Source organism: Talpa occidentalis, unplaced genomic scaffold, assembly GCF_014898055.3.
Source record: "Talpa occidentalis isolate TD23 unplaced genomic scaffold, MPIMG_talOcc4v2.1 talOcc4.12, whole genome shotgun sequence".
Lineage (NCBI taxonomy): Eukaryota > Metazoa > Chordata > Mammalia > Eulipotyphla > Talpidae > Talpa > Talpa occidentalis.
In genome coordinates, this window is record NW_023601212.1 from 4,429,296 (window position 1) to 4,498,042 (window position 68,747).

The 68,747-nt window shown below is 48.5% G+C and overlaps 8 protein-coding genes and 1 pseudogene across 8 annotated transcripts; 5 read left to right on the forward strand and 4 right to left on the reverse strand.

Moving 5' to 3' along the window:
• Positions 1 to 5,007: 5,007 nt before the first annotated feature.
• On the reverse strand, positions 5,008 to 7,959 carry LOC119240334 (olfactory receptor 18-like). Its single transcript, XM_037504682.1, has 2 exons — positions 7,847 to 7,959; positions 5,008 to 5,950 (listed from the first exon to the last, which is right to left on the reverse strand). The coding sequence occupies exons 1-2, from the start codon at positions 7,957 to 7,959 to the stop codon at positions 5,008 to 5,010; spliced, it is 1,056 nt and encodes a 351-aa protein (XP_037360579.1).
• Positions 7,960 to 10,358: 2,399 nt separating this feature from the next.
• On the forward strand, positions 10,359 to 13,463 carry LOC119240335 (putative gustatory receptor clone PTE01). Its single transcript, XM_037504683.1, has 2 exons — positions 10,359 to 10,471; positions 12,521 to 13,463. Exons 1-2 carry the CDS (start codon positions 10,359 to 10,361, stop codon positions 13,461 to 13,463), a joined length of 1,056 nt encoding a protein of 351 aa, XP_037360580.1.
• Positions 13,464 to 15,258: 1,795 nt separating this feature from the next.
• LOC119240336 (putative gustatory receptor clone PTE01) lies at positions 15,259 to 18,380 on the forward strand. Its single transcript, XM_037504684.1, has 2 exons — positions 15,259 to 15,371; positions 17,438 to 18,380. Exons 1-2 carry the CDS (start codon positions 15,259 to 15,261, stop codon positions 18,378 to 18,380), a joined length of 1,056 nt encoding a protein of 351 aa, XP_037360581.1.
• Positions 18,381 to 25,372: 6,992 nt separating this feature from the next.
• LOC119240337 (putative gustatory receptor clone PTE01) lies at positions 25,373 to 28,335 on the reverse strand (annotated as a pseudogene).
• A 2,390-nt stretch (positions 28,336 to 30,725) lies between these two features.
• Positions 30,726 to 33,657, forward strand: LOC119240338 (putative gustatory receptor clone PTE01). Its single transcript, XM_037504685.1, has 2 exons — positions 30,726 to 30,838; positions 32,715 to 33,657. The coding sequence occupies exons 1-2, from the start codon at positions 30,726 to 30,728 to the stop codon at positions 33,655 to 33,657; spliced, it is 1,056 nt and encodes a 351-aa protein (XP_037360582.1).
• A 7,077-nt stretch (positions 33,658 to 40,734) lies between these two features.
• Positions 40,735 to 43,722, reverse strand: LOC119240339 (putative gustatory receptor clone PTE01). The gene is made up of 2 exons (XM_037504686.1): positions 43,610 to 43,722; positions 40,735 to 41,674 (listed from the first exon to the last, which is right to left on the reverse strand). Exons 1-2 carry the CDS (start codon positions 43,720 to 43,722, stop codon positions 40,735 to 40,737), a joined length of 1,053 nt encoding a protein of 350 aa, XP_037360583.1.
• A 4,772-nt stretch (positions 43,723 to 48,494) lies between these two features.
• Positions 48,495 to 51,569, forward strand: LOC119240340 (olfactory receptor 18-like). The gene is made up of 2 exons (XM_037504687.1): positions 48,495 to 48,607; positions 50,627 to 51,569. The coding sequence occupies exons 1-2, from the start codon at positions 48,495 to 48,497 to the stop codon at positions 51,567 to 51,569; spliced, it is 1,056 nt and encodes a 351-aa protein (XP_037360584.1).
• Positions 51,570 to 62,075: 10,506 nt separating this feature from the next.
• LOC119239811 (olfactory receptor 18-like) lies at positions 62,076 to 63,005 on the forward strand. The gene has a single exon (XM_037504205.1). It carries the CDS (start codon positions 62,076 to 62,078, stop codon positions 63,003 to 63,005), a length of 930 nt encoding a protein of 309 aa, XP_037360102.1.
• A 3,309-nt stretch (positions 63,006 to 66,314) lies between these two features.
• LOC119240341 (olfactory receptor 7D4-like) lies at positions 66,315 to 67,283 on the reverse strand. Its single transcript, XM_037504688.1, has one exon. It carries the CDS (start codon positions 67,278 to 67,280, stop codon positions 66,315 to 66,317), a length of 966 nt encoding a protein of 321 aa, XP_037360585.1. The 5' UTR covers positions 67,281 to 67,283.
• Positions 67,284 to 68,747: the final 1,464 nt, after the last annotated feature.

Consider the following 68,747-nt stretch of genomic DNA (forward strand, 5'->3'; position numbering starts at 1 on the left):
CCAAAGGCAAATCCAGAAAATGCATGGCCTATTTGCCCAAAGGAGTGACGTCATAAGTTGCTTCAATTACTCTCGATGTTGTGGTAACTCCATACTTCTTACATTCCTTTATAAACTTGCTTAAGGTCACACAGGTTGGGCTGTGAGTAATAAGTAATCTCATGGTCTGTATGTAACTTCCACAGGAGCTGGAGGGTTCCTTAGAGCTGTGTTAATTTAGTGGAAAACACTCATTGCAGTTATGGAAAAAAAAATGAATACATAAAGAAACTGAGTCCTCTTCAGTGTTCTCCAATTAAATTCTCAGTGCTTTGAGTAATGAAGTTGGGGGTCATGGAAATGAGATGACCCTTCTAAGAAGCAGCAATTCTTCACTCCAGTAATACTGAGAAAATAGATTGAAAACACTGACCTTTACCCCATCCAGGTCAGACTCTTACAAATTCCTGTTTGGATTCATTTCAACCCCTCTGTGTCCAGGTTAACCGCTCTCCTATGGGCTCCTTGGAATGGTAATAAATTCTACAGTCCACCTGTCTGGTCATGCTGTGCCTGGCAGTAACCTCCATTGCCCTCAGGAACGCCATAAATGTGTGACCAGGACACCACAGAACTGATTTTCTAGAGTGTTCTTTTGGTGCAGATTTGGTTATTGGAGGAAAGTCCTATATCTGGCTTCATTGTCAGCTCTCCAAGTGGATCCCAGCATGTTGATTTGATACATTGCAAAGAGATGCCACAAAGAGTTAGTCCATCGTGTCACATAACCACTATTTCTGTTTTTGTGGTGAGAAGATGTACGATACACTCTTTGAGAAATTTTCAGATACAGAATACAGTATCATTAGCTACATTACCAGGCTGCTCATTGGAAACACAGGATTTGCTCATGATCTTAGTGGAAAAGCTCTTACTTTCTCCCCCTTGTGGGTTCCCTGTGGTTTGTCATATCTGGTCTTTATTATGTTGCCATATGTTCCATTAGCCCCCAGTTTTTCAGTTTCCATCACAATGGATGTTGAATCCTCTCAAATACTTTCTCAGCATCAATTAATATGATCCTATGGCTGCATCTTCCCTTTTACGTACACCGAATTATATAGCTTGATTTTCAACCATCCTTGTCTCCCTGCTATAAACCCCACATGGCCATGGTTTATGATCCTTTCAACGCATTGTTTAATTGGATTTACTAAGATTTTGTTGAGGACTTTTGCATCTATGTTCATTAGGGAGATTAGTCTGTAGTTTTCATACGGGTGGGGGGGTGTCATTTTTTTGGCATTGTGGTGATGATGGCCTCATTAAATGTTTGATAGTCTTCCCTCTTTCTCAAATTTTTGAAAGAATTTGAGCCAGATCGGTATTAGCTCATCTTGGAAGGCTTGGGAGAACCCACTCGTGAAGCCATTTGGTCCTAGACTTCTGTTTCTTGGGAGTCTAGATTACTGTTTCAATTTCCCTGCTTGTAATTTTTCTGCTCAGTTTTCAATTTCTTTCCTATTTAGTCTTAGATGGCTGTATTTTTTTTTTTAGGACTTTGTCCATGTCATCTAGGTTATTGAACTAACTAGCTTAGGAATGTTCACAATAATCTCATATAATCCTGTGAATACCTGAGATGTCTGTTGCAATTTCTTCTCTTTATTTTCTGAATCTATTTATTTGCGTTTTTGCCCTTCTTTTCTTAGTGATTCTAGCTAATATTTTGTCTATTGTCTTTATTTTTTCCAAGAACCAGGTTTTAGTTTGATTAATTTTCTGGAATGTCTTTTACAACTATTTCAATTTTTTTTCTGCTCTAATTTTTATCATTGTGTTCCTGCTACTGCTTTTGATTTTATTTGTCTTTTTTTGAGAAGGTTCGTTTTTTAATTAAAAATATCACAGTTTTGACTGTTTAATTTCTAAATTCCTTTTGGTTATTTTCCCCTTATATTTCTTCAGGTATTTTGTCTTCATCGAGCATTTACAGGATGCAAAACACTGAAGTTATTAACCTTTCAGTCCATTTGTATACAGAGTTTTCTGTCTACAGAGTGTGTACATTGCTGGATTACGAGGCAAGATAATAGCTCTAAGAAGCATCTGCTAGATTGTGTCCTGTTATTTAATATTGATTTGAACTGAACTTGTGAAATGTTGGTATAAGAACTGTGATAGTTTGACATTTATTGAAATAACATGTACTTAATGTATTTTTGTTCTTAATGATATCTTTCTTTTCTTCCTTTTTTATTAATTTTTTTCTTATATCACTGTAGTCCCCATAGGTCTCTTACATGTATCTTTATAGTGATTCCTCATTCTTGAAATAAGATGTAAAATAGATAAATCCAAATATATCCTAAGTCAGTGTGGAAAATCAAGAAATTTTTTTTGGCCTTTTAATGAATTTTTTATTTTTCTCATCAATGTTCATTTTTAAACAATATTTGCTTCCCCACCCCCTCAGGTGTAGTCCCCATAGTTTCCTTCCCCAGTGCACCCGTGCACCATCACCTCAGACCCCTGTGCTCCTTCCTCCCTCTCTCTGATCCCTCTCCCGCCTCCTTCCCTGCAGGATGTCTCTGGTTTGTAATTGCTGTTTTTGCTTTGTTGTGTTTTGTACTGTTATTCTTTTTTTACACTGATGTCTTATTTGCTTCCCCTATGTTCCTGCTATAAGTGAAACCATCTGACATTTTTCTTTTTCCTTCTAGATTTTTTTCACTGAGCATAATTACTTCTAGCTCCATCCACGTTGCTGTGAATGGCATCATTTTCTCTTTATTGATTGTTGAGTAATATTCCATTGTGTATATGGACCACATCTTCTTGATCCAGTCATCTACTTTTCAGCATTTGGGTGGTTTCCAGGTTTTGCCTATTGTAAATAGTGCTGCAATAAACATAGGGGTACAGTTGGTCTTTTTTTTTAAATATTTTTTTTTAAGATTTATTTATTTATTTATACAAGCACTGGGTACAGTCAGAAGCGCGGGAGGGTGTGAGAATTTTCCAGAGCCAGAGCAGGGAGCAGAGCAGGCAGAAGGACGGAAGTACACTGCTGAGGGGAGCAGCGGGCGGCAGGAGAGGTCTGTGCACCATGTGGGACCCTCCTCTGGTGGCCGGGGAGCAGCCGGGGATCGAACCGGCACTGCAGAGGCTGTTCGCAGCTTCACAACCTGGCACTCAACAGCTGCGCCACCGGGGAGGCCCCAGGTGGTCTTTTGAATCACTGTTTCTGTGCCCTTTGGGTAGATCCCAAGGAATGGAATGGCTAGGTCATATGGTAGCTCCATTTTTAGTAGACTGAGGAGCCTTTGGACAGCTTTACGTAGTGGTTGGACCACTTAGCACTCCCACCAGCAGTGCAGGAGAGTTCTTTTTTCACCACATCCAACATTTGTTCTTGCTAGTTTTTTTGATATGTGCCATTCTAACTGGTGTAAGGTGGTATCTCAATGTGGTTTTCATGTGCATTTCCCTGAAAATCAAGAGTTTTTTTTTAACCCTTCACCACACAGCCTGCTGTGCCCCCTTCTGCCTCTCCTCCCCATCCCATCCTCTGTGCCTGCCTGTCCCCCTTGGTAACCATTATATTCTTTTTGCTGAGTTGAGGATTTAGACTATTCTTTGTGTATGAATGCTTTTTGTATTTATAGTCCACAGAAACCATCTTATATCGGTCTTTCACTTTTTGACTTAATTTCACTAAAGATAATCATGTCAAGTTCCATCCACTCTGACCCAAATACCACTATTTCCTCTTCACATCTGTGCAGCCCCCACTGAGTCTATAATCCACAACTTTCCTGTCCGGATGTCCGTTGAAGGGAACTTGGGGGGTGGAGGGAATTTTCAAAATAAGGACAGAGGGCATGATGGGAGTGTACCAGGATGCAAAAGAAGCCCAAAGGCGGGGGGCCACGAAGGAGGGCAGGAAGCATGGCTACAAGGGAGAGTCCTCGTGAGGTTTTCAGTGATGAGAGGAAAGACCTGCCCTGTCCTGCAGACACGGGGATTTACTGTCACTGAGGAATAGGAAGGACCATGGGGTGACTCACGGGGCCAGAGCCACAATTAGACCGCAAGCACCTGACCATGGCTCCACCGCTCCCACCCTCTGTGAAGCCAGAGCAGGACAGAAAACGGCAGCCACACACGTGGGTACTTCCTCCTGCAGGCCCTCACGGCAGTGCTCATTCCCTTCTTAGACTCTCTCAGTCACAGCCAACCAAGGAAGAAAAGCACGCTTGATGCAGTGACTACAACTCGTAGGGTAGATAAGGACACAGGATAAATCAACAGGTATTGAAAGATAAAGGGCATGAAGACACTGTGGTGGCAGCCCCTGAGGGAACAGCAGAAGGAAGAGGGAGGCGTGGCGGCAGGGCAGCGTGTGGGCAGTAGTCCTGAAGACCCTGAAAACAGGTCAAGGGCAGCCACCACGTCAGCAGGGGCCTCTGGGCCTATCCACAGCAGCGTGACATGCAGGGGAGCGAATCTGGAGCAGAGAGACAGCATCTGCAACACCAGCGAATGATCCCCGCTGAGTGTGGAGGGACGGGGTGCGTGGGCAGTAAGGCTGAAGACTGCGTGGTCTCACGGGGCATCAATAAGGCGCCTCTTTCACGTCTTCTCCTTATGTGCTCTGAGTTTTCTGGATCTTCAAGAGTCCCTCACAGCAGCAAAACACCCAAGACATACAGTCATCTTTGAACGGAAGGCCTGGCAAAATTCACGTCCCCACCTTGGCTCCACGTTGGCCTGGGAGGGGGGCTGCATGAGTTCTCAAGGCTCATTTCACCCTCCAGTAGGAGCAGGACTTCCTCTGATCTCGGTATCGTCCATAAGGAGTTTAAGGCCATTAACAGGCGTCCTGGGTGGGTCTAGTCTGAGGCCACAGCAGGTGTCCTTCCACATGGCATTTGTCAGTAGGTTTGATCAGCCCCAAAGTTTCCTGAAAACACACGTGGACGCTGATGTGCTGAGTTATAGACAAAAAGGAGGCAGGTGCTGAGATTACGTTTTTCTGATGAGAAGACTCTTCAAAGCCATCTTGATGTCCCTGTTCCACAGGCTGTAGATGAAGGGATTCAGAATGGGGACGACCACGGTATACACCACAGAGGCCACCACCCCCAGCCCAGGAGAATGGGAGACAGCTGAGCCAAGGTATGCCCCAAAACCTGTCCCATAAAATAGACAAACAACTGACAGGTGAGACCCACAAGTGGAGAAAGCTTTGAATCTCCCACCTGCAGACGGAACCCTCAACACTGAGGAGACAATCTGTCTGTAAGAGAAAAGGATCCCTAAGACAGGGATACCACCAAAAATAATCCCAATGATATACATGAATATGGTATAGAGAGAGGTGCCCTCACAGGCAAGCTTGATCAGTTGAGGGGGGTCGCAGAAGAAATTAGGAACGTCTACATGTGTGCAAAATGTGAGCTGTGAGATCATCAAGCAGTTCACCTGGGAGTCCAGAAGGCTGACCCAAAGAGACGCCAGCACCAGCAGGCCACAGAGGCATGGGTTCATGGTGGCCGGGTAGTGCAGCAGGTGGCAGATGGCCACAAAGCGGTCATAGACCATACCGGCCAGCAGTGCACTGTCCAGACACAAAAAAAAATACAAAAGGGATAACTGAAGGAGGCAGTCCATGTGGGAGAGGGCTCTGCTGTGAGTCTGAATGTTGGATATCATCTTCGGGACAGTGGCAGAGGTAAAACCGATGTCAGCCACAGACAAGATGGACAGGAAAAAGTACATGGGGGTGTGCAGGTGGGGGTCAGAGGCGATGGCCAGGATGATGAGCAGGTTCCCCATCACGGTGACCAGGTACATGGACAGGAACACGCAGAATATCAGCTGCTGGCGTTCAGGGTCATCTGAGAGCCCCAGGAGGAAGAATTCCACGACACCTGTGTGATTGCGCGGCTCCCCAAGGCAGAGACAACTTTTGGAAACATAAATGACAGTGGACAAAAGTGTCATCAGTGTGTGTATACCTTGACCTCAGCTACCGTGAGCACAGGCGGGAACTACACACATTTCAGTGTTTCTTGCTTGTGGCTAACCAGTTCCTGGAACTCATTTCTTTGTCTGGCTCCCATCCACCTGTTCCTACATGAGTCCACTTTGGAGAGAATGGGCTAAAGAAATTAGAGAAACAGGATATGTGGAGTTATAAAAAAAACCCAAGTCACCCTGAGAAATCTGCGCACCCCTTTAAAGGAAACAAACAGAGCAGGATCTAATCCAGGGTATCCCTTTAAAAATATTGCTTCTAACCACAGGGCACTAAAAGCGATCCAAATAATTTATTTTATGCAAATACAAGACAGTTAATTCTCTTGATTTAGACTATTTATGAGCACCCTAAGATCTCTAGAATCAAGCAACTGGCTCTACTTTTTTCTATGTGATGTTTGGGCTGGTACTGGGTTTAAGTCATACCATTTCCTGTTCCCCTCAACCCAACCACTGGGCTAATGTGAAGCTGCATCGTAGAGCTATAAAATAAGTCCTGCAGAGGTGCACACAGCTGGTGGTTCCAGCGAATACTGTGCTGCACAGTTGGAAGTTGTTCATTGAAGCTTAGGCTGTATGAACCCTGCATGTTAAAAATAAATTCCTATGGATGCTGATTTTAGCTTTACTGAAGGAAACGATATAAAATTGAACAACATGGAAATAACCTCCTTTAAAATGAGTCCAGGCATAGAAATGAACATATAAAGAAGGATACATATAAAAAGGAAACCAGGACTTGGGTGAGGAAATGAAATGAAAAGAGGCCACATTTGGACCCACCTGGGGCACCACATTTACAGAGGAACTTCCAGAACACAGAGGACAGGCTCCTGAGCATCACGGGGCGCACGCACCCCATGCACCTTCCCGCTGGGACACCCCAGAGCCCCTCTCCTCGGACCAGGGATGGGCCTGGCGCCCTGGCCCAGAGTGACCTGCCCCGCTGTGCCCTCGGACCTCCTGTTGGGCCTCACTAGCTGCTCCAGACCCCTTGTGATGTTTCTGGCGACCAAGGCAGGGAGTGTCCCCGCCCCGGCCGCTCTGACGCGCCCCGGACACGCGCTGGCCAAAGCGTTGGACGGTGGTCAGCACAGCAGGTGCGGGGGGTGGCGCCCCGCCCCAACCTGAGCCCCAAGTAAAGGGTTCCCAGTTGCCCTCAACTTCTGTCTAACTTGGGGAGAACCAGAAGCCCCCCGCCAGCCCTCGTCCAGGATGGATGAGCTGGGAACCTGCAAAGGCCCCTTGAGGGCGCTGACCTCCCGCCCCCGCTGGTTTCAGCCCTGCCTGCCCCCAAAGAAGCGCCCACATGCACAGGTTTCTGTGCAGCCTCCTCAGGTGCAGCCTCCAGGGGCGCCTGACAGCCAGATGGAGACTGAACAGGGAACCCTGAGGTCTGCAAGCTTCCTCAGCTGCCCTAGCCCATGCCCTGCCCCTCCCTGGCGCGCCAGAGCACTGCACCTGCTCCCCCAGACCCCAGCAGGGGCGGCCTGCCAGGGTGGACAGAGGCGGGGCGCGCCCGCCCCAGGACCCCCACGAGGAGCCCCGGTCCGCGGGGCGGGCGCAGCTCCCCTCACCCCTGCGCAGTGTCCCCTGGTCTCCACTTGCGGGGCGCGGGGAGGCTTGGTGCCTCCATCCCCCTCCCTGGACAGGCCCCTGGGCTGAGGGCGCTGGTGGGGCGCCCCCGACGCGGAGTCCACACCCTGGGCAGGACAGAGCCCGGCTCCCCGGAGCCCGCACAGCCCTGGCCGACGCCCCCTGTCTGCCTCGCGCCCGGGGCGCAGCCCGAGGACCCGCCCCGCCGCCCCGCCCGGCCACTCACTGGTCTGCGCCCGGCCCCGGCGGCCCCCGGGCGGGCTGAGGCTCCCGGGCCCCTCCCGGCGGGGGCGGGGCGAGCGCGCGGGCTGCGGGCGGCGGGGAGCCGGCCTCGGGCATCCTCCCTGCAGGCGGGGCGCCGGGTCCGGGGAGTCTGCCTCGCGCTGCCCGGAGCCCGGCCTGGCTAGTTATCGCCCCGGCGGCCGCGAGGGAGCGAGGACGCGGCGCCCTGAGCCCGGCTGTCCCTGGGGACCCGCGCCCTGGAGACACCCCGGCGCGTGCAGGGGGAGGCGGCCGGGGGCCGGGAAGGGCCGGGGCGCTCTGTCCCCCAGGAGCTGACCCCGCGCCGGCTTCTGACTCCCCACGTCAGAGATTTCAGCAAAACACCCTCTCTTTTTAATGGAATTCGTGATCTTTTGGCTCAGACATCTGGAAATTCACTGTGTTCCGCATGGAAAAATTTTAAAACAGGTTATTTTACAGTAAGAGTCTGAAATGAATTCCATTTTTCACTTAACGTTAGTCTTGACGAGTTTATTTGAATGACAGCCCACTCCAATGTCGTCCTTTCATCCAGGAGGGGTGTATCTCTTGGGTTATTTCTTTCTGTGGGTTGGTTTCCATCTTTCTGGTGAGAAGCGATCTCGAGCCTATTCCATGCACCTGTGGCCTCTCTCATGCCCGATTCACTCTCTGAGGAGCAAAGCTTCTGCCGCCCAGTCTGGGGACACTGAGAGAGGAAAACGTTGGTACTCATCCGGGGTCCTCTGACCTAGGAGGGTCACGTAGCTGGGAGGGGACAGGCTGCAAACATCCCTCATTTTGAGAACTCAAAGCTGGGACAGACAGGTCAAAAGCAAAGAAATTGAGACTTTGGGATCTGTAAGCACAAAGTAGTCTAAAGAAAAAACAACGGGAACAAGAGCAGCTCCTCATGAAACACAGATCAGAAGTCCCGGGGGCTTCCTGAAACTTGGGCGCAGACCAGCTCCCCTGGAGCGGCCAGGACAGGCGAGTCCAGTGGCTGGAACACGCGCGCCTGCTCCTGCCTGCGTGTCAGAAGGCAATGTGCTGCGAACCCAGAAGAACCAAATCCGGGCGTCTCTACCCATAGGTCAATGCCTCCCTCCGCGGGGACATGTGGCTGAGAACATGGCAGTCTGATGGGTTGTGACCAAGTTGGGAAATCGGGGTTCATCTTTCCAGCAAGTGTGATGCTTCCAGATGTTCTAACACGGTGAATCCTGCCCAGCGGGCCACGCGGTGTGCTCACGATGGCCTTCTACCTCCTCTACCCCTGCCATGGAGACCCCGCTGTTGCTGTGCCCAGGCCTAGGGGTCTCTCCACCCATAAAAGCTCAGGAAAACGAAGATTCTTCTGAAATTAGGGGTTGAAAAAACCTGAGACTTCATTCTTCTTGTCCCTCGCAGACGCAGGAAGAAGTGCAGCGAACCTTATTTCCACCTGCCACCTGTTCTGTTGAGTGGGGACAAGCACATGTGTCCACTTGACCATGAGAGTCCCGGTGGCCAAGAATGGAGGATGCCCTGGCTGGCCAAGCAAATGACTGTGTCCTTCCCCCGCAGCTGAGGGCGCAGGCAGGCCCTGACCAGAGCTTGCAGCCTCTGCCCAAGCCGCAGCCTCCCTGGGTCATGTGAACGCTCTGGCTCCCTGGAAACAGAGGAAGCTCGGAATGGGGGTGTCCGAGCAGATCTCTTCCTCATCCACGGCTTCAGTGATGAAGCTCGGCATTAGAGGGGGCTGTCGTGTAAATAAACACGTTGACACAAATTTTAAATGAAACGGTGCAATTTGTTTCAGATTCTCACTGTAAACTATTTTATTTTAAAATTTTTACACGAGTGGACCTCCCCGGTGGTGCAGCGGGTTGAGCACAGCGCTGTGAAGCTGTCCGCAGCCTCTGCAGCAGGGGTTGGATCCTGGCTGGCCAGGGAAGTCCCACATGGCGGGATGGACATCTCCTGTCTTGCCCCCTGCTCCTCTCAGCAGTGTCTTCGGTCTGTCTGCCTGTTCTGCTCCCGACTCTGTCTCTAGTCAATATTCTCACCCTCCCACGGATCTGGCCTGTACCCAGCTCTTGTAGAAAATAAATAATCTTTAAAAAATAAAATATGTGCTTGCTTTGGCAGCACATATACTTAAAAAAAAAGTAAAATAAAATTTTCCATGAGGAACACAGTGATATTCCAGATGTCCTAGTCAAAAGACCATAAATTCCATTGCAAATAGAGGGTGTTTTGCAGAAATCTCTGGCGCCTGGAGTCAGAAGCCTGTGCAGGGTCAGCTCCTGGGGGACAGAGCGCCCCTGCCTTTCTCAGCCACCTGCCACCTCCATCTGCACGCACCAAGATGGCTCCAGGGAGCAGGTCCCCAGGGACAGCCTGGCTCACTACGTTCCGGGTCCCTCGCGGCCACAGGGGGCGATAACTAGCCAGGCCCAGGCTCCGGGCAGCGCGAGGCAGACTCCCCCGGACCCGGCGCCCCGCCTGCAGGGAGGATGCCCGAGGCCGGCTCCCCGCCGCCCGCAGCCCGCGCGCTCGCCCCGCCCCCGCCGGGAGGGGCCCGGGCGCCTCAGCCCGCCCTGGGGCCGCCGGGGCCGGGCGCAGACCAGTGAGTGCCCGGGCGGGGGCAGACAGGGGGCGTCGGCCAGGGCTGTGCGGGCTCCGGGGAGCCGGGCTCTGTCCTGCCCAGGGTGTGGACTCCGCGTCGGGGCGCCCCACCCGCGCCCTCAGCTCAGGGGCCTGTCCATGGAGGGGGATGGAGGCGCCAAGCCTCCCCGCGCCCCGCATGTGGAGACCAGGGGACACTGTGCAGGGGTGAGGGGAGCTGCGAACGCCCTGTGGACCTGGGGTCCTCCTGGGGGCTCTGCAGGCAGGCGCGCCCCGCCTGTGTCCACCCCGGGCAGGCAGACCCTGCTGGCGTCTGGGGGAGCAGATGGAGAGCTCAGGGGCGCGGGGGAGGCTCAGGGCTTGGGCTCAGGCAGCCTAGGGCCCTGGAGGGCCTCAGGGGTCCCAGTTCCCCTGGGTCGCAAGGGCCGGGTCCGCAGGGACACCCGCGTGTCCATCTCGCTGTCAGGCGCCAGTGGAGGCTGCACCTGAGGCAGCTGCACAGAAACCAGCCCCTCCATGGACCCTTCTCCAGGGGCAGGCGGGGCTGGGACCCTGGACGGGTCAGCGCCCTCAAGGGGCCTTTGCAGGGTCCTGGCTCATCCATCCAGGACTAGGGCTGGCGGGTCTTCTGGTTCGCCCCAAGTTGGACAGAAGTTGAGGGCAACTGGGGACCTGGTACTTGGGGCTCAGGTCTGGGGCGGGGCGCTCCCCCCACCCCGCCCTGCTGTGCTGACCACCATCCAACGCCGTGGCCAGCGCGTGTCCAGGAGGATCAGAGCGGCCGGGCGGGGACACCCCCTGCCTTGGCCACCAGACATGTCACCAGTGAAGGGGTTTCTGCAGCAGCTAGTGAGGCCCAACAGCAGGTCCGAGGCACAGCCGGGCAGGTCACTCCAGGCCAGGGCACCAGGCCCATCCCTGGTCCGAGGAGAGGGGCTCTGGGGTGTCCCAGCGGGAAGGTGCATGGGGTGCGTGTGCCCCGTGATGCTCAGGAGCCTGTCCTCTGTGTTCTGGAAGTTCCTCTGTAGATCTGGTGCCCAGGTGGGTCCAATTGTGGCCTCTTTTTCATTTCATTTCCTCACCCAAGTCCGGGTTTCCTTTTTGTATCCTTCTTTATATGTTCATTGCTACCCCTGGATGCAATTTAAGGGAGGCTTTTTCCATGTTGTTCATTTTCATATTTTTCCTCCAGTCAAATTAAATCAGAATCAGCCGCCCTGGGGGCACAAGGGCTCAAGTGTCAGCTCCAGGAAGCTCCCTCCAGCCCCTGCCACCAGCTCCATCCCAGCCAGGGAGCTCCCCACAGGGCCCAGCAGACCCCTCCTGTCTCCCTGCTGCTCCCTCAGCATGTGTTTCTGTCAGTCTGCCTGCTCTGCTCCCTGCTCTGTCTGGGGTGAATACTCTCACCCTGGCACCCCTGCTCTCCACCCCAGGGCTTGTTGCACAAATAAATAAACCTAAATTTTTAAAAAGGAAAGCAAGTCAGTCATCATGATAATGTGCTTTTCACACATGTGGATCATGCAGCCTCTGCTTAAAGTAGTTCACATGCACCCTTTTCCTTGCCTGGGTGTTTCTTCCTGTCACCCCATCTTTCTGGATTTTCCTTGTGAAAAGGCACCAGCAGCTACAGCAGAGGGGGAGGAGGTCTTGCTCTCTCTAGTGTCAGTGCAGCCACAGGTACCTGCTCGCTGCCGAGTTCCTCGCCTCTCCTTATCTTGTCTCCTCCTTCCTCTCTCCTTCCTCTCTGTCTCTCTCTCTCTCTCTCTCTCTTTATATATATATATATATATATACCTATATATATATGTATGTATGTATGTGTGTGTGTGTGTATAAATAGGAATATGTATATATAAGATGTATTAAGTCCACCCATGACCCAGCAGAGATGGGAGCAAGACAAAGAGAAATGAGTTCTAGGAACTGATTAGCCACAAGCGAGAAACACTGAAATGTGTGTAGTTCCCGCCTGTGCTCACGGTAGCTGAGGCCAAAGTGTACACACACTGACGGCACTTTGGTCCACTGTCATTTATGTTTCCCAAAGCTGTCTCTGCCTTGGGGAGCCACGCAATCACACAGGTGTCGTGGAATTCTTCCTCCTGGGGCTCTCAGAGGACCCTGAACGCCAGCAGCTGATATTCTGGGTGTTCCTGTCCATGTACCTGGTCACCGTGACGGGGAACCTGCTCATCATCCTGGCCATCGCCTCTGACCCCCACCTGCACACCCCCATGTACTTTTTCCTGTCCATCTTGTCTGTGGCTGACATCGGTTTTACCTCTGCCACTGTCCCGAAGATGATTTCAGGCATTCAGACTCACAGCAGAGCCCTCTCCCACATGGACTGCCTCCTTCAGTTATCCCTTTTTTATTTTTTTGGCTGTCTGGACAGTGCACTGCTGGCCGTTATGGCCTATGACCGCTTTGTGGCCATCTGCCACCCGCTGCACTACCTGACCACCATGAACCCCCGCCTCTGTGGTCTGCTGGTGCTGGCATCTCTTTGGGTCAGCCTTCTGGACTCCCAAGTGCACTGCTTGATGATCTCACAGCTCATGTTTTGCACACACGTCGACGTTCCTCATTTCTTTTGCGACCCCCCTCAACTGATCAAGCTTGCCTGTGAGGACACCTCCTTCTACACCATAGCCATGTATTTCTTGGGGGCTATTTTTGGTGGTGTCCCTGTCTCTGGGATCCTTTTCTCTTACACACAGATTGTCTCCTCAGTGTTGAGGGTCCCGTCGACCGGTGGCAGGTACAAAGCTTTCTCCACTTGTGGCTCTCACCTGTCAGTAGTTTGTCTATTTTATGGGACAGGTATTGGGGTGTACCTCAGCTCAACTGTCTCCCATTCTCCTATGCAGGGGATGGTGGCTTCTGTGGTATACACCATGGTCATCCCCATGCTGAACCCCTTCATCTACAGCCTGAGGAACAGGGATATCAAGACGGCCTTGCAGAGGTTTCTCAGCAGAAATGCCTAATCTCAGCACTTGCCTCCTTTTGTCTATGATGCCAGTACTTCTAGTGTGCATGTGTGTTTTCAGAAATCACCTCAAATTTCATCCATTTTACCTAAGTACAACTGTTACGTCTTCTTCACCGCTGTATAATATTCCACTGAATATGTGGTCCATGGTTTCTCTATTCATTCACCTGTGGGTGAAACTTGGTTGGTTCCATTATTTGGCAATGGTTGGTAGTGCTGCTGTGTGCATAGATGTACACAGATCTTTTTATTTAGACTTTTCGTGATGTTGTTTGTATTAATACCTAATGGTGCTATTGCTGTGTCACACGAATTCCAGTATCAGTTTCTTGGGAAATCTCTGTACCATTTTCCACAGGGTCTGTCCCAGTTTGGATTCCCAGCAGGAGTGCATGAGTGTTCCTTTTTCCCTGCAAACTTGCCACATTTATTTATTCTGTTCTTTTTTCCTATGGGCCAGTCTATCTCTTGTAATAGGTAATGTTGAACTTTTTCTCATATGTCTGTAGGTCATGTGAATGTCTTCTTTAGAGAAGTATTGTTGAATTCCTTTGCCCATTTTTAATTGGATCATTTGCATCTTTGTTGTATCACTTTATATGTATTTTGTAAATTTCAGAACTTAACCTTTTATCAGATGTATGGTGTGCAAAAAATATTACATGTGGTATTATTACCTATAAACATTGTGTGAAACAGCTCATCTTTACAACTTATCCATCTAGCATAACTGATTCTTAATAATGAAATGCAAATGCACAAAAGGACTTACAGAATATATGTGATGTGTAATTTCAGATTCAGAATTTCTTTTGTGCATGTTCGTTTTTCTGTATTTCTCAGTCCATTCAAAACAAGATAGCACAGATTCTGATACTAGGGTGTTTTGCTATAATCCTCCTCCATGCCCTCTTGATGCCTCTGATTCTAGGACTTTAATTGAAAGGGTCTAGTGTGCCTATAGTATTGCATGTCACATGTAAGTGATGCAGATAAACACACATAAGCCCCAGGTCTTTTTCCATAAAATGAGTTAGCAACTAAGATGTAAGAAACACAATTAGAAAACATTTTTATGTTACACTAATGTTGGGACCATCCTAATGGAGGAAACAAATTGAGTATAAGAGTAGTGGCTCCCTGTGCCTCCCCTGGTGGTGCAATAGTTAAGGGCTGGGCTGGAAGCTCTCTGCAGCCTCTGCAGTGCCAGGAGGATATCCTGCCACAGGCTGGAGGATCCCACATGGCACACAGACACAGAGGCCCCTGCTCCCATCAGCAGTGTACTTTGTCAGTCTGCCTGTTCTGTTCCCTGCTCTGTCTCTAGAAAATAATCTCACCCTCCCATGGATCTGGCCTGTACCCCAGCTCTTGTATAAAATTAAAAAATAAAATATGTGCTTGCTTTGGCAGCACATATATTAAAAAAAAAAAAGTAAAATACAATTTTTCCATGAGGAACACAGTGAATTTCCAGATGTCTGAGCCAAAAGATCACGAATTCCTTTAAAAACAGACAGTGTTTTGCTGAAATCTCTGAAGCAGGGAGTCAGAAGCCGGCACGGGGGGGTCAGCTCCTGGGGGACAGAGCGCCCCGGCCCTTCCCGGCCCCCGGCCGCCTCCCCCTGCACGCGCCGGGGTGTCTCCAGGGCGCGGGTCCCCAGGGACAGCCGGGCTCAGGGCGCCGCGTCCTCGGTCCCTCGCGGCCGCCGGGGCGATAACTAGCCAGGCCCGGGCTCCGGGCAGCGCGAGGCAGACTCCCCGGACCCGGCGCCCCGCCTGCAGGGAGGATGCCCGAGGCCGGCTCCCCGCCGCCCGCAGCCTCCGTGCTCGCCCCGCCCCCGCCGGGAGGGGCCCGGGAGCCTCAGCCCGCCCGGGGGCCGCCGGGGCCGGGCGCAGACCAGTGAGTGGCCGGGCGGGGCGGCGGGGCGGCTCCTCGGGCTGCGCCCCGGGCGCGAGGCAGACAGGGGGCGTCGGCCAGGGCTGTGCGGGCTCCGGGGAGCCGGGTCTGTCCTGTCCAGGGTGTGGACTCCGCATGGGTGGTGGGGCGCCCCACCAGCGCCCTCAGACCAGGGGCCTGTCCAGGGAGGGGGATGGAGGCGCCAAGCCCCCCGCGCCCCGCATGTGGAGACCAGGGGACACTGCGCAGGGGTGAGGGGAGCTGTGCCCGCCCCTCGGACCGGGGCTCCTCCTGGGGGCCCTGCGGGCGGGCGCGCCCCGCCTGTGTCCACCCCGGGCAGGAGGCCCCTGTGGCGTCTGGGGGAGCAGGTGGGGGAGCTCAGGGGCTAGGGGGAGGAGCAGGACTTGGGATCCGCCAGCCAATGGCGCTCGCGGGCCTCAGGGCTCCCAGTTCCCCTTGAGTTGCTGGGGGCGGGTCCGCAGGGACACCCACCTGTCCACCTTGCTCAGGTGCCAGTGGTGGCTGCACCTGAGGCTGTTGCACAGAAACCAGCGCCCGCCAGCGCTTCTCAGGGGGCCGGGCTGGGCCGGGACCCGCGGGGGGTCAGCGCCCTCAGGGGTCTGTGCAGGGTCCTGGCTCATCCATCCCCTGCAAAGGCTGGCTGGGCTTCTGGTTCGCCCCAAGTTGGACAGAAGTTGAGGGCAACTGGGCACTGGCTACTGGGGCTCAGGTCTGGGGCGGGGCGCTCCCCCCACACCGCCCTGCTGTGCTGACCACCATCCAGCACCGCGGCCAGCACGTGTCGGGCCAGGTCAGAGTGGCCTGGGCGGGGACACTCCCTGCCTTGGCCGCCAGACATGTCCCAAGGGAAGGGGTTTCTGCAGCAGCTAGTGAGGCCCAACAGCAGGTAAGAGGCGCAGCAGGGCAGGTCACTCACTCCGGGCCAGGGCGCCAGGCCCATCCCTGGTCCAGGAGAGGGGCTCTGGGGTGTCCCAGCAGGAAGGTGCTTGGGGTGCGTGCGCCCCATGATGCTCAGGAGCCTGTCTGTGTTCTGGAAGTTCCTCTGTAGATCTGGTGCCCCAGGTGGGTCCAATTGTGGCCTCTTTTCATTTCATTTCCTCACCCAAGTCCGGGTTTCCTTTTTGTATCTTCTTTATATGTTCATTGCTACCCCTGGACGCAATTTAAGGGAGGCTTTTTCCATGTTGTTCATTTTCATATTTTTCCTCCAGTCAAATTAAATCAGAATCAGCCGCCCTGGTGACACAAGGGCTCAAGTGTCAGCTCCAGGAAGCTCCCTCCAGCCCCTGCCACCAGCTCCATCCCAGCCAGGGAGCTCCCCACAGGGCCCAGCAGACCCCTCCTGTCTCCCAGCTGCTCCCTCAGCATGTGTTTCTGTCAGTCTGCCTGCTCTGCTCCCTGCTCTGTCTCTGGTGAATCCTCTCACCCCCACACCCCTGGCCTCCACCCCGGGGCTTATGCACAAATAAATAAAGCTAAATTTTTAAAAAGGAAAGCAAGTCAGTCATCATGATAATGTGCTTTTCACACATGTGGATCATGCAGCCTCTGCTTAAAGTAGTTCACATGCACCCTTTTCCTTGCATGGGTGTTTCTTCCTGTCACCCCATCTTTCTGGATTTTCCTTGTGAAAAGGCACCAGCAGCTACAGCAGAGGGGGAGGAGGTCTTGCTCTCTCTAGTGTCAGTGCAGCCACAGGTACCTGCTCTTTGCTGCCCCGTTCCTTGCCTCTCTTTGTCTCCTCTCCTCCTTCTCCTTCCTCTCTCTCTCTCTCTCTCTCTCTCTCTCTCTCTCTCTCTCTCTCTCTTTATATGTGTGTGTGTGTGTGTGTGTGTGTAAACATGAATATATACATAAGATGTATTAAGTCCACCCATGACCCAGCAGAGATGGGAGCAAGACAAAGAGAAATGAGTTCTAGGAACTGGTTTGCCACAAGCGAGAAACACTGAAATGTGTGTAGTTCCTGCCTGTGCTCACGGTAGCTGAGGCCAAAGTGTACACACACTGACGGCACTTTTGTCCACTGTCATTTATGTTTCCAAAAGCTGTCTCTGCCTTGGGGAGCCACGCAATCACACAGGAGTCGTGGAATTCTTCCTCCTGGGGCTCTCAGAGGACCCCGAACTCCAGCCGCTGATATTCTGGGTGTTCCTGTCCACGTACCTGGTCACCGTGACGGGGAACCTGCTCATCATCCTGGCCATCGCCTCTGACCCCCACCTGCACACCCCCATGTACTTTTTCCTGTCCATCTTGTCTGTGGCTGACATCGGTTTTACCTCTGCCACTGTCCCGAAGATGATTTCAGGCATTCAGACTCACAGCAGAGCGCTCTCCCACATGGACTGCCTCCTTCAGTTATCCCTTCTGTATTTTTTTGGCTGTCTGGACAGTGCACTGCTGGCCGTTATGGCCTATGACCGCTTTGTGGCCATCTGCCACCCGCTGCACTACCTGACCACCATGAACCCGCGCCTCTGTGGCCTGCTGGTGCTGGCGTCTCTTTGGGTCAGCCTTCTGGACTCCCAGGTGCACTGCTTGATGATCTCACAGCTCACGTTTTGCACACACGTCGACGTTCCTCATTTCTTTTGCGACCCCCCTCAACTGATCAAGCTTGCCTGTGAGGACACCTCCCTCCACACCATAGTCCTGTATTTCATGGGGGCTATATTTGGCGGTGTCCCTGTCTCTGGGATCCTTTTCTCTTACACACAGATTGTCTCCTCAGTGTTGAGGGTCCCGTCGACCGGTGGCAGGTGCAAAGCTTTCTCCACATGTGGCTCTCACCTGTCAGTTGTTTGTCTATTTTATGGGACAGGTTTTGGGGCGTACCTTGGCTCAGCTGTCTCCCGTTCTCCTGAGCAGGGTATGGTGGCCTCTGTGGTGTACACCGTGATCGTCCCCATGCTGAACCCCTTCATCTACAGCCTGAGGAACAGGGATATCAAGACGGCCTTGCAGAGGTTTCTCAGCAGAAAAGCCTAATCTCAGCACTTGCCTCCTTTTGTCTATGATGCCCGTACTTCTAGTGTGCATGTGTGTTTTCAGAAATCACCTCAAAATTCATCCATTTGACCTAAATATGATTGTTACATCTTCTTAACAGTTGTATAATATTCCACTGAATATATGGTCCATGGTTCTCTATTCATTCACCTGTGGGTGAAACTTAGGTTGGTTCCATTATTTGGCAATGGTTGGTAGTGCTGCTGTGTGCATAGGTGTACACAGATCTTATCATTTAGACTTTTCATGATGTTATTTGTATGAATACCTAATGGTGCTATTGCTGCCTCATACGAATTGTAGTTTCATTTTCTGGGAAATGTGTGTACCATTTTCCACAGGGTCTGTCCCAGTTTGGATTCCCAGCAGGAGTGGATGAGTGTTCCTTTTTCCCTGCAAACTTGCCGCATTTATTTATTCTGTTCTTTTTTCCTATGGGCCAGTCTGTCTCTTGTAATAGGTAATGTTGAACTTTTTCTCATATGTCTGTAGGTCATGTGAATGTCTTCTTTAGAGAAGTACCTGTTGAATTCCTTTGCCCATTTTTAATTGGATCATTTGCGTCTTTGTTGTATCATTTTATATGTACTTTGTAAATTTTAGAAGTTAACCTTTTATCAGATGTATGTAAACATTGCATATGGTATTATTACCTATAAACATTGTGTGAAACAGCTCGTCTTTACAACTTATCCATCTAGCATAACTGATTCTTTATAATGAAATACAAATGCACAAAAGGACTTACGGATATATGTGATGTGTAATTTCAGATTCAGAATTTCTTTTGTGCATGTTCATTTTCCTGTATTTCTCAGTCCAATCAAAACAAGATAGCACAGATTCTGATACTAGGGTGTTTTGCTATAATCCTCCTCCATGCCCTCTTGATGCCTCTGATTCTAGGACTTTAATTGAAAGGGTCTAGTGTGCCTATAGTATTGCATGTCACATGTAAGTGATGAAGATAAACACACATAACCCCAAGTCTATTTCCATAAAATGAGTTAGCAACTAAGAAGTAAGAAACACAATTAGAATATATTTTTATGTTTCACCAATGTTGGGACTGTCCTAATGGAGGAAACAAATTGAGTATAGAGTAATGGATCCCTGGGTCTCCCCTGGTGGCACAGAGGTTGAGCCCTGGGCTGTGAAGCTGCCTGCAGCCTCTGAAGTGCTGGTTCAATACCTGGCCACCTGCGAGGGTGACATGGCAGCGCCCACTGCTGTCCTCAGCAGTGTATTTCGTCAGTCTGCCTGTTCTGTTCCCTGCTCTGGTTCTGGTGAATTCTGTCACCCTTGCGCTTCTGACTGTACCCAGTGCTTGTATAAATAAATAGATCTTTATAAAAAGAAAGAGTAGTGTATCCCTGTGAATGGAATTCCTCCAAAGATGACATCAGAAAAATAAATTACTCCTTTTGAGGAGGTATCAGAATAAGTAAGGTAAAGTTGAGTAACATCACAAAAGAAATGAGGAATCATTCACATTTATGCAGGAAGATGCGCTATTAAACCACTAAGCAGTGAAACTGGAACTCAAAAATACAAATGAAAAATGGGCATCATCTCTTATTACTCATGAAAATAAAATTGACAAAGTGAAGAATCACCTCACACCTGTGACAATTGCATTTATCCAACAGACAAAATAAAGCAAGTGTTGGGTAGGAAATGCAGAAAAGGGAATTTTTGCACAGTATTGTTAGGAGGAGATTCCTCAAAGAATTAAAAATAAGGCCTCCCTCCCTGGTGGTGCAAGCGGTTGAGACACAACCTGTGAAACTATCACAGCCACTGCAGCATGAGTTCGATCTCCAGCCAGGGAGCTACCCACGTGGCGCAGCAGACCTCTCCTGTCTCCCTGCTGCTCCCCTCAGCAGTGTGTTTCAGTCAGTCTGCCTGTTCTGTTCCCCACTCTGTCTCTGGGGAATCCTCTCACCCCACACCTCTGGCCTGTACCCCAGTTCTTGTATGCATAAATAAATAAATCTTTAAAAAAAAAAAACAACTAGTTGAAAAGACCAAACAAGCAGTCTGGTTGCATGGTGGCACCATCATCCAAAGGCAAATCCAGAACATGCCTGCCCTCTTTGCCCAAAGGAGTGACGTCATAAGTTGCTTCGATTACTCTTGATGTTGTGGTAACTCTTACTTCTTACATTCCTTTATAAACTTGCTTAAGGTCACACAGGTTGGGCTGTGAGTAAAAAGTAATCTCATGGTCTGTGTGTAACTTCCACAGGAGCTGAGGGTTCCTTAGAGCTGTGTTACGTTAGTGGAAAACACTCATTGCAGTTATGGGGAAAAAACTGAATACATGAAGAAACTGAGTCCTCTTTAGTGTTCTCCAATTAAATTCTCAGTGCTTTGAGTAATGAAGTTGGGGGTCATGGAAATGAGATGACCCCTCTAAGAAGCAGCAATTCTTCACTCCAGTAATACTGAGAAAATAGATTGAAAACACTGACCTTTATCCCTTCCAGGTCAGACTCTTATAAAGTCCTGTTTGGATTCAATTCAACCCCTCTGTGTCCAGGTTAACTGCTCTCCTATGGGCTTCTTGGAATGGTAATAAATTCTGCAGTCCACCTGTCTGGTCATGCTGTGCCTGGCAGTAACCTCCATTGCCCTCAGGAATGCCATAAATGTGTGACCAGCACACCACAGAACTGATTTTCTATGGTGTTCTTTTGGTGCAGATTTGGTTATTGGAGGAAAGTCCCATATCTGGCTTCACTGTAAGCTGTCCAAGTGGATCCCAGCATGTTGATTTGATACATTGCAAAGAGATGCCACCAAAGAGTTAGTCCATCGTGACACATAACCACTATTTCTGTTTTTGTGGTGAGAGCATGTAAGATACACTCTTTTAGGAATTTTCAGATACAGAATACAGTATCATTAGCTACATTACCAGGCTGCTCATTGGAAACACAGGATTTGCTCATGATCTTAGTGGAAAAGCTCTTACTTTCTCCCCCTTGTGGGTTCCCTGTGGTTTGTCATATCTGGTCTTTATTATGTTGCCATATGTTCCATTAGCCCCCAGTTTTTCAGTTTCCATCACAATGGATGTTGAATCCTCTCAAATACTTTCTCAGCATCAATTAATATGATCCTATGGCTGCATCTTCCCTTTTACGTACACCGAATTGTATAGCTTGATTTTCAAACCATCCTTATCTCCCTGGTATAAACCCCACATGGCTGTGGTGTATGGTGGTGTATGATCTTTTCAACACGTTGTTTAATTGGATTTACTAAGATTTTGTTGAGGACTTTTGCATCTGTGTTCATTAGGGAGATTAGTCTGTAGTTTTCATATGGGGCGGGTATCATTGTTTTTGGCATTGTGGTGATGTTGGCCTCATCAAATGTTTGGTAGTCTTCCCTTTTTCTCAAATTTTTGAAAGAATTTGAGCCAGATCGGTATTAGCTCATCTTGGAAGGCTTGGGAGAACCCACTCATGAAGCCATTTGGTCCTAGACTTCTGTTTCTTGGGAGTCTAGATGACTGTTTCAGTTTCCTTGCTTGTAATTTTTCTGTTCAGTTTTCGATTTCTTTCCTATTTAGTCTTAGATGGCTGTATATTTTTTTAGGACTTTGTCCATATCATCTAGGTTATTGAACTAACTAGCTTAGGAGTGTTCATAGTAATCTCGTATAATTCTGTGAATACCTGAGTTGTCTGTTGCAATTTCTTCTCTTTATTTTCTGAATCTATTTATTTGAGTTTTCTCTCCTCTTTTCTTAGTGATTCTTGCTAACATTTTGTCTATTGTCTTTATTTTTTCCAAGAACCAGGTTTTAGTTTAAGTTTCTGGACTGTGCCACTATTTCATTTTTTTTTCTGCTTTAATTGTTATCATTGTGTTCCTTCTACTGCTTTTGACTTTATGTCATTTTTTTAGAAAAAAAAATTTTTTAATAAAAAATGTAACAGTTTTGACTGTTTAGGTTGTACATTCCTTGGTGGTGATTTTCCCCTCATGTTTCTTCAGGTATTTTGTGTTCTTTGAGCGTTTACAGGATGCAAACCACTGTAGTGATTAACCTATCAGTCCACTTGTATACAGAGTTTTCTGTCTACACAGTGTGTGCATTGCTGGATTACAGGGCGAGGTAACAGCTCTAAGAAGCATCTGCTAGATTGTGTCCTGTTATTTAATATTGATTTGAATTGAACCTGTGAAATGTTGCTATAATAACTGTGATAGTTTGATGTTTATTGAAATAACATGTTCTTAATGTATTTTTGCTCTTAAATATGTCTTCTTTTTTATTAAATTTATTAATTTTTATTAAATTTTTTTCTTACATCATTCTTGAAATAAGATATAAAATAGTTAAATTCAAATATATCCTAAGTCAGTGTGGAAAATCAAGAACTTTTTTTGCCTTTTAATTATTTTTTTTAATTTTTACATCAGTGTTCATTTTTAAACAATATTTGCTTCCCCCACCCCCTCAGGTGTAGTCCCTATAAAGTGTCCTTCCCCAGTGCACCCATGCACCATCACCTCCCTCCCTCCCTCTGATCCCTCTCCCTCCTCCTCCCCTGCAGAATGTCTCTGGTTTATAATTTGTCTGTTTTTGCTTTGTTGTGTTTCGTACTATTATTATTTTTTTACACTGATGTCTTATTTGCTTCCCCTATATTCCTGCTATAAGTGAAACCACCCTATATTTTTCTTTTTCCTTCTGACTTATTTCCCTGAGTTCATTCCTTCTAGCTCCATCCACGTTGCTGCAAATGACATGAGTTTATCTTTTTTGATTGCTGAGTGATAGCCCATTGTACATATAGATCACATCTTCTTGACCCAGTCATGTATTTTTGGGCATTTGGGTTGTTTCCAGTTTTGCCTATTGTCAATAGTGCTGCAATGAACATAGGGGTACAGGTGTTCTTTTGAATCAGTGTTTTTGTGTCCTTTGGGTAGATCCCTGGTAGTGGAATTGTGGGTCATAGAGTAGCTCCATCTTTAGCAGGTGGAGGAAACCACACAGCTTTCCATAGTGGTTGGCCCAGTGTGCACTCCCACCAGCAGTACAGGAGAGTTCCTTTTTCACCACATCCTTGCCAATATTTCTTGTTGCTTGTTTTTTTCTTTTTAAAGATTTATTTGTACAAGCACTGGGTACAGTCAGAAGCAGGGTAGGGTGAGAGAATTTACCAGAGCCAGAGGGTAGACCAGAGCAGGCAGACTGACGAAGAAGTACACTGCTGAGGGGAGCAGCTGGCTGCAGGAGAGGTCTGTGCGCCATGTGGGACCCTCGCCTGGTGGCCAGGGATTGAACCAGCACTGCAGAGGCTGCAGGCAGCTTCCCAACCCAGCGCTCAACTGCTGCGCCACCAGGGAGGCACACTTGTTTTTTTGATATCTGCTGTTCTTACTGGTGTAAGATGGTACTTCAGTGCGGTTTTAACCCTCCACCACACCGCCTGCTGTGCCCCCTTCTGCCTCTCCTCCCCATCCTGTCCTCCATGCCCACCTGTCCCCCTTGGTAACCATTATATTCCTTTTGCTGAGTTCAGGTTTTCGACTATTTGTGTATGAATGCTTTTTGTATTTATAGTCCAGGAAACCAGCTTATATCTGCCTTTTACTTTCTGACGTAATTTCACTAAAGATAATGACATCAAGTTCCATTCACTTGGACCCAAATACCACTATTTCCTCTTCACATCTGTGCAGCCCCCACTGACTCTATAATCCACAACTTTCCTGTCCGATTGTCCATTGAAGGGTCTTGGGGGGTGGAGGGAATTTTGAAAATAAGGACAGAGGGCGTGAAGGGAGTGTACCAGGATGCAAAAGAAGCCCAAAGGCGGGGGGGCCACGAAGAAGGGCAGGAAGCATGGTTACAAGGGAGAGTCCTCATGAGGCTTTCGGTGGTGAGAGGGAAGACCTGTCCTGCACTGCAGACACCGACCGGGCTTTGCTGTCACCGAGGAATAGGAAGGACAAGGTGATTTTCTTACAACCATTGGGTGACTCACGAGGCCAGAGCCACAATTAGACCACAAGTACCTGAACATAGCTCTGCAGCTCCCACCCCCTGTGAAGCCAGAGCAGGACAGACAGCAGCAGCCTCACACATGGGCATTTCCTCCTGCAGGCCCTCACGGCAGCGCTCATTCCCTTGCTAGACTATCTCGGTCACAGCCAACATAGGAAGAAAAGTGCACACGATGCAGTGACTACAACTCGTGGGGTAGATAAGGAAGAGGGTAAATCAACAGGTACTGAAAGATAAAGGGCATGAAGTCACTGTGGTGGCAGCCCCTGAGGGAACAGCAGAAGGAAGAGGGAGGCGTGGCGGCAGGGCAGCGTGTGGGGAGCAGTCCTGAAGACCCTGAAAACAGGTCAAGTTGCAGCCAACACAGCAGCAAGGGCCCTCCGGCCAGTCCACAGCAGCATGACATGCAGGGGAGCGAATCGGGAGCAGAGAGATGGCATCTGCAACACCAGCGAGTGATCCCCGCCAAGTGTGGAGGGACGGGGTGCCTGGGCAGTGGTCTCACGGGGCGTGGATAAGGCGCCCCTTTCACGTCTTCTCCTTATGCGCTCTGAGCTCTCTGGATCTTCAGGAGTCCCTCACAGCAGTGAAACACCCAAGACATACAGTCATGTTTGAACGGAAGTCCTGGCAAAATTCAAGTCTCCACCTTGGCTCCACGTTGGCCCAGCAGGGGCACAGCACAACTTCTCAAGCCTCATTTCACCCTCCAGTACTAGCAGGACTTCCTCTGACCTCCCTATCGGCGATAAGGAGTTTAAGGCCATTCAGGGGCATCCTGGGTGGGTCTAGTCTGAGGCCACAGCAGGTGTCCTGCCTCATGACATTCATCCTGCCACAGGGCATTTGTCAGTAGGTTTGATCAGCCCCAAAGTTTCCTAAAAACACACGCCGACGCTGATGTGCTGAGTTATAGACAGAAAGGAGGCAGGTGCTGAGATTAGGCTTTTCTGCTGAGAAGCCTCTGCAAGGCTGTCTTGATGTCCCTGTTCCTCAGGCAGTAGATGAAGGGGTTCAGCATGGGGACGACCACAGTATACACCACAGAGGCCACCACCCCCTGCCCAGAGAACGGGAGACAGCTGAGCCGAGGTACGCCCCAAAAACTGTCCCATAAAATAGACAAACAACTGACAGGTGAGAGCCACAAGTGGAGAAAGCTTTGAACCTCCCACCTGCAGATGGGACCCTCAACACTGAGGAGACAATCTGTGTGTAAGAGAAAAGGATCCCAGAGACAGGGACACCACCAAAAATAGCCCCCAAGAAATACATGACGATGATGTGGAGGGAGGTGTCCTCACAGGCAAGCTTGATTAGTTCGGGGGCGTCGCAGAAGAAATGGGGAACGTCTACATGTGTGCAAAACGTGAGCTGTCAGATCATCAAGCAGTGCACCTGGGAGTCCAGAAGGCTGACCCAAAGAGACGCCAGCACCAGCAGGCCACAGAGGCGCGGGTTCATGGTGGTCAGGTAGTGCAGCGGGTGGCAGATGGCCACAAAGCGGTCATAGGCCATAACGGCCAGCAGTGCACTGTCCAGACACACAAAAAAGTACAGAAGGGATAACTGAAGGAGGCAGCCCATGTGGGAGAGCGCTCTGCTGTGAGTCTGAATGTCGAATATCATCTTCGGGACAGCGGCAGAGGTAAAACCGATGTCAGCCACAGACAAGATGGACAGGAAAAAGTACATGGGGGTGTGCAGGTGGGGGTCAGAGGCGATGGCCAGGATGATGAACAGGTTCCCCGTCACAGTGACCAGGTACGTGGACAGGAACACCCAGAATATCAGCTGCTGGAGTTCGGGGTCCTCTGAGAGCCCCAGGAGGAAGAATTCCACGACACCTGTTTCATTGAGTGGCTCCCCAAGGCAGAGACAACTTTGGGAAACATAAATGACAGTGGACCAAAGTGCCGTCAGTGTGTGTACACTTTGGCCTCAGCTACCGTGAGCACAGGTGGGAACTACACACATTTCAGTGTTTCTCGCTTGTGGCTAACCAGTTCCTAGAACTCATTTCTTTGTCTTGCTCCCATCCACCTGTTCCTATATGAGTCCACTTTGGAGAGAATGGGCTAAGGAAATCAGAGAAACAAGGAGATGTGGAGCTATAAAAAAACCCAAGTCACCCTGAGAAATCTGCGCACCCCTTTAAAGGAAACAAACAGAGCAGGATCTATCCAAGGTAACCCTTTAAAAATACCGCTTCTAACCACAGGGCACTAAAAGCGATCCAAATTATTTTATGCAAATACAAGACAGTTAATCGTCTTGATTTAGACTATTTATGAGCACCCTAAGAATTCTGGAATCAAGCATCAGGCTCCACTTTTTTCTATGTGATGTTTGGGCTGGTACCGGGTTTAAGTCATACCATTTCCTGTTCCCCTCAACCCACCAACTGGACTAATGTGAAGCTGCATCGTAGAGCTATAAAATAAGTCCTGCAGAGGTGCACACAGCTGGTGGTTCCAGCGAATACTGTGCTGCACAGTTGGAAGTTGTTCATTGAAGCTTAGGCTGTATGAACCCTGCATGTTAAAAATAAATTCCGATGGATGCTGATTTTAGCTTTACTGAAGGAAACAATAGAAAATTGAACAACATGGAAATAACCTCCCTTATTGTGTCCAGGCATTGAAATGATCATATAAAAAAGGGTACAGAAAGGAAACCGGGACTTGGGTGAGGAAATGAAATGAAAAGAGGCCACAATTGGACCCACCTGGGGCTCCAGATTTACAGAGGAACTTCCAGAACACAGACGACAGGCTCCTGAGCATCACGGGGCGCACGCACCCCACTCACCTTCCCGCTGGGACACCCCAGAGCCCCTCTCCTCGGGCCAGGGATGGGCCTGGCTCCCTGGCCCGGAGTGACCGGCCCCGCTGGGCCTCGGACCTGCTGTTGGGCCTCACTAGCTGCTGCAGAAACCCCTTCCCTTGGGACATGTCTGGCGGCCAAGGCAGGGAGTGTCCCCGCCCCGGCCGCTCTGACCCGGCCTGGACACGCGCTGGCCGCGGCGCTGGACGGTGGTCAGCACAGCAGGGCGGGGTGGGGGGAGCGCCCCGCCCCAGACCTGAGCCCCAAGTAGCAGATCCCCAGTTGCCCTCAACTTCTGTCCAACTTGGGGCGAACCAGAAGCCCCGCCAGCCCTCTTCCAGGATGGATGAGCCGGGACCCTGCAAAGGCCCCTTGAGGGCGGCTGACCGCCCCCCCGCGCTGTCCAAGCCCTGCGCGGTACCGGCCCCGCCCGCCCCCCTGAGAAGCGCCCACAGGCACAGGTTTCTGTGCAGCCACCTCAGGTGAAGCCTCCATGGGCTCCTGACAGCCAGATGGACACAGAACAGGGAGCCCTGAGGCCCGCGAGCGCCCTCTGCTGCCTGAGCCCACGCCCTGCGCCTCTCCCGCGCCCTGAGCCCCCCACATGGTCCCCCAGACGCCACAGGGGCGGCCTGCCGGGGTGGACTCAGGCGGGGCGCGCCCGCCCGCAGGGCCCCCACGAGGACCCCAGGTCCGCGGGGCGGGCGCAGCTCCCCTCACCCCTGCGCAGTGTCCCCTGGTCTCCACATGCGGGGCGCGGGAGGCTTGGCGCCTCCATCCCCCTCCCTGGACAGGCCCCTGGGCTGAGGGCGCTGGTGGGGCGCCGCCCCGACTCGGAGTCCCAACCCTGGGCAGGACAGACCCGGCTCCCCGGAGCCCGCACAGCCCTGGCCGACGCCCCCTGTCTGCCTCGCGCCCGGGGCGCAGCCCGAGGAGCCGCCCCGCCCCCCGCCCGGCCACTCACTGGTCTGCGCCCGGCCCCGGCGGCCCCCGGGCGGGCTGAGGCTCCCGGGCCCCTCCCGGCGGGGGCGGGGCGAGCACGGAGGCTGCGGGCGGCGGGGAGCCGGCCTCGGGCATCCTCCCTGCAGGCGGGGCGCCGGGTCCGGGGAGTCTGCCTCGCGCTGCCCGGAGCCCGGGCCTGGCTAGTTATCGCCCCGGCGGCCGCGAGGGACCGAGGACGCGGCTCGGGTGATCCCGGCTGTCCCTGGGGACCCGCGCCCTGGAGACACCCCGGCACGAGCAGGGGGAGGCGGCCGGGGGCCGGGAAGGGCCGGGGCGCGCTGTCCCCCAGGAGCTGACCCCGCGCTGGCTTCTGACTCCCCGCGTCAGGGATTTCAGCAAAACACCCTCTCTTTTTAATGGAATTCGTGATCTTTTGGCTCAGACATCTGGAAATTCACTGTGTTCCTCATGGTAAAGTTTTAAAACTGGTTACTTTACAGCAAGAGTCTGAAATGAATTCCATTTTTTCACTTAACGTTAGTCTTGACGAGTTTATTTGAATGTCGTCCTGTATCGAGGAGGGGTGTATCTCTTGGGTTATTTCTTTCTGTGGGTTGGTTTCCATCTTTCTGGTGAGAAGCAATCTCGAGCCTATTCCATGCACCTGTGGCCTCTCTCATGCCCGATTCACTCTCTGAGGAGCAAAGCTTCTGCCGCCCAGTCTGGGGACACTGAGAGAGGAAAACGTTGTCACTCATCCGGGGTCCTCTGACCTAGGAGGGCCACGTAGCTGGGAGGGGACAGGCTGCGAACAACCCTAATGTTGATAGCTCAAAGCTGGGAGAGACAGGTCAAAAGCAAAGAAATTGAGACTTTAGGATCTGTAAACACGAAATAATCTAAAGAAAAAACATCGGGAACAAGAGCGGCTCCTCATGAAACACAGATCAGAAGTCCCAGGAGCTTCCTGACACTTGGGCTCAGACCAGCTCCCCCAGCATGGCCAGGACAGGCGGGTCCAGTGGCGGGAATGAGCGTGCCTGCTCCTGCCTGTGTGTCAGAAGGCAACGTGCTGCGAACCCAGAAGAACCAAATCCGGGCCCGTCTCTACCCATCAGTCAGGGCCTCCGCAGGGACATGTGGCTGAGAACATGGCAGTTTGATGGGTTATGGACCACGTTGGGAAATCGGGGTTCATCTTTCCAGCATCTGTGATGCTTCCAGATGTTCTAACACGGTGAATCCTGCCCAGCGGGCCACGCGGTGTGCTCACGATGGCCTTCTACCTCCTCTGCCCTGCCATGGAGACCCCGCTCCTGGCTGTGCCCAGGCCTAGGGGTCTCTCCACCCATAAAAGCTCAGGAAAACGATGATTCTTCTGAAATTAGGGGTTGAAAAAACCTGAGACTTCATTCTTCTTGTCCCTTGCAGACGCAGGAAGACGTGCAGCAAACCTTATTTCCACCTGCCACCTGTTCTGTTGAGTGGGGACAAGCACATGTGTCCACTTGACCATGAGAGTCCGGGTGGCCAAGAATGGAGGATGCCCTGGCTGGCCAAGCAAATGACTGTGTCCTTCCCCCGCAGCTGAGGGCGCAGCAGGCCCTGACCAGAGCTTGCAGCAGCTGACCAAGCCGCAGCCTCCCTGGGTCATGTGAATGCTCTGGCTCCCTGGAAACAGAGGAAGCTCGGAATGGGGGTGTCTGAGCAGATATCTTCCTCATCCACAGCTTCAGTGATGAAGCTCGGCATTAGAGGGGGCTGTCGTGTAAATAAACACGTTGACACAAATTCTAAATGAAAAGGTGGAATTTGTTTCAGATTCTCACTGTAAAATACTTTATTTTAAAATTTTTACATAAGTGGACCTCCCCGGTGGTGCAGCGGGTTGAGCACAGCGCTGTGAAGCTGTCCGCAGCCTCTGCAGGGCGAGTTTGATCCTGGCTGGCCAGGGAGCAACCCACATAGCATGGCAGACCTCTCCTGTCTCGCCCCTCGCCCGCTGCTCCCCTAGCAGTGTCTTCGGGTGTCTGCCTGTTCTGCTCCCGGCTCTGTCTCTACAATATTCTCACCCTCCCTCGGACCTGGCCTGCACCCCAGCTCTTGCATAAAAGTAAATAATCTTTAAAAAATAAAGTCTTTGCTTTGACAGTTCATATACTTAAAAAAAAAAGTAAAATAAAACTTTTCCATGCGGAACACAGTGAATTTCCAGATGTCTGAGCCAAAAGATCACGAATTCCATTGAAAATAGAGGGTGTGTTGCTGAAATCCCTGACGCGGGGAGTCAGAAGCCAGCGCGGGGTCAGCTCCTGGGGGACAGCCCTCCCCTGCCCTTCCCGGCCCCCGGCCGCCTCCCCCTGCACGCGCCGGGGTGTCTCCAGGGCGCGGGTCCCCAGGGACAGCCGGGCTCAGGGCGCCGCGTCCTCGGTCCCTCGCGGCCGCCGGGGCGATAACTAGCCAGGCCCGGGCTCCGGGCAGCGCGAGGCAGACTCCCCGGACCCGGCGCCCCGCCTGCAGGGAGGATGCCCGAGGCCGGCTCCCCGCCGCCCGCAGCCCGCGCGCTCGGCCCGCCCCCGCCGGGAGGGGCCCGGGCGCCTCAGCCCGCCCGGGGGCCGCCGGGGCCGGGCGCAGACCAGTGAGTGCCCAGGGCGGGGGCAGACAGGGGGCGTCGGCCAGGGCTGTGCGGGCTCCGGGGAGCCGGGTCTGTCCTGTCCAGGGTGTGGACTCCGCGTCGGGGGTGGGGGCCGCCCCACCAGCGCCCTCAGCCCAGGGGCCTGTCCAGGGAGGGGGATGGAGGAGCCAAGCCCCCGCGCCCCGCATGTGGAGACCAGGGGACACTGCGCAGGGGTGAGGGGAGCTGCGCCCGCCCCGCGGACCGGGGCTCCTTGTGGGGGCCCTGCGGGCGGGCGCGCCTCGCCTGTGTCCACCCCGGGCAGGCCGCCCCTGTGGTGTCTGGGGAGCAGGTGCAGTGCTCAGGGTGCGGGGGAGGCGCAGGGCGTGGGCTCAGGCTGCTGAGGGCGCTTGCGGGCATCAGGGTTCCCTGTTCCCCTCAGGTTGCTGGGGGCGGGTCCGCAGGGCTCCTTGCATGTCCATCTTGCTGTCAGGTGCCTGTGGAGGATGCACTGGAGGCAGCTGCACAGAAAGCTGAGCCTCTGCCGGCGATTCTCTGGGGGGCAGGCAGGGCCAGGACTATGTGGCCTGCAGGTGGGGGCGTGGGGGGGGGGTCAGCGCCCTCAAGGGCTCTGTGCCTGGGTCCTGGCTCATCCATCCTGGACTAGGGCTGGTGGGGCTTCTGGTTCGCCCCAAGTTGGACAGTAGTTGAGGGCACCTGGGGACCAGCTACTTGGGGCTCAGTTCTGGGGCAGGGCAGACAAACCCCCCCCCGCCCCGCCGAAGAGGTCTGCAGTGCTGACCACCCGTCCAGGCCCATCCCTGGTCCAAGGAGAGGGGCTCTGGGGTGTCCCAGCGGGAAGGTGAGTGGGGTGCTTGCGCCCCGTGATGCTCAGGAGCCTGTCCTCTGTGTTCTGGAAATTCCTCTGTAAATCTGGAGCCCCAGGTGGGTCCAATTGTGGCCTCTTTTCATTTCATTTCCTCACCCAAGTCCTGGTTTCCTTTTTGTATCCTTCTTTATATGTTCATTTCTATGCCTGGACGCAATTTAAGGGAGGTTATTTCCATGTTGTTCATTTTCATATTTTTCCTCATGTCAAATTAAATCAGAATCAGCTGCCCTGGTGGCACAAGGGCTCAAGTGTCAGCTCCAGGAAGCTCCCTCCAGCCCCTGCCACCAGCTCCATCCCAGCCAGGGAGCTCCCCACAGGGCCTAGCAGACCCCTCCTGTCTCCCTGCTGCTCCCTCAGCATGTGTTTCTGTCGGTCTGCCTGCTCTGCTCCCTGCTCTGTCTGGGGTGAATCCTCTCACCCCCGCACCCCTGCCCTCCACCTCAGGGCTTGTTGCACAAATAAAGCTGAATTTTTAAAAAGGAAAGCAAGTCAGTCATCATGCTAATGTGCTTTTCACACATGTGGATCATGCAGCCTCTGCTTAAAGTAGTTCACATGTACCCTTTTCCTTGCCTGGGTGTTTCTTCCTGCAACCCCATCTTTCTGGATTTTCCTTGTGAAAAGGCACCAGCAGCTGCAGCAGAGGGGGAGGAGGTCTTGCTCTCTCTAGTGTCAGTGCAGCCACAGGTACCTGCTCGCTGCCGAGTTCCTCACCTCTCCTTGTCTTGTCTCCTCCTTCTCCTTCCTCTCTCTCTCTCTCTCTCAAAATATATACATGTATGTGTGTGTGTGTATAAATAGGAATATGTATATATAAGATGTATTAAGTCCACCCGTGACCCAGCAGAGATGGGAGCAAGACAAAGAGAAATGAGTTCTAGGAACTGATTAGCCACAAGCGAGAAACACTGAAATGTGTGTAGTTCCCGCCTGTGCTCACGGTAGCTGAGGCCAAAGTGTACACACACTGACGGCACTTTGGTCCACTGTCATTTGTGTTTCCAAAAGCTGTCTCTGCCTTGGGGAGCCGCGCAATGAAACAGGTGTTGTGGAATTCTTCCTCCTGGGGCTCTCAGAGGACCCCGAACTCCAGCCGCTGATATTCTGCATGTTCCTGTCCACGTACCTGGTCACCGTGACGGGGAACCTGCTCATCATCCTGGCCATCGCCTCTGACCCCCACCTGCACACCCCCATGTACTTTTTCCTGTCCATCTTGTCTGTGGCTGACATCGGTTTTACCTCTGCCGCTGTCCCGAAGATGATATTCGACATTCAGACTCACAGCAGAGCGCTCTCCCACATGGGCTGCCTCCTTCAGTTATCCCTTCTGTATTTTTTTGGCTGTCTGGACAGTGCACTGCTGGCCGTTATGGCCTATGACCGCTTTGTGGCCATCTGCCACCCGCTGCACTACCTGACCACCATGAACCCCCGCCTCTGTGGCCTGCTGGTGCTGGCGTCTCTTTGGGTCAGCCTTCTGGACTCCCAAGTGCACTGCTTGATGATCTCACAGCTCACGTTTTGCACGCACATCGACGTACCTCATTTCTTCTGCGACGCCCCCCAACTGATCAAGCTTGCCTGTGAGGACACCTCCCTCCACACCATAGTCATGTATTTCATGGGGGCTATTTTGGGTGGTGTCCCTGTCTCTGGGATCCTTTTCTCTTACACACAGATTGTCTCCTCAGTGTTGAGGGTCCCGTTGACCAGTGACAGGTACAAAGCTTTCTCCACTTGTGGCTCTCACCTGTCAGTTGTTTGTCTATTTTATGGGACAGGTATTGGGGTGTACCTCAGCTCAACTATCTCCCGTTCTCCTATGCAGGGGATGGTGGCCTCTGTGGTGTATACCGTGGTCGTCCCCATGCTGAACCCCTTCATCTACAGCCTGAGGAACAGGGATATCAAGACGGCCTTGCTGAGGTTTCTCAGCAGAAAAGCCTAATCTCAGCACTTGCCTCCTTTTGTCTATGATGCCTGTACTTCTAGTGTGCATGTGTGTTTTCAGAAATCACCTCAAAATTCATCCATTTGACCTAAATATGACTGTTACATCTTCTTCACAGCTGTATAATATTCCACTGAATATATGGTCCATGGTTCTCTATTCATTCACCTGTGAGTGAAACTTAGGTTGGTTCCATTATTTGGTAATTGTTGTTAGTGCTGCTGTGTGCATAGGTGTACACAGATCTTTTCATTTAGACTTTTCGTGATGTTGTTTGTATAAATACCTAATAGTGCTATTGCTGTGTCATATGAATTCCAGTATCAGTTTCTTGGGAAATCTGTACCATTTTCCACAGGGTCTGTCCCAGTTTGGATTCCCAGCAGGAGTGCATGAGTGTTCCTTTTTCCCTGCAAACTTGTCGCATTTATTTATTCTGTTCTTTTTTCCTATGGGCCAGTCTATCTCTTGTAATAGGTAATGTTGAACTTTTTCTCATATGTCTGTAGGTCATGTGAATGTCTTCTTTAGAGAAGTACCTGTTGAATTCCTTTGCCCATTTTTAATTGGATCATTTGCGTCTTTGTTGTCTCATTTTATATGTACTTTATAAATTTCAGAAGTTAACCTTTTATCAGATGTATGGTGTGCAAAAAACATTGCATATGGTATTATTACCTATAAACATTGTGTGAAACAGCTCGTCTTTACAACTTATCCATCTAGCATAACTGATTCTTTATAATGAAATACAAATGCACAAAAGGACTTACGGAATATATGTGATGTGTAATTTCAGATTCAGAATTTCTTTTGTGCATGTTCATTTTTCTGTATTTCTCAGTCCAATCAAAACAAGGTAACACAGATACTGATACTAGGGTGTTTTGCTATAATCCTCCTCCATGCCCTCTTGATGCCTCTGATTCTAGGACTTTAATTGAAAGGGTCTAGTGTGCCTATAGTATTGTATTTCACATGTAAGTGATGCAGATAAACACACATAACCCCAAGTCTTTTTCCATAAAATGAGTTAGCAACTAAGAAGTAAGAAACACAATTAGAATATATTTTTATGTTTCACCAATGTTGGGACTGTCCTAATGGAGGAAACAAATTGAGTATAGAGTAATGGATCCCTGGGCCTCCCCTGGTGGCACAGAGGTTGAGCCCTGGACTGCGAAGCTGCCTGCAGCCTCTGAAGTGCTGGTTCTATATCAGGCCACCAGCGAGTGTCCCACATGGCAGCGCCCGCTGCTCTCCTCAGCAGTGTATTTCGTCAGTCTGCCTGTTCTGTTCCCTGCTCTGGTTCTGGTGAATTCTGTCACCCTTGCGCTTCTGACTGTACCCAGTGCTTGTATAAATAAATTGATCTTTAAAAAAAGAAAGTGTAGTGGATCCCTGTGAATGGAATTCCTCCAAAGATGACATCAGAAAAATAAATTACTCCTTTTGAGGAGATATCAAAATAAGTAAGGTAAAGTAACATCACAAAAGAAATGAGGAATCATTCACATTTATGCAGGAAGATACGCTATAAAACCACTAAGCAGTGAAACTGAGACTCAAAAAGACAAATGAAAAATGGGCATCATCTCTTATTACTCATGAAAATAAAATTGACAAAGTGAAGAATCACCTCACACCTGTGACAATTGCATTTATCCAACAGACAAAATAAAGCAAGTGTTGGGTAGGAAATGGAGAAAAGGGAATTCTTGCACAGTGTTGTTAGGAGGAGAATCCTCAAAGAGTTAAAAATAAGGCCTCCCTCCCTGGTGGTGCAAGCGGTTGAGACACAACCTGTGAAACTATCACAGCCACTGCAGCATGAGTTCGATCTCCAGCCAGGGAGTTACCCACGTGGCGCAGCAGACCTCTCCTGTCTCCCTGCTGGTCCCCTCAGCAGTGTGTTTCAGTCAGTCTGCCTGTTCTGTTCCCCACTCTGTCTCTGGTGAATCCTCTCACCCCCACACCTCTGGCCTGTACCCCTGTTCTTGTATGCATAAATAAATAAATCTTTAAAAAAAAAAAAACAACTAGTTGAAAAGACCAAACAAGCAGTCTGGTTGCATGGTGGCACCATCATCCAAAGGCAAATCCAGAACATGCCTGCCCTCTTTGCCCAAAGGAGTGACATCATAAGTTGCTTCGATTACTCTTGATGTTGTGGTAACTCTTACTTCTTACATTCCTTTATAAACTTGCTTAAGGTCACACAGGTTGGGCTGTGAGTAATGAGTAATCTCATGGTCTGTATGTAACTTCCACAGGAGCTGGAGGGTTCCTTAGAGCTGTGTTAAGTTAGTTGAAAGCACTCATTGCAGTTATGGGGAAAAAACTGAATACATGAAGAAACTGAGTCCTCTTCAGTGTTCTCCAATTAAATTCTTGGTGCTTTGAGTAATGAATTTGGGGGTCATGGAAATGAGATGACCTTTCTAAGAAGCAGCAATTCTTCACTCCAGTAATACTGAGAAAATAGATTGAAAACACTGACCTTTATCCCATCCAGGTCAGACTTTTATAAAGTCCTGTTTGGATTCAATTCAACCCCTCTGTGTCCAGGTTAACTGCTCTCCTATGGGCTTCTTGGAATGGTAATAAATTCTGCAGTCCACCTGTCTGGTCATGCTGTGCCTGGCAGTAACCTCCTTTGCCCTCAGGAATGCCATAAATGTGTGACCAGGACACCACAGAACTGATTTTCTAGAGCGTTCTTTGGGTGCAGATTTGGTTATTGGAAGAAAGTCCTATATTGGGCTTCACTGTAAGCTGTCCAAGTGGATCCCAGCGTGTTGATTTGAAACATTGCAAAGAGAAGCCACGAAGAGTTAGTCTATCGTGTCACATAACCACTATTTCTGTTTTTGTGGTGAGAGCATGTAAGATACATTCTTTTAGAAATTTTCAGATACAGAATATAGTATCATTAGCTACATTACCAGGCTGCTCATTGGAAACACAGGATTTGCTCATGATCTTAGTGGAAAAGCTCTTACTTTCTCCCCCTTGTGGGTTCCCTGTGGTTTGTCATATCTGGTCTTTATTATGTTGATATATGTTCCATTCGCCCCAGTTTTTCAGTTTCCATCACAATGGTTGTTGAATCCTCTCAAATACTTTCTCAGCATCAATTAATATGATCATATGGCTGCATCTTACCTTTTAAGTATACCGAATTGTATAGCTTGATTTTCAAACCATCCTTATCTCCCTGGTATAAACCCCACATGGCTGTGGTGTATGGTGGTGTATGATCTTTTCAACACTTTGTTTAATTGAATGTACTAAGATTTTGTTGAGGACTTTTGCATCTGTGTTCATTAGGGAGATTAGTCTGTGGTTTTCATATAGGGGGGTGTCATTGTTTTTGGCATTGTGGTCAAGATGGCCTCATCAAATGTTTGGTAGTCTTCCCTCTATCTCACATTTTTGAAAGAATTTGAGCCAGATAGGTATTAGCTCATCTTGGAAGGCTTGGGAGAACCCACTCATGAAGCCATTTGGTCCTAGACTTCTGTTTCTTGGGAGTCTAGATGACTGTTTCAGTTTCCTTGCTTGTAATTTTTCTGTTCAGTTTTCAATTTCTTTCCTATTTAGTCTTAGATGGCTATATATTTTTTTAGGACTTTGTCCATGTCATCTAGGGTATTGAACTAACTAGCTTAGGAGTGTTCATAGTAATCTCGTATAATTCTGTGAATACCTGAGATGTCTGTTGCAATTTCTTCTCTTTATTTTCCGAATCTATTTATTTGAGTTTTCTCCCTTCTTTTCTTAGTGATTCTAGATAACGGTTTGTCTATTGTCTTTATTTTTTCCAAGAACCAGGTTTTAGTTGGATTAAGTTTTTGGACTGTCTCATTATTTCATTTTTTTCTGCTTTAATTTTTATCATTGTGTTACTTCTACTGCTTTTGATTTGATGTCATTTTTTTAGAAAATTCTTTTTTTTAATAAAAAAATGTAACAGTTTTGACTTTAGGTTCTCCATTCCTTGGTGGTCATTTTCCCCTCATATTTCTTCAGGTATTTTGTGTTCATTGAGCGTTTACAGGATGCAAAACACTGTAGTGATTAACCTTTCAGTCCCCTTGTATACAGAGTTTTCTGTCTACACAGTGTGTACATTGCTGGATTACAGGGCGAGGTAACAGCTCTAAGAAGCATCTGCTAGATTGTGTCCTGTTATTTAATATTGATTTGAATTGAACCTGTGAAATGTTGCTATAATAACTGTGATAGTTTGATGTTTATTGAAATAACATGTTCTTAATGTATTTTTGCTCTTAAATATATTTCTTACATCATATATATGTAAGATATATGTAGTCCCCATAGGTCTCTTAAATATATCTTTATACTGATTCCTCATTCTTGAAATAAGATATAATATAGTTAAATTCAAATATATCCTAAGTCAGTGTGGAAAATCAAGAACTTTTTTTGCCTTTTAATTGTATTTTTTATTTTTTACATCAATGTTCTTTTTTAAACAATATTTGCTTCCCCCACCCCCTCAGGTGTAGTCCCTATAGAGTGTCCTTCCCCAGTGCACCCATGCACCATCACCTCAGTCCCCTGTGCTCCTCCCTCCCTCCCTCTGATCCCTCTCCCTCCTCCTCCCCTGCAGAATGTCTCTGGTTCATAATTTCTCTTTTTTTGCTTTGTTGTGTTTTGTACTGTTATTATTTTTTTACACTGATGTCTTATTTGCTTCTCCTATATTCCTGCTATAAATGAAACCATCCGATATTTTCTTTTCCTTCTGACTTATTTCCCTGCATCATTCCTTCTAGCTCTATCCACGTTGCTGCGAATGCCATGAGTTTCTCTTTTTCGATTGCTGAGTGATAGTCCATTGTGCATATAGACCACGTCTTCTTGACCCAGTCATGTATTTTTGGGCATTTGGGTTGTTTCCGGGTTTTGCCTATTGTCAATAGTGCTGCAATGAACATAGGGGTACAGGTGTTCTTTTGAATCAGTGTTTTTGTGTCCTTAGGGTAGATCCCTGGGAGTGGAATTGCGGGTCGCAGGGTAGCTCCATCTTTAGCAGGTTGAGGAAACGCCACACAGCTTTCCATAGTGGTTGGCCAGTTGGCACTCCCACCAGAGTGCAGGAGAGTTTCTTTTTCACCACATCCTCGCCAATATTTCTTGTTGCTCGTTTTTTCTTTTTAAAGATTTATTTACACAAGCACCGGGTACAGTCAGAAACTGGGAGGGTGAGAGAATTCACAGGAGCCAGAGCAGAGAGCTGAACAGGCAGACTGACAAAGAAGTACACTGCTGAGGGGAGCAGCGGGCGGCAGGAGAGGTCTACGTGTCCTGTGGGACCCTCGCCTGGTGGCCAGGGATTGAACCTGCGCTGCAGAGGCTGGGGCAGCTTCCCAACCCAGCGGTCAACTGCTGTGCCACTGGGGGCATGCTTGTTTTTTGGATACCTGCTGTTCTAACTGGTGTAAGATGGTACCTCAATGCGGTTTTCATGTGCATTTCCCTGAAAATCAAGAATGTTTTTAACCCTCCACCACACAGCCTGCTGTGCCCCCTTCTGCCTCTCCTCCCCATCCTGTCCTCCATGCTGCCCTGTCCCCCTTGGTAACCATTATATTCCTTTTGCTGAGTTCAGGATTTAGACTATTCTTTGTGTATGAATGCTTTTCGTATTTATAGTCCAGGAAACCAGCTTATATCTGCCTCTTACTTTCTGACTTAATTTCACTAAAGATAATCACGTCAAGTTCCATTCACTTTGAACCAAATACCACTATTTCCTCTTCACATCTGTGCAGCCCCCACTGACTCTATAATCCACAACTTTCCTGTCCCTTTGTCTGTTGAAGGGTACGGGGGGGGGGTGTGTGTGTGGAGGGAATTTTCAAAATAAGGGCAGAGGGCATGATGGGAGTGTACCAGGATGCAAAAGAAGCCCAAAGGCGGGTGGCCACGAAGGAGGCAGGAAGCATGGCTACAAGGGAGAGTCCTCCTGAGGCTTTCGGTGGTGAGAGGAAAGACCTGCCCTGCACTTCAGATACGGGGCTTTGCTGTCACTGAGGAATGAGAAGGACAAGGTGATTTACTCACAACTATGGGGTGACTCACGGGGCCAGAGCCACAATTAGACCACAAGTACCTGACCATGGCTCCGCAGCTCCCACCCCCTGTGAAGCCAGAGCAGGACAGACAGCAGCAGCCACACACACGGGCACTTCCTCTTGCAGGTCCTCAGGACAGCGCTCATTCCCTTGCTAGACTATCTCGGTCACAGCCAACCAAGGAAGAAAAGCACGCTTGATGCAGTGACTACAACTCGTGGGGTAGATAAGGAAGAGGGTAAATCAACAGGTATTGAAAGATAAAGGGCATGCAGTCACGGTGGTGGCCGCACCTGAGGGAACAGCAGACGGAAGAGGGAGGCGTGGCGGCAGGGCAGCGTGTGGGGAGCAGTCCTGAAGACCTGAAAACAGGTCAAGTGGCAGCCACCACGGCAGCAGGGGCCGCCCGGCCTGTCCACAGCAGCGTGACATGCAGGGGAGTGAATGTGGAGCAGAAAGGCAGCATCCGCAACACCAGCGAGTGATCCCTGCCGGGGACGGTGTGCGTGGGCTGTAAGGCTGAAGACTGCGTGGTCTCACAGGGCGTGGATAAGACGCCTCTTTCATGTTTTCTCCTTATGCGCTCTGAGCTCTCTGGATTCAGGAGTCCCTCACAGCAGCCAAAGACTCAACATAGAGTCATCTTTGAACAGAAGGCCTGGCAAAATTCAGGTCCCCACCTTGGCTCCACGTTGGCCCGGCGGGGGCGCTGCATGACTTCTCAAGGCTCATTTCACCCTCCAGTAGGAGCAGGACTTCCTCTGACCTCAGTATCGGCCATAAGGAGTTTAAGGCCATTCAGGGGCGTCCTGGGTGGGTCTAGTCTGAGGCCATGGCAGGTGTCCTGTCACTGCATTCGTCCTGACCCACAGCATTTGTCAGTGAGGTTTGATCAGCACCAAAGTTTCCTAAAAACACACGCCGACGCTGATGTGCTGAGTTATACACAGAAAGGAGGCAGGTGCTGAGATTAGGCTTTTCTGAGAAGCCTCTGCAAGGCCGTCTTGATGTCCCTGTTCCTCAGGCTGTAGATGAAGGGGTTCAGCATGGGGACGACCACAGTATACACCACAGAGGCCAACACCCCCTGCCCAGAAGAACGGGAGACAGCTGAGCCGAGGTACGCCCCGAAAGCTGTCCCATAAAATAGACAAACAACTGAGAGGTGAGAGCCACAAGTAGAGAAAGCTTTGTACCTTCTGCCTGCCAGTGGGACCCTCCACACTGAGGAGACAATCTGTGTGTAAGAGAAAAGGATCCCTGAGACAGAGACGCCCCCCAAAATAGCTCCCATGAAATACATGACTATGGTGTGGAGGGAGGTGTCCTCACAGGCGAGCTTGATCAGTTGAGGGGGGTCGCAGAAGAAATGAGGAACGTCGACGTGCATGCAAAACGTGAGCTGTGAGATCATCAAGCAGTGCACTTGGGAGTCCAGAAGGCTGACCCAAAGAGACGCCAGCACCAGCAGGCCACAGAGGCGCGGGTTCATGGTGGTCAGGTAGTGCAGCGGGTGGCAGATGGCCACAAAGCGGTCATAGGCCATAACAGCCAGCAGTGCACTGTCCAGACAGCCAAAAAAATACAGAAGGGATAACTGAAGGAGGCAGTCCATGTGGGAGAGCGCTCTGCTGTGAGTCTGAATGCCTGAAATCATCTTCGGGACAGTGGCAGAGGTAAAACCGATGTCAGCCACAGACAAGATGGACAGGAAAAAGTACATGGGGGTGTGCAGGTGGGGGTCAGAGGCGATGGCCAGGATGATGAGCAGGTTCCCCGTCACGGTGACCAGGTACGTGGACAGGAACACCCAGAATATCAGCGGCTGGAGTTCGGGGTCATCTGAGAGCCCCAGGAGGAAGAATTCCACGACACCTGTGTGATTGCGTGGCTCCCCAAGGCAGAGACAGCTTTTGGAAACATAAATGACAGTGGACAAAAGTGCCGTCAGTGTGTGTACACTTTGGCCTCAGCTACCGTGAGAACAGGCGGGAACTACACACATTTCAGTGTTTCTCGCTTGTGGCAAACCAGTTCCTAGAACTCATTTCTTTGTCTTCCTACCATCCACCTGTTCCTACATGAGTCCACTTTGGAGAGAATGGGCTAAGGAATTACAGAAACAAGGAGATGTGGAGCTATAAAAACAACCCAAAGTCACCCTGGGAAATCTGCGCACCCCTTTAAAGGAAACGAACAGAGCAGGATCTGTCCAGGGTATGCCTTTAAAATTGCCTCTTCTAACCACAGGGCACTAAAAGCGATCCAAATAATTTATTTTATGCAAATGCAAGGCAGTTAATTCTCTTGATTTAGACTATTTATGAGCACCCTAAGATCTCTGGAATCAAGCAACTGGCTCTAATTTTTTCTATGGATGTTTGAGCTGGTACCGGGTTGAAGTCATGCCATTTCCTGTTCCCCTCAACCCAACAACTGGGCTAATGTGAAGCTGCATCGTAGAGCTATAAAATAAGTCCTGCAGAGGTGCACACAGCTGGTGATTACAGTGAATACTGTGCTGCACATTTGGAAGTTGTTCATTGAAGCTTAGGCTGTATAAACCCTGCATGTTAAAAATAAATTCCTATGGATGCTGATTTTAGCTTTACTGAAGGAAACGATAGAAAATTGAACAACATGGAAATAACCTCCCTTAAATGGTGTCCAGGGGTAGAAATGAACATATAAAGAAAGATACAAAAAGGAAACTGGGACTTGGGTGAGGAAATGAAATGAAAAGAGGCCACAAGTGGACCCACCTGGGGCTCCAGATTTACAGAGGAACTTCCAGAACATAGACGACAGGCTCCTGAGCATCACGGGGCCCACGCACCCCACACACCATCCCCCTGGGACACCCCAGAGCCCCTCTCCTCGGGCCAGGGATGGGCCTGGCTCCCTGGCCCGGAGTGACCGGCCCCGCTGGGCCTCGGACCTGCTGTTGGGCCTCACTAGCTGCTGCAGAAACCCCTTCCCTTGGGACGTGTCTGGCGGCCAAGGCAGGGAGTGTCCCCGCCCGGCCGCTCTGACCCTCCTGGACACGCGCTGGCCGCGCGCTGGACGGTGGTCAGCACAGCAGGGCGGTGTGGGGGGAGCGCCCCGCCCCAGACCTGAGCCCCAGTAGCCGGTGCCCAGTTGCCCTCAACTTCTGTCCACCTTGGGGCGAATCAGAAGCCCGGCCAGCCCTAGTCCTGGATGGATGAGCCAGGACCCTGCAAAGGCCCCTTGAGGGCGCTGACCACCCCCCTCCCGGTCCAAGCCCCCCCCCACCCCCACCCCCCAGAAGCGCCTGCGGAGGCACCTGTTTCTGTGCAGCTGCCTCAGGTGCAGCCTCCATGGGCGCCTGACAGCGAGTGGACATGCGGGTGTCCCTGTGGACCCGCCCCCAGAGACCTGAGGGGAACAGGGAGCACTGAGGCCCTCAAGCGCCCTAGGCTGCCTGAGCCCACGCCCTGCGCCTCCCCAGCGCCCCTGAGCCCCCCACCTGCTCCCCCAGACGCCACAGGGGCGGCCTCCCCAGGGTGGACACAGGCGGGGCGCGCCCGCCCGCAGGGCCCCCACGAGGAGCCCCGGTCCGCGGGGCGGGCGCAGCTCCCCTCACCCCTGCGGTGTCCCCTGGTCTCCACATGCGGGGCGCGGGGAGGCTTGGCGCCTCCATCCCCTCCCTGGCCGGGCCCTGGGGTTAGGGCACTGGTGGGGCGCCCCCGACGCGGAGTCCACACCCTGGGCAGGACAGAGCCCGGCTCCCCGGAGCCCGCACAGCCCTGGCCGACGCCCCCTGTCTGCCTCGCGCCCGGGGCGCAGCCCGAGGACCCGCCCCGCCGCCCCGCCCGGCCACTCACTGGTCTGCGCCCGGCCCCGGCGGCCCCCGGGCGGGCTGAGGCGCCCGGGCCCCTCCCGGCGGGGGCGGGGCGAGCGCGCGGGCTGCGGGCGGCGGGGAGCCGGCCTCGGGCATCCTCCCTGCAGGCGGGGCGCCGGGTCCGGGGAGTCTGCCTCGCGCTGCCCGGAGCCCGGGCCTGGCTAGTTATCGCCCCGGCGGCCGCGAGGGACCGAGGACGCGGCGCCGCGAGCCCGGCTGTCCCTGGGGACCCGCGCCCTGGAGACACCCCGGCGCGTGCAGGGGGAGGCGGCCGGGGGCCAGAAGGGCCGGGGCGCGCTGTCCCCCAGGAGCTGACCCCGCGCCGGCTTCTGACTCCCCGCGTCAGGGATTTCAGCAACACACCCTCTATTTTTTTTAATAAATTTTATTTTTAAGGCCTCCCTGGTGGCGCAGCGGTTGAGCGCTGGGTTGCGAAGCTGCCCGCAGCCTCTGTGGCGCCGGTTCGATCCCCGGCTGCTCCCCGGCCACCTGAGGAGGGTCCCGCATGGCGCTCAGACCTCTCCTGCCGCCCGCTGCTCCCTCAGCAGTGTACTTTGGTCCTTCTGCCTGCTCTGCTCCCCGCTCTGGCTCTGGTGAATTCTGTCACCCTCCCAGGCTTCTGACTGTGCCCAGTGCATGTATAAACAAAAACAAACAAACAAACAAATAAAATAAATAAATAAATAAAAAACATGCCTCTATTAAAAAAAAAATTATTTTTATATTCCCCATACAATTGCAACCCCCCTATTTTGACCCCAATTCCCCCCACCCCCCATAGAGTGTCTCTTGTTCATAGTTGTTTGTTGATTTTGATTTTCACTTTCTTATAGTTATTCATTTTCCTGGTCCCTTATTTAAGTTTTCTAGATTCCTGCTATGAGTGAGACCATCCGGTATTTTTCTTTTTCTTTCTGGGTTATTTCGCTGAGCATGATCCCTTCCAGCGCCATCCATGGTGCTGCAAATTGAATGTGTTTATCTTTTTTGAATGCTGAGTAATATTCCATGGTGTATATGGACCCCATCTTCTTGATCCAGTCATCTATTTTTGGGCATTTGGGCTGTTTCCAAAGCTTAGCTATTGTAAACAGTGCTGCAATAAACATAGGGGTGCAGGTGCTCTTTGGAATTGATGTTTCTGTGTCCTTTGGGTAAATACCTAGGAGTGGAATTGCTGGATCCTATGGAAGCTCTATGTTTAGTAGGTCCAGAAATCTCCACACAGCTCTCCATAGTGGTTGGACTAGTTTGCACTCCCACCAGCAGTGCAGGAGAGTTCCTTTTTCTCCACACCCTCGCCAACATTTGTTGTTGCTAGTTTTTTTAATATGTGCCATTCTCACTGGTGTGAGATGGTATCTCATGGTAGTTTTGATTTGCATTTCCCTGATGACAAGTGATGTTGAACATTTTTTCATAGGCCTGTTGGCCATTTGCATTTCCTCTTCAGAGAAGTTTCTTTTTAGCTCTTCTGCCCATTTTTTGACAGGATTATATTCTTTGTTGTTGAGTCTCATCAGCTTTTTGCAAATTTTTGTGATCTGTCCTTTATCATTAGTGTTGTGTGCAAAAATGTTCTCCCAGTTGGTGGGGTGTCTCTTTGTTTTTGTTATTGAAAACACCCTCTATTTTTAATGGAATTTGTGATCTTTTGGCTAAGACATCTGGAAATTCACTGTGTTCCTCATGGAAAAGTTTTAAAACAGGTTATTTTACAGTAAGAGTCTGAAATGAATTCCATTTTTTCACTTAATGTCAGTCTCGACGAGTTTATTTAAATGACAGCCGACTCCAATGTCGTCCTTTCATCAAGGAGGGGTGTATCTCCTAGGTTATTTCTTTTTGTGGGTTTGGTTTCCATCTTTCTGGTGAGAAGCGATCTCGAGCCTATTCCATGCACCTGTGGCCTCTCTCATGCCCGATTCACTCTCTGAGGAGCAAAGCTTCTGCCGCCCAGTCTTGGGACACTGAGAGAGGAAAACGTTGTTACTCATCTGGGGTCCTCTGACCTAGGAGGGCCACATAGCTGGGATGGGACAGGCTGCGAACATCCCTCATTTTGATAGTTCAAAGCGGGGAAAGACAGGTCAAAAGCAAAGTAATTGAGACTTTAAGTTCTGTAAACACAAAGTAGTCTAAAGAAAAAACATTGGGAACAAGAGAGGCTCTTCATGAAAACAAATCAGAAGTCCCGGGAGCTTCCTGACACTTGGGCCCAAAGGGCTCCCCCAGCATGGCCAGAACAGGGGTGGTCCAGCGGCGGGAACGCGAGCGCCTGCTCCTGCCTGCGTGTCAGAACGCAAAGTGCTGTGAACCCAGAAGAACCAAATCTGGGGCTGTCTCTACCCATAAGTCAGTGCCTCCGCGGGGACATGTTGCTGAGAACATGGCAGTTTGATGGGTTGGGGACCAAATTGGGAAATTGGGTTTCATCTTTCCAGCATCTGTGATGCTTCCAGATGTTCTAACACGGTGAATCCTGCCCAGCGGGCCACGCAGTGTGCTCACGATGGCCTTCTACCTCCTCTACCCCTGCCATGGAGACCCCGCTCCTGCTGTGCCCAGACCTAGGGGTCTCTCCACCCATAAAAGCGCAGGAAAACGATGATTCTTCTGAAATTAGGAGTTGAAAAAACCTGAGACTTCATTCTTCTTGTCCCTCGCGGACGCAGGAATATGTGCAGCGAACCTTATTTCTACCTGCCGCCTGTTCTGTTGAGTGGGGACAAGCACATGTGTCCACTTGACCATGAGAGTCCAGGTGGCCAAGAATGGAGAATGCCCTGGCTGGCCAAGCAAATGACTGTGTCCTTCCCCCGCAGCTGAGGGCACAGGCAGGCCCTGACCAGAGCTTGCAGCCTCTGCCCAAGCCGCAGCCTCCCTGGGTCATGTGAATGCTCTGGCTCCCTGGGAAACAGAGGAAGCTCAGAATGGGGGTGTCTGAGCAGATATCTTCCTCATCCACAGCTTCAGTGATGAAGCTGGGCATTAGAGGTGGCTGTCGTGTAAATAAACACGTTGACACAAATTCTAAATGAAAAGGTGGAATTTGTTTCAGATTCTCACTGTAAAATACTTTATTTAAAAATTTTTACATGAGTGGACCTCCCCGGTGGTGCAGCGGATTGAGCACAGCGCTGTGAAGCTGCCCCCAGCCTCTGCAGTGCGGGTTCGATTCCTGGCTGGCCAGGGAGATTCCCACACGGCAAAGCAGACCACTCCTGTCTCGCCCGCTGCTACCCTAGCAGTGTCTTCGGTCTGTCTGCCTGTTCTGCTCCCTACTCTGTCTCTAGTCAATATTCTCACACTCCCACGGATCTGGCCTGTACCCCAGCTCTTGTATAAAAATAAATAATCTTTATTTTTATTTTTTTAATAAATTTTATTTTTATATTCCCCATACAATTGCAACCCCCTTATTTTGACACCAATCCCTCCCCTCCCCGCCCCCCACACCTCATAGAGTGTCTCTGGTTCATAGTTTTTTGTTGATTTTGATTTTCACTTTCTTATAGTTATTCATTTTCCTGGTCCCTTATTTAAGTTTTCTAGATTCCTGCTATGAGTGAGACCATCTGGTATTTTTCTTTTTCTTTCTGGCTTATTTCGCTGAGCATGATCCCTTCCAGCGCCATCCATGTTGCTGCAAATTGCATGTGTTTATCTTTTTTGAATGCTGAATAATAGTCCATGGTGTATATGGACCACGTCTTCTAGATCCAGTCATCTATTTTTGGGCATCTGGGCTGTTTCCAAAGCTTAGCTATTGTAAATAGTGCTGCAATAAACATAGGGGTGCAGGTGCTCTTTGGAATGGATGTTTCTGTGTCCTCTGGGTAAATACCTAGGAGTGGAATTGCTGGATCCTATGGAAGCTCTATGTTTAGTAGGTCCAGAAATCTCCACACAGCTCTCCATAGTGGTTGGACCAGTTTGCACTCCCACCAACAGTGCAGGAGAGTTCCTTTTTCTCCACACCCTCGCCAACATTTGTTGTCGCTAGTTTTTTTAATATGTGCCATTCTCACTGGTGTGAGATGGTATCTCATGGTAGTTTTGATTTGCATTTCCCTGATTGCAAGTGATGTTGAACATTTTTTCATATGCCTGTTGGCCATTTGCATTTCCTCTTCAGAGAAGTTTCTTTTTAGCTCTTCTGCCCATTTTTTGAATGGATTATTTTTTGTTTTTGTTCAGTCTCATCAGCTCTTTGCAGGTTTTTGTGATCAGTCCTTTATCATTAGTGTTGGGTGCGAAAATGTTCTCCCAGTCGGTGGGGTTTCTCTTTGTTTTTGTTATTGTCTCTTTTGCTGTGCAGAAGCTCTTTAATTTGATGTAGTCCCAGCTGTTTATCTTTGCCTTCACTATCACTGCTTTGGGTGATGTGTCTGTAAAGATGTCTTTGATGTGGATGTCATGTGGTGTTTCGCCTATATTTCCTTCTATGTAAAAAACAAATAATCTGTAAAAAATAAAATATGTGCTTGCTTTGGCAGCACAATACTAAAAAAAAAGTAAAATAAAATTTTTACATGAGGAACATAGTGATATTCCAAATGTCTTAGTCAAAAGACCATAAATTCCATTAAAAATAGAGGGTGTGTTGCTGAAATCCCTGACGCGGGGAGTCAGAAGCCGGCGCGGGGTCAGCTCCTGGGGGACAGCGCGCCCCGGCCCTTCTGGCCCCCGGCCGCCTCCCCCTGCACGCGCCGGGGTGTCTCCAGGGCGCGGGTCCCCAGGGACAGCCGGGCTCGCGGCGCCGCGTCCTCGGTCCCTCGCGGCCGCCGGGGCGATAACTAGCCAGGCCCGGGCTCCGGGCAGCGCGAGGCAGACTCCCCGGACCCGGCGCCCCGCCTGCAGGGAGGATGCCCGAGGCCGGCTCCCCGCCGCCCGCAGCCCGCGCGCTCGCCCCGCCCCCGCCGGGAGGGGCCCGGGAGCCTCAGCCCGCCCGGGGGCCGCCGGGGCCGGGCGCAGACCAGTGAGTGCCCGGGCGGGGGCAGACAGGGGGCGTCGGCCAGGGCTGTGCGGGCTCGGGGAGCCGGGCTCTGTCCTGCCCAGGGTTGGGACTCCGCGTCGGGGGCGCCCCACCAGTGCCCTAACCCCAGGGCCCGGCCAGGGAGGGGATGGAGGCGCCAAGCCTCCCCGCGCCCCGCATGTGGAGACCAGGGGACACCGCGCAGGGGTGAGGGGAGCTGCGCCCGCCCCGCGGACCGGGGCTCCTCGTGGGGGCCCTGCGGGCGGGCGCGCCCGCCTGTGTCCACCCAGGGCAGGCCGCCCCTGTGGCGTCTGGGGGAGCAGGTGGGGGGCTCAGGGGCGCGGGGGAGTCGCAGGGTGTGGGCTCAGGCAGCGGAAGGCTCTCGCGGGCCTCAGGGCTCCCTGTTCCCCTCAGGTCGCTGGAGGCGGGTCCACATGGACACCAGCATGTCCACATTGCTCAGGTGCTGGTGGCACCTGCACCTGAGGCGGCTGTACAGAATCGGGCGCCTCAGCGGGTGCTTCTCCGGGGGGCGGGCGTTTTGGGATAGGCTCCCCTGAGCGCCCTCAGGGGTCTGCGCAGGGTCCTGGCTCATCCACCCAGATGAGGCTGGCAGGGCTTCTGGTTCGCCCCAAGGTGGACAGAAGTTGAGGGCAACTGGGGACCGGCTACTTGGGGCTCAGGTCTGGGGCGGGATGCTCCCCCCACCCCGCCCTGCTGTGCTGACCACCGTCCAGCGCCGCGGCCAGCGCGTGTCCAGGCCGGGTCAGAGCGGCCAGGCGGGGACACCCCCTGCCTTGGCCGCCAGACACTTCACCAGTGAAGGGGTTTCTGCAGCAGCTAGTGAGGCCCAACAGCAGGTCCAAGACACAGCCGGGCAGGTCACTCCGGGCCAGGGCGCCAGGCCCATCCCTGGCCCGAGGAGAGGGGCTCTGGGGTGTCCCAGGGGGAAGGTGCGTGGGGTGCGTGCGCCCCGTGATGCTCAGGAGCCTGTCGTCTGTGTTCTGGAAGTTCCTCTGTAAATCTGGTGCCCAGGTGGGTCCACTTGTGGCCTCTTTTCATTTCATTTCCTCACCCAAGTCCGGGTTTCCTTTTTGTATCCTTTATATATTCATTTCTATCCCTGGACACTATTTAAGGGAGGCTTTTTCCATGTTGTTCATTTTCATATTTTTCCTCCAGTCAAATTAAATCAGAATCAGCCGCCCTGGGGGCACAAGGGCTCAAGGGTCAGCTCTAGGAAGCTCCCTCCAGCCCCTGCCACCAGCTCCATCCCAGCCAGGGAGCTTCCCACAGGGCCCAGCAGACCCCTCCTGTCTCCCTGCTGCTCCCTCAGCATGTGTTTCTGTCAGTCTGCCTGCTCTGCTCCCTGCTCTGTCTGGGGTGAGTCCTCTCACCCCAGCACCCTGCCCTCCGCCCCAGGGCTTGTATGCTCAAATAAATAAAGCTGAATTTTTAAAAAGGAAAGCAAGTCAGTCATCATGATAATGTGCTTTTCACACATGTGGATCATGCAGCCTCTGCTTAAAGTAGTTCACATGCACCCTTTTCCTTGCCTGGGTGTTTCTTCCTGTCACCCCATCTTTCTGGATTTTCCTTGTGAAAAGGCACCAGCAGCTGCAGCAGAGGGGGAGGAGGTCTTGCTCTCTCTAGTGTCAGTGCAGCCACAGGTACCTGCTTGCTGCCGCTTTCCTTGCCTCTCCTCCTTCTCTCTCCTTCCTCTCTCTCTCTCTCTCTCTCTCTCTCTCTCTCTCTCTCTCTCTCTCTCTCTCTCTCTCAAAATATATATATGTATGTGTGTGTGTGTATAAATAGGAATATGTATATATAAGATGTATTAAGTCCACGCATGACCCAGCGGAGATGGGAGCAAGACAAAGAGAAATGAGTTCTAGGAACTGGTTTGCCACAAGCGAGAAACACTGAAATGTGTGTAGTTCCCGCCTGTGCTCACGGTAGCTGAGGCCAAAGTGTACACACACTGACGGCACTTTCGTCTACTGTCATTTATGTTTCCAAAAGCTGTCTCTGCCTTGGGGAGCCACACAATGAAACACGTGTTGTGGAATTCTTCCTCCTGGGGCTCTCAGAGGACCCCGAACTCCAGCCGCTGATATTCTGGGTGTTCCTGTCCATGTACCTGGTCACCGTGACGGGGAACCTGCTCATCATCCTGGCCATCGCCTCTGACCCACACCTGCACACCCCCATGTACTTTTTCCTGTCCATCTTGTCTGTGGCTGACATCGGTTTTACCTCTGCCACTGTCCCAAAGATGATTTCAGGCATTCAGACTCACAGCAGAGCGCTCTCCCACATGGACTGCCTCCTTCAGTTATCCCTTTTTTATTTTTTTGGTTGTCTGGACAACATGCTGCTGGCCGTTATGGCCTATGATCGCTTTGTGGCCATCTGCCACCCGCTGTACTACCTGACCACCATGAACCAGCGCCTCTGTGGCCTGCTGGTGCTGGCGTCTCTTTGGGTCAGCCTTCTGGACTCCCAGGTGCACTGCTTGCTGATCTCACAGCTCACGTTTTGCACACACGTCGACGTTCCTCATTTCTTTTGCGAACCCCCTCAACTGATCAAGCTTGCCTGTGAGGACACCTCCCTCCATACCATAGTCATGTATTTCTTGGGGGCTATTATTGGTGGTGTCCCTGTCTCTGGGATCCTTTTCTCTTACACACAGATTGTCTCCTCAGTGTTGAGGGTCCCGTCGACCAGTGGCAGGTTCAAAGCTTTCTCCACTTGTGGCTCTCACCTGTCAGTTGTTTGTCTATTTTATGGGACAGGTATTGGGGTGTACCTCAGCTCAGCTGTCTCCCATTCTCCTGGGCAAGGGGTGGTGGCCTCTGTGGTGTATACCGTGGTCATCCCCATGCTGAACCCCTTCATCTACAGCCTGAGGAACAGGGATATCAAGACGGCCTTGCAGAGGCTTCTCAGCAGAAAAGCCTAATCTCAACACCTGCCTCCTTTTTGTCTATGATGCCAGTACTTCTAGTGTCCATGTGTTTTTTCAGAAATCACCTCAAGATTCATCCATTTGACCTAAATATGACTGTTACATCTTCTTCACAGCTGTATAATATTCCACTGAAAATGTGGTCCATGGTTTCTCTATTCATTCACCTGTGGGTGAAACTTGGTTGGTTCATTATTTGGCAATGGTTGGTAGTGCTGCTGTGTGCATAGGTGAACATAGATCTTTTTATTTAGACTTTTTGTGATGTTGTTTGTATAAATACGTAATAGTGCTGTTGCTGCATCATATGAATTCCAGTATCAGTTTCTTGGGAAATTTCTGTACCATTTTCCACAGGGTCTGTCCCAGTTTGGATTCCCAGCAGGAGTGGATGAGTGTTCCTTTTTCCCTGCAAACTTGCCACATTTATTTATTCTGTTCTTTTTTCCTATGGGCCAGTCTATCTCTTGTAATCGGTAATGTTGAACTTTTTCTCATATGTCTGTAGGTCATGTGAATGTCTTCTTTAGAGAAGTACCTGTTGAATTCCTTTGCCCATTTTTAATTGGATCATTTGCATCTTTGTTGTATCATTTTACATGTACTTTGTAAATTTCAGAAGTTAACCTTTTATCAGATGTATGGTATGCAAAAAATATTGCATATGGTATTATTACCTATAAACACTGTGTGAAACATCTTGTCTTTACAACTTATCCATCTAGCATAACTGATTCTTTATAATGAAATACAAATGCACACAAGGACTTACAGAATATATGTGATGTGTAATTTCAGATTCAGAATTTCTTTTGTGCATGTTCATTTTTCTGTATTTCTCAATCCATTCAAAACAAGGTAACAGAGATACTGATACTAGGGTGTTTTGCTATAATCCTCCTCCATGCCCTCTTGATGCCTCTGATTCTAGGACTTTACATGACAGGGTCTAGTGTGCCTATAGTATTGCATGTCACATGTAAGTGATGCAGATAAACACACATAAGCCCCAGGTCTTTTTTCATAAAATGAGTTAGCAACTAAGATGTAAGAAACACAATTAGAAAATATTCTTATGTTCCACCAATGTTGGGACTGTCCTAATGGAGGAAACAAATTGAGTGTAAGAGTAGTAGATCCCTGGTCCTCCCCTGGTGGTGCAGCGGTTGAGCGTTGAGATATGAACCTGCCCGCAGCCTCTGTAGCGCGGATTCGCTCCCCAGCCACCGGTGAGGGTCCCACATGGTGCTCAGACCTCTCCTGCAGTGCCCACTTCTCCCCTCAGCATTGTATTTCGTCAGTCTGTCTGTTTTGTTCACCGCTCTGGCTCTGGTGAATTCTCTCATCCTCTTGCACTTCTGATTGTACCCAGTTCTTGTATAAATAAATAAATAAATCTTTTTTTTTTTTTTTAAAGAGTAGTGGATCCCTGTGAATGGAATTCCTACAAAGATGATTATAGCAGCACTATTTACAATAGCTAAGCTTTGGAAACAACCCAAATGCCCAAAAATAGATATCTGGATCAAGAAGATGTGGTTCATATACACGATGGAATATTACTCCGCAATCCAAAAAGATAAACACATGTAATTTGCAGCAACATGGATGGAGCTGGAAGGAATCATGCTCAGTGAAATAAGCCAGAAAGAAAAAGAAAAATACCGGATGGTCTCACTTATAGCAGGAATCTAGAAAACCTAAATAAGGGACCAGGAAAAAGAATAACTATGATAGAAAAAATCAAAAACAACAAACAACTGTGAACCAGAGACACACTATGGGGGGCTAGGGAAAGGAGGAGTTGGGGTCAAAATAAGAGGGTTGCAATTATATGGGGAGTATAAAAATAAAATTAAAAAAATAAGTTACTCTTTTTGAGGAGATAGCAGAATAAGTAAGGTAAAGAAGTTGAGTAACATCACAGAAGAAATGAGGAATCCCTCACATTCATGCAGGAAGTTACGCTATAAAACTACTAAGCAGTGAAACTGGGACTCAAAAAGACAGGTGAAAAATGGGCATCGTCTCTTTTTGCTAATGAAAATAAAATTGACAAAATGAAGATCACCTCACACCTGTGACAATTGCATTTACCAACAAACAAAATAAAGCAAGTGTTGGGTAGGAAATGGAGAAAAGGGAATTCTTGCACAATGTTGTTAGGAGGAGATTCCTCAAAAAATTAAAAATAAGGCCTCCCTCCCTGGTGGTGCCAGCGGTTGAGATGCAACCTGTGAAACTATCGCAGCCACTGCAGCATGAGTTCGATCCCCAACCAGGGAGTTACCCGCATCGTGCAGCTGACCTCTCCTGTCTCCCTGATGCTCCCCTCAGCAGTGTGTTTCAGTCAGTCTGCCTATTCTGTTCCCCACTGTCTCTGGTGAATATTCTCACACACCCCCGCACCTTGGGCCTGTACCCCAGTTCTTGTATGCATAAGTAAATAAATCTTTAAAAAAATTGCAAATAGACTTTCCATATCATTCATTTATTCCCCTCACAGGTTTTTACCTGAAAAGACATTGAAACACTAATTTAAAGAGATTTGTGCACCAACAGCCAAGATTTGGAAACCTAAAAGCAAATTGACAGATGATTGGATAAAGTAGATGTGCTATTTATGATCTACGATGGAATAGTATTCAGCTATAAAACTGATAAAATCCTGCCATAATTGTACTTGAGATGATTGCTACAATAGCCTACATTTTTAATGTTGTTATCCATGAGAACACATGCATGAAGTATTTTTAAAAAACTGTCAATTTACTGATAATTATATGAAAACTAATTGTTGGATGTACATGTGTCAGTTCTATAGAATAATTAGAACCTGGGCTGTCATTCAAAGTGGCAAAAATATCCATCTCCAGTGATAAAATATATCTCCCAGACAGAGATGCACACCATGAAACAAGGGTATAAGGAACTTCTTGGAGACATATGTCTTAACTGAGAATGTATTTTTTTATGTTATTTTGTGTTTCAAGATTCTGGAGTTCAGGTATATGTGCTTTTTGCTGTCTTTGTTTCTAGTTTAAAAAAGTGAATTATAGGGAAATTATGATTCTTTGCAACCTTTCATATCTGCTTGTGTGTTCCTCCTTGGTCAGAATTCTCTGAATATGGAACTCAGAGTTTTTGTCATTAACTGATATCAAGGAAATTTGACATCACCAAGATGATAAGGTAGGAGATGCTGCCCCTCCCACAAAGATACACAACAAGGTAGCTACTCATGAATAAAACAGCTCCGGATGCCCCCAGGAGTGCACATGAGAAATGTTAGCAATACACTGAGGAAAAGAACACAGTTGAGAGTAATTTCACAAAAAGGGAAGAATGAACAACTTCATGTTGACTTTATTATCCCACCCTTCAGGGCAGCTCTGTTAGCAGCCAGAGGGAACTCAACAGCTAGATTTTCCCACAGAGGTAAAGGAAGAAGGAGCTTGTGACTTGTTTCTCTGGCCTTTCAGTATACTGCAAGAAGAACTCAGTTCAGTTTCAGTCCACCAAGGATGGCAAACAGCCATGTAGACATGGCTAGTAACAAGCAAGAAGACCAGGACTACCAATACCAGCCATGAGAAGAAGCAACTTTGACCACAAGTCACCACCTCTGCAAAGGATATCTTACTACTGAGTTCAGCAATAGTCACAAAGACCCTCTGCAGAAGTCACAACATTTCCCCCCATGTAGTCCCACTTCTCAGATGCCAACTGCCTTGGGGACATGTCAACAACCAGCTCTGACTTCTGCAGCTGTGCAAATGCAAGATACCAGCTGAGGCTTCATAGTCTTGTTCCTAATGCCATGCATAAGATCAAGCAAATTTTTATTTCTTCTATTTGTGTGTAATTGTTTTGGGGGTATTTATATTCCACAGATAAGTGAGGCCATCCTACATCTGTCATCCACTGATTTCACTTGACATTATCACCTCAAGATTCATCCATTTGTCCTAAATGCCACTGTTTCATCTTTCTTCACAGCTGCATAATATTCCATTGAATGTGTGATCCACAGTTTCTCTATCTATTCACCTGAAGGGCACTTGGCTTGGTTCCATGATTTGGCCATCGTAAACAGTGCTGCTTGTAGGTGTAGGTAATCCCCACTTGATCATGACATATGAAACTTTTACGGCATTGTTGAATTAAATTTGCTAAGCTTTTGTTGAGTATTTTTACATCTATGTTTACCAGGGATATTGGTTTGAAATTTTCTCTTATTTGCGTGATGTTTTGTCTTTGAAATTAGAAATTCCTATTGCAAAGGAATTCTTTGTGGTGGATGGGGCAAGTGCTGTAGATATTCAGCCTGGTGTGGGGGTAGCAGGTGATTGGATGTCTCAGCCTGGCCTGGGGTGGCAGGCACTTCAGATCTCTCAGCCTGGACTTAGTAGTAGCCTTTTCCACAAAGGTGTCTGTGTGATCCGACCTTGTTCAGGACATAGCCGTCCTGAGTTATGAGTCTGAGCTTTGAGCCAGTGGTCCTCACTGTGTCCTCAACACTGTAGCTCTCCTGCCATGCACCCTCCATTCTGGGTGTCTGCCTGTGTACCCCCTTATCCAGCAGTGTCGGTATTAGAAACCCTGATATTTGTATGTGCCCAACCCTATAGCTGCAGAGGGCTCTGTACCCTGTCACTCCTCCCTCTTGTCGTCTGAACTACTCCATTTATTACTTTAAACAAGATTCATGTAGCATTTTTCTTTCCCCTCTCAGTTGGGCTGATGCTCCTATTGTATATGCTAATAATTAGTTTTTCCCTCAGGAGTTTTTTTACTAGGTTTTGCATCAGTTTTGTTGGGTTTGTTTTGTTGGAGTCTGGTGTCTTCAATCTGTGGCCTTCTTGCTAGACTCCTCTCCCTTATAAAATTTTGAATTATTCACTATCTTGCAGGTGAAAGGCATTTCACATTGATACATCTAGTATTTCCTTTCTGTCCAGAACCACTGGACCTTTGATATATTTCTGTATAGAGTCTTGAGTGAATATATGGCTTGCACTTATTATAATGAAAATTCAGCAGGACCTATTTTAACAAGTTAGTTTATTTACTGACTTTTAATATATATGTACACACACACACACAGAGGGAGGATTCAGATTCTTCCAAATACACTCACTTTTCACTTTTCCTCTTTCATTAATACTATGAAGTCCTCTGAGATTGTGATAACAGGGACCAATTTCATTAATTACAACCTCTGTGCATTGAGCTCTTACGGCAATATTGCTGTAAATAACCAGGCTGTGCAGCCAACAGTGCAGGTCCTGCTCCCAGTGCCACAGGTTGCAGTTGTGTTTTCTCCAAGAAGAAGTGTCACATCCACCTCAGTAGTCAGTGATGCTCTCATACTCCTGCCAGGCCTGAGAACAGATTCCGAAGCCGCATTGCTTGCCGGGCAGGTGAGTTAGGACCTTGCTCTCTGTCATGCTCCAGCAGAGAAACAGGGCAGCCCTGTGAGTACCGCAGAGAGACTGGTTGGAGAACAGCCTGTCAAGTGCTTTGTTTCTAGACGAATAGGAGAGTCAGATTGAACTGATAGGAAAGTACTGATAAGCAAAATTTTAGCTTAGAACAACCCTATGGTTTAATTCTTGGTTCCCAAAACTCTTATCCAGGAGCCTGCTTTTTGTTTACACTGGTTATAACACCAAAGGTATCTCCACCAGGAAACAAGAGATGAGTCTTTGTTCCTGAACATGAAAAACAGATCAGGAAGGTGGTGATGATTATAACACTGGAAATATCCCAGTCGCACAATGTTACAAACCTTTCCCTGCACATTCCAGGTGCAGAAGCTTCTTATTCATCATGCACCTTGTTAACTTTTATTGGTGTTATTTCCCCCCAGGAAATAAACATGTATTTTCATGTGGCAGCTGAAGGGGGGGGTCATCAGAATTTTCATGTAATATTAGTTCCCAGGTCCTGTGTCAACAGCAGGTGGAAGTCAGCTTGAACATGGGCGCTGTCCCTCCAGTCCCAGGGCTCCTGGGTGGGCTCCTCTGTCCATTCCTCACTGGCCCAGGCTGACATCCCCACATCACGGTGCTCTTCCCTTGGGTTAGTGCACCCACTGTGGCCGGCAGGCTCTTCCTGCATCAGGGGTCAGCAGGTTGAGTTCATAGGCAGGAGTCACAGAAATTGCTGACACACAATGATTCAGGGGGCATTTCCTCATTCTTGATTTGCCTTCAGCTATTCCACTTCCTCGTTAGTTCTTGTCATCTATCGTCTCGGTCTAAGGGAGTGCTAGGTTCACAGTATTAGTTTCCATTCTTTCTTTCAGAAAACAGATAAATAGCAGACATGAGCAAGTTTGGAATAGACTTCTGGGTGTGCTTGAGCCCTTATTGCTAAACAGTGAAAAATTTCAGTGCATGGTCCTCAGAGGCCTACAGGTTTTTCCATGTTTTAATCTTTGGTCCATTCAGAATTTGTCTCCTTTTAATTTAATTGTTAATTGGTTTGCGTGCTGCGTGTAATTGACAGGCACAGGGTCATGCCTTTAAGGTATGTGTCACCACACCCCACACCAAGGCACTGTGGCCCCCACTTAATATTGCATCTTCTTGTTCTATTTGTTATCTGTGTGACTCTGAGCACGTTGTTCTGTCTCTCAGCCTCAACATTGACATGCGAGTTGATGTGCAGCCGGGACAATGGCACAAGAATGTAGCTTGGTGGGAACTGAGCCCGTGGCTACATGCGTGGTGGGTGCGTGGAGTAATGGGAAATCTCAGGTGTTGATACCATAATTATCACCTAGGTTATAATGTGATTCGCAACTTCGTTCCCTCTGGAGACTAAGAAAGCATTTATTTTTGCTCTCGTATGAACTGTTTTTATTGATTTACCATTGGTTTACAAAACAGTATCTCCCAGCACCATTCACACCTCCAGTCACCCCCTTCCTCTCTGTTAACCTCATTTTTAAAAAAAGATTTATTTATTTAATTACACAAAAACCGGGGTACAGGCCAGAGGCACGGGAGGGTGAAAGGATTCACCAGAGACAGAGTGGGGAATAGAACAGGCAGACTGATGAAATACACTGCTGAGCGGAGCAGCGGGCGCGACAGAAGAGGCCTCTGTGCCATGTGGGACCCTCGCCAGCTAGCGGGGATCGAATCAGCCTGCAGAGGCTGCGGACAGCTGCACAGCGCGGTGCTCAAACACCTGCGCCACCAGGGGAGGCCCCTAACCACATTTTTGTAGTCAGGGTCTAACAGCGCTTTCTGTTGAGCTGTGTGCTTGGTGTGCTTTCGTTCTTTAAATTCGTGATGTGAGTAAAACTGTGTAATATTTGCCTTTCTCTTTTTGATTTAATTCACTTGGGGTTGTTATCTCAAAGTCCCACCTATGCTATGGCAAAAGGCAAGGTTTCATTTTTTAAAATAACTGTGTAGTTTCCATTGTCTTATTTATTTCTGGTTCCAAGAGCATATATTATGTTTGGCACAGAATAGGTTAGAAAAAAATCCTTTAAAGAAATAGATTGTTCCTTGATTCACAGAAAGAGAGTGTTATCGGTGTGCCTTATCAACACTCAGTCGTCCTACCTGTAATTTCATGCCTTTCAGGGGATATTCTGGAGGACTAGACAAAAATAAATCAGTTCTTTGTGTATCTAATGTCACAGATCTTCTAAAGGACCCATCATGTTCCATTGAACAGAGTCTACAATATTTAATTTTAAAGAATTGTGGCAACAAAGTGTGTGTGTGTGAGAGGGAGAGAGTGGGGGGGGAGGAGAGAGAGAGAGAGAGACGAAAGGGTAAAATAAGCACACAATAAGATGTTTAACATCACAGATCATTAATGAAATACAAATTAAAGCCACAATGAAATACAACTAAATGCCCTTTAGGAAAACAAAATGAAGCAAAACTTAGATTGTGATTGGATTTGAGGTTTCAAATGACAGTTGCCTCAGCAGCAAAAACAAATAATAACAACTTAAAATGACCTTGGTTAAGAAGACCAGGGTAGGGAATATGACAAAAATAATCAATAAGAAAACCTGGGCATTTCTGTGACATACAACATTTTGAGGTAATAAACCGAGATTATTAATGACAACATACATAGTAAAGACAATATGAAATTACTATGGACTTTACACAATCTCTGAAATATAGCAATAGCATATATTTATAAAAATGTATTTAATATGAAACATTACCTTCTATTTGCAAGTATTTTACCTGTAATATAACACATTCAGAAGTGTAATTTTTTGCAAGGTGAGAGAACAGATTCTTTGAGATTTTTCAGAAGTTCTCTGGTAAATCCTAAGTCAATTTGAGATCAAAAAGTTTCTGTTGACAAATTTATCATGGGACACTGTTAAAAATATCCAAAGTTTAAAACTTTTGACCAAATAAATGGGCAGGTCACTATGAAGAATACCCCTCCATTTACCAATGTTACAATATATTTTAAAGACAGGTACAGGAAGTAATAAACTTGAGAAAATAAAATATTATAGTTCTTTTAATAATGAGAAGACTTGGTTTTGTTAAGTAATCATAGACATGATAAAGAAAACATGACATCCAAAAATTATTTTGATAAGGCACAGAATCAGACACAGGTGAACCACATAACATTTAGAAAAAAATAGTTTACAGTGATACAAGAATCTCCTTTAAATATAGGAAGAAAATGAATTTCTAGTTTGATAGGGACACTATTGATATAAAAATCTCAAATGTTGAACCTTATAATTAATGAGTAAATCATTTAATTTTAGCCAGCTTGACTACACTAAAAAGATTCTCTTTTCCTCATGATAATATTATCCAAAAATTGGTAGAGAAGGTCATATTTTAAAAATTTTGATACAGGAAAACTGGATTAGATGAAAATCTCTCTTTCTCTCTCTCTCTCTCTCTCTGTCTGTCTCTCTATATATATCTATCTCTCTCTCTCTCTCAAATATCTTTTTGTTCTCAATTTCCTTTTAGCTCAATATTTATGCCAACGTGGCCTGTTTTGGGTGATATATTCTGGGACCATTCAGTAGGTTCAATTAATCTACTCATTTAGATATTAGAAAAATACCCAGGTGTTTATTCTTCCTTGCTTCTCATTTTTCCTTTTTAATTTTTCCAAAGCTCAATAATGTTTTTACCCATCAGACAGTGAAGGCCTGTTGAAATTAGGGAGCTAAGTAGAAAAGAATTCAATCCCCCTATGAGAAAATACTGACTTGAAAATTCTTTTTTTTAATTTTAATTAATTCACTTTTTCTATTAATTCCCTTAAGACTTCCATTTGGTTACTTCACATTTACCAAATAGTTCAAGATGGTATTGAAAGTATCTATTTTCCAAAAAACACTGCGTCAGGCATTCTGTTATGCGTTTTCTTTCATCCTTCACCCAACCGTCCTTCCTCATACCCATCTTCTTCCCTTCCCCACCCCTTCCTCTCTCACCCTGTTCCCTGGGGCGATTGTGTTGAGTGTCATAAGTCAGAAAGTAAAGCAGAGATATTGGATGGTTTCACTCATGTGTGGACTGTAAATATAATAAAACCTTTCATATGCAAAGAGTAGTAGGAATAAATCTTGAACTCAGCAAAAAGACATAAAAATTCTTAAGGTGGCTTAAGGAACAATGAAAGTTTTTAAATCCGGCTTTGGGATATCCAAGCTAACACATTCTTTAAATAAAATTGAGAAGTTTAGGTTTGATTAAAAAAAAATCACTTTGCCAATATTTATAATTAAAATATATTTAGGCAGTTGTGAGCAAGAGAGCAAATATTTTACATGTAATATAACACAAATATTTTACTGTATAAGCTCAATCTCAGAGGTTTCCCTGGGATTGTGTTATAATTGAAGATAACACTGAAAAACATTTAAAATGATAGCATTCAAAATGCAATTACTATTTTATCATCAGTGCATTATAAATTAATCTTCAGAATAGGTAATGCTGGGTGATTCAATGTATTGAGTAAAAATGCCAAGTTAACCAGGGTTAACCATTTATATATTTGTGATTATTTGAAAATACTTCCCAGACAACGCAAGCATTTTTGAATGAACACTTAGCTCCCTGGAATGTTGATGTATAAAACCACACATTCTTGAAAACCCATTATTGTCATTGAAAACAATGACTGTTTTTCTCTCCCAGCTACCAGTAATTGTACACATTTCCTTTAAAAGTACAAAACTGGTATTTCACTGTATTCTTGGAATTGTTACCTTAACACATCCTTGTCACACTAATAATCTGTGCCTCAGATGATCTAACATGACTGCATAGAAACAAGTGATGTTGCAGGCATCAGTCTAGGAAGAATGAATTTCCCACAATTGAGAAATATTGCTAAATGCTTATGTTCCTCAAAAAATATTTTTTAATTTGTTTATAAAAAATACACATGTGTAGCTGTGTGCCTCCATACTCATTTAGTTTATTCCAACACTCTCTTTCTTTAAAAATAAGGGCTTTCAACTATATGGAACTACAGAATCAAACATATTTCTCTGAGCTCTTCCTCCTGGGACTCTCAGAAGATCTGGAACTACAGCCCCTCATCTTTGGGCTGTTCCTCTTCATGTACCTCGTCACCGTGTGTGGAAACCTGCTTATCATCCTAGCAGTTGTCACTGACCCTCACCTGCACACCCCCATGTACTTCTTCCTCTCCCACCTGTCCTTGGCTGACATCGGCTTCAGCACCACCACCGTCCCCAAGATGCTGGCTAACATCCAGACCAATAGCAAATCCATCTCCTACGTGGGCTGCCTGACTCAGGTGTCTTTTTTCTTCCTTTTTGGGTGTCTGGACAGTCTCCTCCTGGCCGTGATGGCCTATGACCGGCTGGTGGCCATCTGCCACCCCCTGCACTACCGGGTCATCATGAACCCCCGCCTCTGTGGCTTGTTGGTCTTGGTGTCATTTTTGATCAGCCTTCTGGACTCCCAGATTCATTGTTGGATGGTGTCACAACTTAACTTCTGCACAAATGTGGAAATCCCTCATTTCTTTTGTGATGTTCCTCAACTTTTCAACCTCGCCTGTTCTGATACTTCCACCAACAACATTGTCATTTTCCTTGTTGGGACGATCTCTGGCTTTATTCCTATTGCAGGAATCATTTTTTCTTACTCTAAGATTGTTTCCTCCATTCTGAGGGTCTCATCCTCAGGTGGGAAGTACAAAGCCTTCTCCACCTGCGGCTCTCACCTGTCCGTTGTTTGCTTATTTTATGGAACAGGCCTTGGGGTGTACCTCAGTTCAGCTGTCTCATCTTCCCCGAGGAAGGACGCAGTGGTCTCTGTGATGTACACTGTGGTCACCCCCATGCTGAACCCCTTTATCTACAGTCTGAGGAACAAAGACATCAAGAGCGCCCTGGGGAAGGTTGTCAGCAGAATGACCTGACATCACTAGCTGTGCCGTCTTTCTGGATTAGCCACTGAGAAGGGCAGTGACAGAAAACATTGGAAACAAAATTCCCGAACCTGCAGTCACCTGGTATAACCCACAGGACTCTGATGTTTGTGTACATATTTATTTATCTTAACATAGTTCTAACACAATTCTTCATTCTGGACTCCCCATTATGACAAAGTCACATAGTATGTTTTCTCATTATTTTCGTCCACTACCCACCTATCTTAATAATGATCAGTCTTATTTATATAATTAGAAATAACAATACCTTTCCCTTTCTTACTAATCATTGTTTCCATATTGTTCATAGTATTTTAAAAATATTTACGAGAAAGTTATAAACACTATCTTTAGCAACACTCAATCTACTAATTTCTTGTCTTTCAATAACCATGAGTAGATTCAGAGCAGGTAGGGTTACTATTTAATCTTTTGGTCGAAATGCTTTTTTAAAATTTTAAAAAGGGGTGTTATTATGCTTGGTTTGAATAAAGTTATTAAATGTGACTTTCCTACAAAAATATCTACGTAGATGGGGGGAAAGACCAGTGTGACTCTGGAGCTGTGATCCTCAGGAACACTGAAGACAGGCACCAGAGGGACAAGCACGTCTGATACAGCGCTGGGAAAAGAGAACCAGCACAGCAGCAAGAATGAAAGCCAGAGACGACTGGAAAGGAAAGGAGAAACTGAGAGCAGAGAGACCGCAGTGGGGACAGTTCACTGGAAGGGCTCTCAGCTCTGTGCCCAGCAATCCCCCAGGATTCCCCTCCAACCTGAAAGGAGAGAGCATAATTCTCTGTGACAGTGCACCTGGGCCACTGTACAACAAGGGGCACCCAGGGGATCAGAGACAGCGTTCGGCAGGGGAGAGAGGCATAGTTCTTTTTTTTCCATAAATAGTTTCTTTTCCTGGATCCTTTTTCCTTCCCTAATATTGTCTTGAACGGGCTCCATCCTCTGTGATAGTCTTGGTCAACACAAAAAGCAGAGGCAAAGTTCAAATGCAAGCATTTTATTGAAAGGAGAAAGAAACACAAATGGGAAAGAGGAAAGAAGGACCTTAAGGAAAGCTTTTATGTGGGATACAGTAGACAATCAGCCAGGTTTTGTCCTCTTGGGAGATCTGGCAAATGATAAGAATGGAAACCTCAGCATCATCCCATATTAGGGACTGAAGAATTGGTCCACCCCAAATCTCTTTCCAAAGTCTGTCTCTGAGGGGATGTACTTCCTGTCACTCCTGCCGCCATGTGTCAGGTAAACGAAGTTCCAGCTGGTGCTAAACATGGGCCCTTATGTAACAAGTGAGAGAAGAGCTTGGGAATTGTAGATGTGCTGGCATTTATTACTCCAAACAGTTACGACTGCAGACTTCACTGCACACTCAATCCTATCAACAGTCTTCTCAAAAACTGAACTAATTGATGAACAATTGCTGCAAATGTGTATGTGCCCCTTCTGCGGGTATCTTCGGAGAACCATAGAAATGAAAAAAACAACTGAAAGACTCGTTATTGCTTTATTCTGTTGCATGTTATCAGAGCTTTGTTGTTGTACTGTACAAATGCAATAAGAAATAACACTTAAAAAACATGTGGGGTGGGGAAGGAGGAAAAAAGGAAAGTGGAGAGAGCTAAGCAATTCTCAAGGGTTCTCCCCGTTGGGAGAGACTATAAAACATATGAACAAACCATCTCTCAAACCTACATTCCTACTTTGAGATTGAAATCAGACCAGTCTCCTCCTGGAATGGCGCACAAAGAGAGGATGAAGGCTCAGTTTCAGATGCCAGGTTCTGGTCAAGCTAGTCCCAGTCTCTTCTGAAAAGGCTAGTGTGAAAGAGAAAACATACCAAGAAACATTTACCAAAAGCAATTATCTTCAGTTAATGCAACACCCATGTCTGCAGGCAGCAGCCCGGGGGAGTCCTTACTAAAAGAGGAACTCAAGCACAATTTCATTACACAGCAGGAAAGGTGATGCTAACGCTGAGCCAGCAGGTCGGATTGTGAGAAAACACTAAAATAGTCGCATTCCATTCATGAATAGCCCAAGGTGGTCCGCTGCCATTGGAATTTTCAAGAACGCTTAAACATTGCTATGATTTTGGGATGATATTTGTATTATTTGCATTTGCTTTCTTCATGGAAAAAATGTACAACCAAGGTAGGGGCAACAATTCAACAAATGAGGACAGTTATTAAGGATAGCATATCAGCACTCTGTACCCGTGCTAAACCTAAGGTTGGAATCCTTTTTTTCATATATTTTATTTTAGGGCCTCCCCTAGTGGCACAGCGGTTGAGCACTGGGCTGCGAGGCTGCCCTCAGCCTCTGCAGCGTAGGTTCGTTCCCCGGCCACCAGCGAGGGTCCCACAAAAAATATATATTTTTTTATTTAATATAATTCTTACATCATATTTCATTTTTGCACAATGTATGCATTTTCATTTTGGTTATATTCCCCATACAATTGCACCCCCCTTATTTTGACCCACCTCCCTCCTCTTCTCCCCACCGCCATAGTGTGTCTCTGGTTTATAGTTGCTTGTTGATTTTGATTTTTACTTTATTATAATTAGTCTTTTTCCTGGTCCCTTATTTAGGTTTTCTAAATTCCTGCTATGTGTGAAACCATCCAGTTTCTGGCTTATTTCTTTCTGGCTTATATCGCTGAGCATGATCCCTTCCAGCTCCATCCATGTTGCTGCAAATTGCATGAGTATCTTTTTGATTGCTGAGTAATATTCCATTGTGTATATATACCATATCTTCTTGATCCAGTCATTTATTTCTGGGCATTTGGATTGTTTCTTTTTTAAAAAGATTTATTTATTTATGCATACAAGAACTAGGGTACAGGCCAGAGGTGTGGGAATGAGAGGATTCCCCAGAGACAGAGTGGGGAGCAGTCAGGCAGATCTACTGAAATACACTGCTGAGGGGAGCAGCGGGCAGACAGGAGAAATCTGCTGTGCCATGTGGGTCAGCTCCCTGGCTGGGGATTTAACTCATGCTGCAGTGGCTGCAGATAGCTTCATAGCACTGTGACTTAACCCCTTCTGCCACCAGGGAGGCCCCAAAGTTGGAAATATTAATTGTGTAGGAGTGTACCAAAAATAGAACTTGCCAGCTGTAAAAAGATAAAACAAAAAACACTGAGTGAGTCACAGGAGTAACTAATAGAAATGGAAATGCATATATATAATTATGTTATCAAAATGCAATAAATTAAAATATTTAAGAGGTATCAGTATACTGAAACTGCAGCAACTACCTTCTGGACCCAAATGTTCACAAACTACTGAGCCCAGAGACCCACAGTGGACAAGAGACTCCTCTGTTGACCAGCTTTCTGAGGGCCCCCTTCACATCCTTGTTCCTCATGCTGTAGATGAAGGGGTTCAGCATGGGGGTGACCACCGTGTACATCACTGAAGCAACTGAGCTTTTCTCTGAAGAACGGGTCACAGCAGAGCTGAGGTAGACCCCCAGGCCTGTCCCGTAGAACAGGGAGACCACACAGAGGTGAGACCCGCAGGTGGAGAAGGCTTTATACTTGCTGGTAGAGGACGACATCTTCATTAAGGAGGAGATGATTTGAGAGTAAGAGTAGAGGATTCCACTAATAGGAAACAAACCCAACAGGGCAGAAGTCACATACAAGTAGATGTTAATGATGAGGGTGTCGGAGCAGGTTACTTTCAGAATCTTAGTCAACTCACAGAAGAAATGTGGGATTTCAGTGACTGTAGAGAATTTCATCTGCATAATCAGAAGAACATGAACCAGGGCAACCCAGAAAATGATGCACCAGCACATCAAAACCAGAAGGACACAGGCGCGGGGGTTCATGATGACCATGTAGTGCAGGGGGTGACAGATGGCCACAAACCGGTCATAGGCCATCAGGGTCAGGAGGAAATGGTCCAGTCCAATAAAAACCATTACAAAATACACCTGAGTGAGGCATCCTGTGTAGGAGATGCCTTTGCTCTGTGCCTCAACGTTCACCAGCATCTTGGGGACAGTCGTGGAGATGACACAGATGTCAACAAAGGACAAGTTGGAAAGAAAAAAGTACATGGGGGTGTGCAGGTGGGGGTCAGAGCTGACGGCCAGGATGATGAGCAGGTTCCCAAGCACAGTGACCAGGTACATGGATAGGAACAGCCCAAAGAGGAGGGGCTGCAGGGCAGGGTCGTCTGAGAGGCCCCGGAGGAGGAACTGAGATGCTCCTGAATGATTTCCTGTTCCCATGTAGTTGGGATATCTGCTGTGAGAGAAGGAGCAGAGTTTGATGATCAACCAGCGGAAACTAAACCAAATGTTCTAGGAATGGAGATCTGATTTCGCTCTATAATGAATGTTAACACAATTATTCACTAATATACGTCAATGAGGAAGCATCAGTGACAACCCAAGTAATTAATTTCAGTTAATGCAACACCCATTTCTGGAGTTAGCAGCCTGATTGGTTCATAAGCATCATGGCAGATCCTGTGTGTGTGGACACCCGCACCCCACTCTGCTCTGTGGCGGGAACAGCACCAGATGCTACTCCTGGTGGATCAGGCAGTGATTCTGGCCCAACCAGGCCCAACAGTTTCTCCCCTGGGAAAGTGGAAATGACACTGAGATTGTGGATAATGATCTGAGGAGTAAACCTTGATTGGAAGCATCAGTCACGGGTCCGGATGAGGAAACACCTTCCCTAGGATTGTGAAGTAGCCCCTAAGCCAGTGACTAACCATCAAGCCAGGTGAGGCAATAAGGACCCTGGTCAAAGGATGGACATAGAGTCTGACTACTTGGCCTCAAGTCCTAGGTCTACATCCCCTTGGTCTTGAACAATATAACCTATGAATGCCTTGGTTTCTTGGTTGTGAAATAAGGTTATTAATTGCACTACTGTGTGACACTTCTGAGAATGTTTTAAAGAACAAGTGTGCACATTAAAGGGCGCCAGCTTTCAAGTAAAACAAAATAAATTGTGTCAACCTACTGCATGTGTGGGGATCACAGCTAACACCACTGTACCATACACTTCAGAGGTGCTAGGAAACCAGATCTCAAATATTGTCACTATAAGAGAATTGACCACTCTGAACTGGAGTGGTTTTAGCTAATGCTAGAGTAGGAATTGCTGTAATATATAAATTTAAAAATTTATATCAATAAATATAAAATTCATTAGCTTCTACAGTGTTAATCCTCAACTTTATAGCCATTTGAAAATGATTATAATATTATGACTCAGTGAATATTATAAGCTGGGGAATGTAGTCTGCAAAGATCGAGAGAGTGAGGTGGACACTTAAACTTGGGTATCAGTGAGTGCTTGGTGTGTTTCCGTGTAGAACAGAGAAACTCAGAGAGATGATGATGATGGATTTGAGGTTTTTAAACGTGGGGATCAGCACTGAAGTCTGCTGGTCTAAGTTATTGTGGTTATCATTTCCCAACAGATTAAGTCAAATCCTTTGCTACTAGTCTTCATCTTAGGTCACGCTGACGTTAGTGACAGCTGCACAGACGGAAAGAAAGGATCGTGCGCTAAATGGTGCAGACTTGCAGTAGAACAAAGACGTCTTCTGGTCACCAATTCCCTTTGCTTTGCTTTATATTCTTCTAAATTTTTCTTATAATCTTACCCTTTCTATAGGGATGACATTACTGATTTCTACAACTTGTATGCAAGAGATGTTGACCAAATACTGTTCTCTA

Excerpts from the sequence above, each read along its gene's own strand:
- LOC119240340 (XM_037504687.1), top strand. The coding sequence starts at position 48,495 with ATGCCCGAGGCCGGCTCCCCGCCGCCCGCAGCCCGCGCGCTCGCCCCG. Across the intron at positions 48,608-50,626 it reads CCGGGGCCGGGCGCAGACCA|CTGTCTCTGCCTTGGGGAGC; the intron begins GTGAGTGCCCGG and ends TGTTTCCAAAAG.
- LOC119240339 (XM_037504686.1), bottom strand. The coding sequence starts at position 43,722 with ATGCCCGAGGCCGGCTCCCCGCCGCCCGCAGCCCGCGCGCTCGCCCCG. Across the intron at positions 41,675-43,609 it reads CCGGGGCCGGGCGCAGACCA|CTGTCTCTGCCTTGGGGAGC; the intron begins GTGAGTGGCCGG and ends TGTTTCCAAAAG.
- LOC119240334 (XM_037504682.1), bottom strand. The coding sequence starts at position 7,959 with ATGCCCGAGGCCGGCTCCCCGCCGCCCGCAGCCCGCGCGCTCGCCCCG. Across the intron at positions 5,951-7,846 it reads CCGGGGCCGGGCGCAGACCA|TTGTCTCTGCCTTGGGGAGC; the intron begins GTGAGTGGCCGG and ends TGTTTCCAAAAG.
- LOC119240336 (XM_037504684.1), top strand. The coding sequence starts at position 15,259 with ATGCCCGAGGCCGGCTCCCCGCCGCCCGCAGCCTCCGTGCTCGCCCCG. Across the intron at positions 15,372-17,437 it reads CCGGGGCCGGGCGCAGACCA|CTGTCTCTGCCTTGGGGAGC; the intron begins GTGAGTGGCCGG and ends TGTTTCCAAAAG.
- LOC119240341 (XM_037504688.1), bottom strand. The coding sequence starts at position 67,280 with ATGGGAACAGGAAATCATTCAGGAGCATCTCAGTTCCTCCTCCGGGGC.
- LOC119240338 (XM_037504685.1), top strand. The coding sequence starts at position 30,726 with ATGCCCGAGGCCGGCTCCCCGCCGCCCGCAGCCCGCGCGCTCGGCCCG. Across the intron at positions 30,839-32,714 it reads CCGGGGCCGGGCGCAGACCA|CTGTCTCTGCCTTGGGGAGC; the intron begins GTGAGTGCCCAG and ends TGTTTCCAAAAG.
- LOC119239811 (XM_037504205.1), top strand. The coding sequence starts at position 62,076 with ATGGAACTACAGAATCAAACATATTTCTCTGAGCTCTTCCTCCTGGGA.
- LOC119240335 (XM_037504683.1), top strand. The coding sequence starts at position 10,359 with ATGCCCGAGGCCGGCTCCCCGCCGCCCGCAGCCCGCGCGCTCGCCCCG. Across the intron at positions 10,472-12,520 it reads CCGGGGCCGGGCGCAGACCA|CTGTCTCTGCCTTGGGGAGC; the intron begins GTGAGTGCCCGG and ends TGTTTCCCAAAG.